The sequence below is a fragment of the Schistosoma haematobium genome, chromosome 4, assembly GCF_000699445.3.
Source record: "Schistosoma haematobium chromosome 4, whole genome shotgun sequence".
In the NCBI taxonomy this organism is placed as follows: domain Eukaryota; kingdom Metazoa; phylum Platyhelminthes; class Trematoda; order Strigeidida; family Schistosomatidae; genus Schistosoma; species Schistosoma haematobium.
This window is the reverse complement of record NC_067199.1, coordinates 19,658,372-19,730,460: the sequence shown is the minus strand read 5'-3', so window position 1 is coordinate 19,730,460 and position 72,089 is coordinate 19,658,372. Positions and strand designations below refer to the sequence as shown.

Here is a 72,089-nt window from a genome sequence, read left to right as displayed (position 1 = left end):
GTTGATAACAACAGGAAATGCATATTTAGGGTGGATCCAAAAGTTCAGGTTTTAACCTTTTGATGACTTTGACCATTGTGAATCCGAGTATAGAATAATTTTCCTGAAATTCTTATAGGAGTTTTCACATTATTGTATGTGGTAATAAACAGATTTCAAAAAAATGCTAGATTTACTATCTGAATAATAGTCAATGAATACCACTTTTTACAAATTTCAACATAGAGCAAACGTTTATTTCTAAATAATTAGCTTAAAAATTCTAGATTAACTTAAATAACGGACACCGTGTATTTTTTCAAAATGAATTGGGCTGGCATGATAAGTTCATCGAATTACGGTCATATAAAGTGATCGCGTGTGATATAAAAAGTCTGGCAATTATCAAATACCTAGGTTAGTAGTTCTAAAGTAATTATATTTTCGAATTTGCCCATATTATGTGTTAGTATCACGCAGGACTTTCGTAGGATAGAACGTTGTTCATATGTGTCACAATATTACTAGCAAACTAATAATCATGGATATTATTGTAAGTTACTTATTTGAAGCTATCAGATTGAGAATAATATTTATTTGATTATACTCTTAATCATAGGATGATATCAGCTAAAGAAATAACTAGTGAATATCAAGATGAATTAGACAGTTATTTCGTCTTCATCAATGAGCTTCCACAATCACATAAGGGATAAAAGTAAAACCTAAATCTCATATTATAAACACTATGTATATATTCATATTTTAATCTTTCATTTTAAACATAATTCCCTTAAATATACATTTCAGAGATATTCATTGATTTGATTTTAAATGAATAATTCTAATTGTGGAAGTTTTCATGTTATTAAAGCAAAAATATATACATAATAAATAACAAGTTCTTATACAAAAAATCCTAATGGAAATTCTCAAGTGTTTTTTGCTTCAAGTTTTTGGAACATCTTTTCTACTTCCTTGTCGTAAACTGCTAGTACTTACTTGCTAAAGATTTTTTGGTTCTAAAATGGAACCATTTTTTATGATCACATTATAATCTATTTTATTTTGTGTATGAACAGTTTATAACATTTCAGCATATAATACATACGTATAACAATATTTTCTTAAGAAATACATGCTTTCGATCTTTATTATTAATTCAAAAGTATAAAAGGTTTCTTTAAAGTAGAATCATTTTGTTCAGAATATTTAAGTGTCATATTGATAATTATATATCAATCTCAATGTTTTCTTCACTGTAACTATGGTTTATCTTTTGGATGGTTAAAAAACACTGGTCAGTGCTTAGGGTACTTAATGTACTGTCTCAAGAAACTTATTCGAATTCTATGTAAAATTAATTGAATTATTATTAATTTGACTTATGTCAAATACTTCTCTCTCAACACAGTCTTGAAATATAGATGTCATTCAGTCAAAGCATTTTTAAATAGTTTAATTTGGAATTATTCTTTTAAATCTACCGTCGGTTTCAGATTCGCATTCCGTTAAAAAAAAATTTAGTTCGGCAATTAATTCGAATAAATACAATAAATACAAAAGTTTTTAGTTTAAATGGCAGTCATAAACGATGTTAGTTGAATGGGATCAAAATCAAACCTGGATCGAAGCTGAATCTCGTGGATTAGTTAGTATATCAGCAACTCAGTAATGAATGCTTACAATTTTCAATAATATCATTTTAGTTTTATTTAATATGCCTGTATACAAGGGTAAATCATAGAACCTGAAGCTATCCATAGTATTATAAAGTTGAATTTACGAGTCACTCCAAGCTTAACCACCACTAAGAACCTGGAAGCACTGGATGGCCGTTCCGTCTAAGTATGGGACTCAGCAGTGCACATCCACGATCATGAACGCGTGACTCAAACCCAGGACCTTTGGGTTCGTGAGCAAACACTTAAGATTTAGACCGTTGATCTGGCATCCAAAGGTAATAATGTCTATCCTCAATAGTTTAACCCACTGATAAACGTTCCAAATTATAATTTTGTTTATAATATCAGTGAAAGAATTTACTGCAATAATGGTAGAAGTTATTTAAAACCATGTATCATTTCTGCATTTGAAAGAACAATATAAGAAAAACATCTGCCACACAAACGTCTTAATGGTGCTCAAACCTTTTGGAGGAGTCATATTCTCTGAGCTGAATGGTTTTACTATAAAACTGTTATTGTACTTCTGAATTTTATTATCGACACAGACCTTACGTAGAAGAGAGCTTGTTTAAACTGATTGATGAATAGGGTTAATTTTGACGTGTTTATTGTGTAATGATTGACCTGTGTGTTGAACATCTAAAAAATCTCCTATCGTAAGGAATATAACTCAAAACAGAAAAATCATATCAAGTGTAAAAGAGCAGATAGGATAGAGTTTTGATAGAATTCAATCAGTGTTAGAATCACATCAATCGATATAAACTAATGATCGAAAACCTGGAACGACTAACGTTATGCCTTGATACATCTTTCTCTAACTTTCTTCCAGACAGCCTCTAGCTAGCATATAGTGTTAGGGTAGGCAGTGACAGAATTACCTAGGGAGATATATTCCAGTCATAAATGTAATCTTAAACTAACGATGTTTTATAAGATTTTAAGAAATAGCACAATTTAACATATGATCTAGTAAGCTTACGTTTGAAAATCTGTCTTTGTCCCTATAGAATGACTCAAGCATAGAATACTTTAAATTTAGAAATTCCAAGCAATGACATTAAGGGAATAATATTTTGAAAAAATAAACATTATGTGATAACTGAGTGAAAAATTGAGTACGCTGTTTCAACCGTTTGATCTTTAACAGTTAGTCACAAAAAAAGAGAATATCATGTACGTTTGTTTTTGTTCCAGCACCGAAAAAATATAATAAAACTTATTCAAGGGATTTTACAGGAAAAAAAGAATATCCTCATAAATATGAAAAATGTTAATACTACTAATTAGTCAAAACCTTTGTGACTTAGTCTTTAAGTATATAATTTTATTGCTTTATAATCAGTATTGAAACATTTATAGATCACTCAGTCTATTATCTTTTTGATGTACATAAAGTAACAGTTTAACGGTATAACCGATAAGTCATTAATCTGTACTATTATGTCTTTATCAGTTTAGGGGTTGTGGAGATTGTTAAGTTTTTGATCAAGATCATTAATCGATTAATGTTAGACCACCATTGAAAACCTGGAAGCACTGAATGGCCGTTTCATCCTATTGTGGGACTCCTCAGTAGTGCGCATCCACGGTCCCGCTCGCGGGACTCGAACCCAGGGCCTTCGGTCTCGTGCGCAAACGCTTAACCTACTGGACCATTGAGCCGGCACCCAATGGTGTTAATGTCTAACCTCAGCCAATCCACGAAGTTATCCAGACATATAGTATGAATTTTAACTTGGTAACAACTCAGTTGATTATCAGTCTGTGCTTTAGACCTCTCCACCTATTATCAATGGAAAATAGAAAATTTGATGTTGTTCTTTAATTTAGATTGAAATTTTGAAAAATTTAAATAAGAATTATATACTAAATGCTGATCAATTCAAGTTACTGATTATTAACATATAATTGAACTAATGTATAACACTTCTTGGCGAGACTCTAATTTATGGACGACCTTTGAACGAGTCTTAAGTGACCTTGAGAAACATTAGCCTATCAGCACACAGTCAGTATAGAGTGAAAATATATTATACAAAACCAAGGAAATAAAGTGGATACACTTCTTATACGTGGTTCAAAAACTTGTCAAGGTTAGAAAGAGGTTCAGAGGTTCCAAAATCGTAATGCATACAGTAGAAGAAATTATCTATATGGCTACAGAATAGTCGGCCTCTGGAGCCATGATAAAGTCTCAAAAACTCTTTCAGCCTCGACCACATAGCTTCAATATTGTTTATGTGCACTTCGGTTGTTGAGTGCACAAAATGCTACTTGTGGATAACGACACGATGCACATAACCAATCCTGTGTAGGAGTCTGTACGCTCTCCAAACATCCGTATATATTGTAGTACCTGGGTGCAGCCGGTGTTACTGGTGCTTTTACTATGCAGTTCGCGATAATTTTCGTAATTTACCTTGGTTAGGAATTATATATGGGGTTTTCATCACGAAATGACATCAGCTATAATGCCAGAAATTTATTTAGTCAAATGGATGAAAGGCTTTCACTTTAAAATCCGAGATCTGTTGTCTTATACCTGATTGATTCGTCCACAAATTATAGTTTCGCCATCTTGTTTGTTATAGCCGCTCATTTATTACGTTTTGTACAAGATTCCCTGTGAACCGATCGTACGTTAGCCTTAAGCATTTAAGTTGGCGCCGCAACCTTGAAATCTCTAAAACGCTTCTGATTAGCTCGTCCATAAATTAGAGTCTCGCCGTTTCATCTATTATAATAAAATTAATATGATGACTGCTTTTATGTAATAACTTGATTGGTGTGAAAAATATAAAAGTTGAGATATACAGTGAAAGTTATACTTGTATATTTAAATGTCAAAGATAAGTCAAATAAATATTCAAGAAAAAAGTAATTAAAATCAGTGAATTATGTTTGTTTTAATGCAACAACATTATAAATAGTAAATGATTGAGATAACGTAATTCAATGACGTAATCATATATATTTTGTTTCATTAAAACAAAACAAAAACGATGTTAAATATTTGAAAAAAATTGTTGTTTTAATTTAATTGTTTCATTGGTTCTATTTATTAATCGAATTTTTATTTTATTCTACTTTCATTAGATATGAATATTTAAATGAACCAAAAAAACGTATGTTAAATGGACTTAGATTTCAAGAATTACTACGTTTACAAAAATTAAAAGATAGTGCTAAATGGCTTGAAGATCTGTAAGTTTATATAATAATGTTAGTTTTGAATTTTTAATAAACAATTATATTCTTTCATTATTTATTAAAGATGTATATCTTGGAGTTCTAGTGAGAAGCAGTGATCAGTGGAGTTCAACTGGGTCAGTTGTAAGATAGTAACTCACAGATGACAATGGTGGATGTGTCGCTCAATTTCATAGATTAGTTGAAGTTAGACATTAATACCGTTGGATGCCGGTTCAGTGGTCTAGTGGTTAAGTGCTGGCGCGTGAGACCAGTAGGCACTGGGCTCAAATTCCGCGGGGCGGGGTCGTGGATGCGCACTGCTGAGGAGTCCCATACTAGGAAGAAGCGGTGGTCCAGTGCTTCCAGGCTTTCCATGGTGGTGTAGCTTCAACTGACTCATGATCTCAACAATTGAAATTTATTAAAGATATTAATTTACTATTAAAAGTGTACTTTTTCACAGTAAAGTTTTAATAATATATAATAATAATATAATGATAGTATAATAAAAAAAGGAAAATGATAGTAGTTTTCTATAGGCTAGTAAATGTGTTAGATAATTAGACAATCTTTAACTGTTCATTGCTGAAGAGTCCCACAATAGGACGAAACGGCCGTCCAGTGCTTTCAGGTTTTCCATTGTGGTCTAGCTTTAATTAGCTCATGGTTTCAACGGTTGAAATGTTTATTTCATAGCTATTAACTTACACACTTTTTTCCTCTTTTACTGAAATGTCATAAATTATTTGTTGCGAAAGGAAATTGGTTATTTATAAAGTTAATTAATTTTATTCATAATAAAATGAAAATTCTAATTGCAAAGGGTTTCTGAATAAGAAAATACAGAATGTTTAAAAAAGGGTTATCTATAAGTAAATGAAATTCGATAATGTTCCACAAAGTACAGATTCATGAATTTACGGTGTTTTGAGTAAATATATGCTTTTATAGTAGTAATTTGTTATATTCGTCCTAATGTAAGACGATTGATAATATCTTGTATTATTGTGTCATCACATAGTCGTGATTTATTTATTTGATATAATTAATAATCTAATTTTTTATTGGTAAATAGTAGCAAAATAAACAAAACTGTAAATTCACTTATGATTATTTGCTCGTATCTTCCTATTGTTGTTAAGGACTGAAATCGATCAGTCTCTTGTTGGTATATGTACATCCTGTGCGGAGTGCTTCGATATTGCCTAAGTTACGAGCTGTATAAGCAAAGATGGATGGTGGCTAAAAGTGGAATCCAGGATGCGCTTTTCGTCCTATTTGGGACTCGTCAGCTGGATGTACCTACATCCTAGAGTTGATGTTCACTCGGTATGCACATATACCAATAGGAAACTGATGAATTACAGACCTTAACAACGATGGGAAGATACAAGGAAATAATATTAAGGGAATTTAAATTTCACCCCATTGCACAAGCAAGTGGCTATCAGGACTCAGTAGCTAGGTGGATTACGCGATGGTGTTTGGAGGTCGTGGTACTGGGTTCGAGTCCCAGAGTGAACATCAACTCTTAGATGCAGGTTCACCCAGCTGAAGTGTCCTAAATAGTACCAAACACGAGTCCTGGATTCCACTGCTAACCACCATCCGTCTTTGCTTATAAAGACTGTAAATTATATTGAGTTAAACTATTTTAGTATGCTTTTAATGGGTGTACCACTAAAGTATTGAGTTTTTCGATTCTAATATTTTATTATTCCGACAACTAAATATTGAATAAAATGTTATTAATTCATTACTAAGGATTCTTTGTTGTAATACGTTTACCTAAATGCCTTCATCAGTATGGACTGAATTTGTCACATTGTAAAGAGTAATTTTTAATTCATCAAATGTGACTATTGAAAGCCATTTTTCTATTTTTATTAACACAGATATTGTTCATTCCTATTCCATTGAAATAATATAAGTGCTATTCATAAATGTTAGTGAAAGTATTTTTTCTTCATTCAGGATTAAATGAGAAAAAAAGTAGTTTGACGAATTAAGGTCTATCTCATACTTTTTAGATACAACAATATAATTATAGATCAACAAATGTAGTCATATTTCAGGAACAATCTAACCAATAGCGCACAACTTACCAACTAGTGTTTTCAGAAAATTCATGTTTTTTGCACCACTTCAACACAAAAAAACTATCCAGACAAAGATATTTCATTTCACTAAGAAAGGCTACAATATTGACTAGACTCATCTCGACAAATTTATATTCTAAATTAACCATAAATAAGACAATTAAGTATTACAAATGGATACCATTTTAGTTTTTATTTCCTAAACGTTTATCTTTTTTTTCTGTTTATTAGACAAACGAAATTGTAATGTTATGTAATATAATATAAGCTTCCTTAAATTCAATATCTATGTACTTTTATGTATGATATTTATATGTTTATGTATCATACAAAAAATGTTAATATTTCGACAGATGATTTTAAAAAATAAACATTATTTTTGATTCTCAACGGAATTTTGCAATACAAGAAAGCTTAATCATTATAGTCTCTATTTTAATAACTCCTATTTATGTATATAATTGTTGTTACTATCACTATGGTCACAGCGATAGAATTTTTCTTCTATTGCCATTTAAAAAAAAACACAACCTATTTACTAACTATTGCTTCAAGAACAAAAGTTTTAATGTAAACAGGTGTATTATATTTCTTTATATTATACTTTACGTGTTAACGAATTAGTAATGTGATTTGAAAACATTATTGTATGTTTTTTTTCCAACTTTTCCAGTGTTTATTTTACTGGCTTATTTATTTATCTCCTTTCATTTACTTTTATTTTAGCGGGAAACGTTCTTCAATTTATGGAATAAATTCATTAGCTGATGATGAATATGATTGAATAGAACCTTAATATTGACGCCACCGACCAAAAAAAAATATTGAAAAACGTTTGCCAAAAAGTTTAATTAATAAATGTAATACAAATTGCTAAAATGTTTGTAAATGATTTTATTTATAATAAATTTGATAAATAATAACCGTTCAGTGTAAAAGTTGGTGAAGCTTAAATTGGTTCCATGGTTTCCAGTTTTATGAAGCAGCCAGTCTGGTAGCGATGATCTTCCAGTTACTTTTGATTAAATTATTATAAGTAAGAACGTGCAAATGAAATTAACAATAAAACTAAAACTTCTAGTATTCCTTTATACTGGTAATCATAAGTGGAGAAATGGTTTTTCAATCGCTGTCCAAGATCAGATTGAGGTTTCCATCTTATAGTGAGTTTTATAGACATACTGATGATGGACTGATTAAGTTTAGCATCGATCACTTTTTAATCAATTATTTTATCAGAAATTAGGTTAATGTTGTGCTCCATTCATTACTCGACAGTTTGAAGTTACAAAAGCGGTATAAGAACAATATTTTATTATCTGATATGAAAATAGCAAAGTTTATGACACCATTCGTGAGTTCAAAAACTGTCTCTAATAAACTAACCTCGTGCGGCAACTGAACTTTAACTCGGAATACCACTTCCTTAAGTATGATATCTACAAAATCAGCTTGAAACGAGAGTTCCACGAATTTCAGAATCTAGGTCCCACTAAATATGAAAAAAGCCACTATTCTGTTTTTACCCCTGAGGACTGAGCAAATATGCATTTCGACGAAAGTTGATGACGTTTAGGAAAACTTCTGACGAATTTTTGTAGAAATAGCTATATATCTAGATGCACCGATAGAAACTTTAAACTAAAACAAAGATTCGTATGATCCATGTGATAGTTATCAGAAAGAATCATTGCACGAATAAACAGTCGATGGGAGTAGCCCAGCTGAAACCCTAAGGAAGAAACGTTTTAGATCTCGAACTACAATATTATACGTTACCAAGCCTCTTGTTATCTCCTCTAACTAGTCTTTGATTCTTAGATGTGCAAACTCTGATAATGAGCTGGATCAATAAGTTTATGGGCAAGGTTTAGAATTAATATAATGAGGTGACACTGATTCATTCGCCTGAACGTTGATTCAAACTCTTTGCACAATCAGTTGGGACCTCAAAGTCCAAATCTAGATGAAATAAGTGTGGAAAGTTAAGCGTTTGAAGATTGTGAGAGATGAATCAGAAAATAATTTCAAAGTATAAAGTCTAGTGTTTATCTAGTTATACCTTAATCTGTTTACTTCAAGTAAAATGCCTAAAAAGCAACTAGGTAAGAAACTTACCCACCACTTTCAAATGAATCAATCCTTGTAGGTATACAAATTAAACATATGTTTGAAAATAAGCAATCGTCTAGCTGTTTTTAGCCTACTAAAACAGAATTATCTAAAAAATCATGCTAATCTTTCCAAATTCCTGTGCTTCTTATATATTTCAGACCTCCAAATTATTATTTTATTCGTGATTTGAGTAACTCTTTTCCCTAGTGTATTATCACTTTTATTAATGTCGTTCCTTACTACTTTGTATATATTTACGTTAACAACTCCGCTTCCTTCCTTAGTAGAATATCTTTTTCTTCTTGCCTCACAATTGTTCACTCAATTAGAATGAATTTTATGTTTTCTAAGATCGTTTAATATCTTTTATTTCAAAGCTTTGACTGTCAAATTTGTAATTATATTCAGGTGTGTAAATTAAGCTTTATACTATTATTTATGCACATAAACAACTCATTTCCCAATATGATATTCTGTAGATGACATACAAATTGGAAATAAGCTTTTATCATCAACCGATATCATATCGGATGAAGCTAATGTAAAATAGCGAATCTGTTCTACTGCATAAAAGAGTGTTTAATATTTGATCTGTTTATATCCAAATATGAGTAAGCAGATAGTGAGACTTTCATACTTTCTCTGTTTTATGTAAACGTGGAATTGTCTGACCTACAAACATGAAATGATTTTAAAATTTGGAGATAATTAAGGGGTTTCCTTTCAGTTCGTATAAAAAAACATGCTTTTGAAGTTTAATTCATTACTGTTAGATATTAACGACCAACATACATTCTTACTGTAAAGTGAATTCTTTCAACAAATCATAATCAACCTTCTAACAGACTAGCACAAAAGTGAGTCACATTACTTTAAAAATTAATGTCTAGTTATTCAGTACGAAACATTTCTAATTTTCTACTATCTAAATGATTTTGTAAATGTCCGATAGTACATTTTTGTTTACATAGAGTAATATGAACTGTGTTATTTTTCCCGTAATTTAGTCATGTGTAACGGTACAGTAGTGAGTTTGAATGGAGTTTTATTTTACATTAACAAATCGAGGTTTCTCAATATTCAGTCATATTTTACTTGAATAACACTGTGTAAAGTATAGTGAATGATGTATTAATATATCACTTTTCTAAGAAGGATTATCTATACAATATAAAACCAAACTTACTATTTTCTCAAGAATTTTGATATTAAAAGGAACGAAGACGTTTCAGTGAAGAAAAGATTCCTTGCAACGATATCATTTTCTGAAGTTGTAAAATCGTATTTATAGGTGATTTTTTAAATGTTGTAGTTTATTGTAAAATAGAGGGATATTACAAAATTATCAATGATAGTCAAACTTATTCAAATGGAGGTCAATCAAAATGAAGTGGTGTTGCATAATATAGTTGAGATTATCAAAAATCTTCGAGTATTTCCAGTGGTAATTAATAAGTGGAAGTCTTATTTTAATGTAATTAAAGTTCTTAGGTATTGAATAAAAAAGAGTGCACCATTCAATAAAGTAATCAACAATTATCAAGAGCTTACATTACGTAATAGTTTCGAAAGTAATAAAGGAGAATAAAGCAATAATTAGCAATTGTAATATATAGAATTGAAAGGGATGTTAAAATCATGAAAGAATTAGGGAGTGAATGTGACTCTTCTGTACTTAGAGTTTGGGTTTGAAATGAATTTTTATAGATCCGGCTGTGCATAACTTCCTCATCCAAACATTTTTGATCCAGTTCTTCTTGCTTTGTAGAGGGGGGTGGGGTGTGACTTGAATTGACCATGTGTTCAAGAGCTGAGTTATAGATTAATTTGTATACACTTTTATGTAACCATGGCGGATAGTGCTTTGTGTGCGCTTCGTACGGCCGACGTAACCCGCCCCACAGGAGCAACTAAACTGGTAGATTTACACTGAGGTGTCCCAAGGCGGCATTTTATCCTTGACATTTCCATGAATAAGTTTCTCGCAGGAGGTAACGGTCAGGAGCTCTGTTGAATTAAAAGTCTCTCTAGATAGTCTGTTCTTTAATATCTTAGCCGCTGTTTCGAGAGTAAATTTTTCTTCGGAACTGTAGGAGTTATTTGAAATTGACTTTTGGTTTTAGATTACCTTCAATGATTTTGGCTGGGGAGCCAGAAAATTTGTGTATTGCCCTTTCTAGTTTGGCTTTCTGTATAGCGATCATCGTAGGAACCCATCTGATCTTCGTTTCAGTAGAACATCAAGTAAGTAGAATTTTGAGTTCAACTCCGCTTTTATTATGAACCTAATCAAGCGGTAACAATTATTGAACCCTTGTAATATTTTATTTAGGTCGCTGTCTCATTCACAGATGATAAAATTATCATCTATACATCTCTTATAAAAATAGAATTTTTCATCAATTCGAAGCATGCAAATGCAGATTATCTAACCTCTGTCCGAAAAAATACATGATTGGATTATGTTGTGCAAAGGTAGTCAATACTTGAAAACTAAAATACCAAATTATGGTTGTGTTTTTATTTGAGGAACTTATAAACATGAATTTTAAATCTAAATCTAAAGTGTCATGTAGAATTGTTTGTCACACACAGGGAAGAAACGATTGCCAACCATTTATGGTTTACAGTTGATTCTATGAATGAAGTCTGATGCCATTAAGTAATTCTTTTGTGCAAATTAAACATAAACTAACATTTTTAATAAATAAAATAGGATTTTAGATTTATCTGTATTGACCATTACCAGAATTTTGATCATACAACTACCAAATACTACAGATATGATGATTTTTACGTATATATATATATATATATTGAAAAGTCAAAGTAAGATACAAAATCAAAATCTGTAAGGAAATATTCTTGTGTAACTCTGGTATAAAGTTTTAGTCAGAACTTCTACAAGTAGCTGATGATAAGCATAGTATATTTAGCAATTATAACTATCTGAGTACTTATTCCGCTTGATACTGATACTTTAGATTTTATTCTTGAAACGTTGTCTAACATTAAGATTATTATCTGATGGTACACATTTCTCACTATAAATTGGTTTGTAACTAGTCGCAAATAGTTACGCAATACTAAGGATAAAAGTTCATTCGCATTACCGAATGAACTGCATCTACCGATGATGCCATTTCACTTCCATTATGGAATATTTCTATCAAAGCAATAATCTGATAAGAAGTCGGCTAATTTGCAGTCAAATGGTAGGTTTGAAGGTAAATTTAATGACAAACTGAGACTAACTGGAAAATTCCTGTAAACTATAAAATAACCGAGAGAAATTCCATACATTTATTCATGGATATGGATAAATAATGTAGTAATTTGTCCTAATATTAATTTTCCAGAGACATAGGTAGCTCGTTTAATGCCCCAGTATTTACTTCTTAGCCATACTAGTGAGAACTTAAATCTGAAACTTGTGATGATTCACACTACATATTCACCTCAATTTAGAGATATGTATTTAAAATAAAATCAACTTACACAGTAGTAAGTGATCTTCAAATTCTGCTGAATTTTTATAAAAAAACCCTAAATTTTAGGCAAATGTTCAGTAATGACTTGACCAGGCAGAGAATATGAATTGGAAACTTTAAAATTATGTGATAAACTACTACCAATAGTCTTAATAATCGCTTCATGAATATTTTGAAAATTTCAAGTTTTCCTTTATGAATCTTAAAAGAACATTACATATCTTCTCACATCTCTATGGATAGTTAACATTGTTGGTTTTCTCTAACCTTTTACAGTGAACATTTGAAATATGCAAAACGTATGTGTTATTATTGTTGTTGACTCTTATTATCATAAGAAAGAACAAAAATCTTTGCGTATATAAATGTAGTAATGATAAAAAATGTCTTGTTTACAAAAATTCGAATTAATACAGAGACCAGGATTTGTACAGCTGCTATAATCACGTGTAACTGTTAGTTACATAATCAAAAAGAAAAGTCAATGCTCATATGCGTGTGTGCAGATTAGTTGGAGAAAAACTAGCGGAATTTATTCTGGAGTCGTCACTTAAAGCCAACATAAGCAACTGACATGTTTACATGTTTCAAAATTAATATCAGTTAATAAAATACAAGATTTCCCAATAAAAATAATTCAGGATAACTGAAATAGTTATATATTGAATACTTTATTCGTCTAAAAAGTAATATAAACAATCTTATGAGACTACAAAATATCTTCTAAAAGTAAAAACCGATATTTAATTTGAAATAGCTCTACAAAATCTTTTAATGATATTAAAGAAAAAGGTGTCAATACGAAAGTCATCATTCCCATCTGAGGTCTGTATTTTCAAGATTGATATGATAGATTGAAGTAACCGAGATTAATTGTCGTCACAGAATTAGGTGTAGAGATATATTTAAACGCAACTCCGTGTAATTTAAAGTATTTTCCAGTTCAAGTTAGTTAGAACAATGAATGAGTGTCTAGACGGGATAAAAAGATGAGATCGCGATTTTGGCTATCTGCGATTTTTGTTTAATACTACTCGCATTTGCGACTTAGTTTGATAACTTCTGAGTAAAGAATTCGCTTATTTTTAATGTAATATTTCGTCAATGTCATACTGATTTTAATTTTGGTATGTTCTTTTGTTCTGTATAATGCTGATTTTACTTTCAATGTGACATCCATTTCGATGTGAACTTTGTTGAACATAACACGCAGAATGTGTTTATGCAATAATCCTACGTTGTTTTTTGGCTGTATGTGATATTTGTTAATTATTCATCAAATGTATGTGTTTGGATGGTCATTAAGTATCTTCACCTACAAACAGTTTTCACATTATTATTTGCATCGTAGAAACTCTGGTAACCGCCAGTTGTAAGTATTACATTAGCTCCATACATATTAATTAACAATAAATCAGTCATTTCAACTCATGGTGAAATTAAAATGACATAGAATGCTAATATTCGAGATTAATACGAAATTTTCCGAAAATAATGCCGACAAATAAAGCACAATTTATTAAATATTCAACGAATGATACGTAAAATAAATAATAACACGTACTTAATTACGTCTGTTGCCCCTCGTAGAAGAGCATACGTCACCCACTAGCATTCTCCATCAAATTCTGTTCTGTGTAATCCTGTCCAGTTGTTGCCAGTTGCTATTCATCCTTTTCATGTCTGCTTTCAATTCTCGAAGTAATGTATTCTTTGGTCTTCCTATTTTTACGTTTCCCTTCAGAATTTCAAGTTAGGGCTTTCCTCGTGATGCCTCTATATCACATCCACTTCCGAAGTCTTTTCTTAATTTCCTGTTCACCTAGAAGCTAATCTGTTTACTTCCACAACAGACTGTTGTTGACGATATCCGACCAACGAACATTGAGTATCTTGTGTAAAAATTTGTCTAGAAGTACTTGTACTTTCTTGATGATGATTATAACACATAGTAAATAGATATTTCATTTATTCATAATGAAGTTAAATCTCAAGAAAATTGATAAAAGACATGAAATTAACACCTGTACTTTATAAAACTACAATACTGTTCCATTTTGTAATAAACTAAACTATAACAAATAAGAATTTGTTTTTATTTGAGATTATACAGTTCAATATTACATGAAAATTGTAAATACATTATCTAATGTATAATAATATACTTGAAATAACTAGACTGATTTAAGATTATCACCATAATATATTTGGCTAATTGCTTTCAGTTCACTTATTATTATCGTTTAGAAATATTTTACCAATCTATTCAACAATTTGATGCGTGAAATAAAATTTTACAGGTGTACTGATTCTCATATCTGTCAATGTGATATGATACCATCATTTTAATTTAATGTCAATACATTATCTGTAGACAAGAAGAAAAAAAAAGGAAGTTGTTTCTCATTTGTTGTGGATATACAAAATCATAGTAATAAATTATCAGTTATTATTCTGTCTTTAGTATTCATATAAAAAGATTAAAAAAGGAAACTAACTACAAGTCATTGTTTTAAACAGAATGTAATGTGAATCTTCAATTTTACTGTTAGCCATAATTTATCTGGTCTATTAAAAAAAATTAAGATAATATGGTTATGTTGAGGTGATTCACCTGGAATGTACATATTTCAACAACGGTTGATAAAAATTCAGTCATCACTATCAACAGTGGATTAACTTGAAGCTAACTTAGAGGCCTATTTAAATATCTGGACTGCCTATTTCTGCTATCTAGATATTTCAACAAGTTATCTAATTTTGTTTGTTTTGATACATCATTATGGTTATTAATCGCATAACCTATTCAGGTGCGTTTGTGAAAAGTGTACAACTCTTTGTTGTACAAGTTACAAAGGGCTCAATCAAAGATATCGTGGTTACTGGCGATATTCAGCAAAAAGGATTTACATTATTTGGATGTCAATTGACTGGACTGCTAAATTCTAACTGGCGATCACTCAATATTTAAAGTCAGGATCGACCAAGAAGTAAGAAACGGAAACCTGTTGAAATACATTGTGCTGAGAATTCTGTAGTGTACCAAAAATATAGTATTTAATAAGGCTAATGACAAAGATAATAACTATGTAAACATGTGGTAATGGTTTTATGGACTCCGTAGCTCATTGAATAACGCACTAAGATATGAAACGAAAATTACTGGATTCATAACCTCTTATGGATATCAACACTGTAATGACGGTACATTCAGCTAGCATGGATTTCACTAATACTTATAATCCATAGATCTGATATCAGTGCTTGCGATTTGCATGTATCTTATTCATGTGGTGTAAGTGCCTTTCTGTCAAAATAAAATCGACTAAAAACATAGAACAGACCAATGCATAATGGGAGTTGAGAAATTATAAAATACATCGTTATTTGAAGATGACTTTGAAGATGTATCATGCTAAATATGTGCGGAGAATCAGTGAAATCTAGGGAATGTCACAACTTAAGGTTCCAGAGCACTCACTGCCTTTTCGTGGCGGGGTGTTGTTTACGAAATTGAGAGGACGAAAAGCAAATGTCCGCCACTTTAATCGGGTTGGTGGACACGGAGAGTTCAGCTAGGAGAGTTGAAAAACCATGATTCCAAACTAATGGTACACATGAACTCCAGGATCCTGAGGGAACGAATAGTGTATGAACCAATCGTTGATCACCGGCTACCATGGGACTGTATTTCCTGACGTTGCTTCACTTCCTTGTAGATCAAACGTATAGGCCGGAGGTTCCAGGTATGGCCCCCTGAGAAAACCACCTGCTTTGATCTGGGCACCTAGGTAATATCACAGCCCACATACAAATCAAGTGGATTGTGTGGCGCATATATATTCGGTACCATTTTTGTACCAATATTTATGTATTCAAATGAATAAATAATTTTTTATAAGTAATATTGAAAGGTACTATCGAGAAAAAAATGCTTTCAACCAAACTATATTTTTACATTTTATTAAACTTACTTAAAGTTTATTATTTCTTAAGACTGAAATATTTTGATTCTTTAATTATACGTCAGTATAATTTATATTAATTATTATCAATATAAATATATCTATTAATGAATAAATTCGTTGAATATACCTTTTGTTTTTATCTGTCAATTGTTTTAAAATTATGAAAGAATATGTATATGTTGTTATGGTGATTATAAACGTTTGGTCAAAGCCAACATGTATTCAAATTATTATTATTAGTTTATTTGCAAATCATTCTACAATTACTGTCATTTTCTTTTATTAGAAAATAACTATTGTTTCCATAAATCTTATTCAAATATATTGACATTTAATATGATTCAATAAATTGTTTACATAATTCGACTATATACTTACTTACTTACGCCAGTTACTCCTAGTGAAGGAGCGTAGGTGGCTCACCACCATTCGCCATCCAACCCTGTCCCAAGCAATCCTTTCCGGCTTCTCCCAGTTGTCAGTCATCTTTTTCATATCTGCTTATATTTCCCAACGTAATGTGTTCTTTGGACTTCCTCTTTTCCTCCTTCCTTCAGGATTCCAAGTTAGGACTTATCTCGTGATGTAGTTTGGTGATTCGCGTAATGTATGTCCTATCCATTTACATCGTCTTTTCCTAATTTCCTCTTCAGATGGAAGCTGGTTTGTTCTCTCCCACAAAAAGCTGTTGCCAATGGATGTTGATTATCTTGCGTAGACAGCTATTTATAAATACTTGCACCTTCTTGATGATGGTTGTTGTAGTTCTCCAAGTTTCAGCTCCATACAGTAGAACTGCCTTGACATTCATATTGAAGATTCTCAATTTGATATTGGTTGAAAGTTGTTTTTAGCCCCATATGTTCTTCAACTGAAGGAATGCTGTCCATGCTTTGCCAATCCTTGCTTTTACGTCTGCATCTCAACCTCCGTGTTCATCGATGATGCTTCCCAGGTATGTGAAGGATTCTACATCTTCCAGAGTCCCGCTATCAAGAGTGATTGGATCGCTGTTCTCCACTTTGAATTTGAGGACCTTAGTTTTCCCCTTGTGTATGCTGAGGCCTACTGATGCAGAGACTGCCGCTACACTGACTGTCTTTATCTGCATTTGTTGGTGTGTATGCGATAGGAGTACTAGGTCATCTGCGAAGTCCGAATCGTCTAATTGATTCTGAGCTGTCCATTGTATTCAGTGTTTTGCCTCAGATGTCGAGGTCTTCATAATCCAGTCGACCACGAGAAGAAAGAGGAAGAAAGAGAGTAGACAGCCTTGTTTGAATCCGGCCCTTACTTGGAATGTGTCTGTCAGCTGTCCTCCATGCACGATTTTGCACTGTAGTCCGTCATATGAGTTCCGGATAATATTGACAGTCTTCTCAGGAACTCTGTAGTGTCGAAGAAGTCTCCATAACGTCCTCCTGTCTACACTGTCAAATGCCTTTCCATACTCAATGAAGTTGGTGTACAGTGACGAGTTCCACTCAACTGATTCTTCGTCGATGATCTGTAGTGTTGCAATTTGGTCTGTGCACGATCGATCCTTACGGAATCCAGCTTGTTTTTCTCGAAGTTGGGCGTCTACTGCATCTTTCATCCGGTTCAGCAACACTCTGTTAAAGACGCTAACCAGAAAAATAATTCAACTATATACAGTTAATAAAATATTATTACAATCAAAATTCCTGTAAAATATGAAATATGCAAATCATTAAATAGAGAATAGTTTTTTAAAAAAAATATATAATCATATTTGATACAAGTTTACCAATGTTCTTCAATAGTATTCATTTATCATATTAGAACCGAAAAAAAAACAAAACAAAAAGAAGATGAAGAGTGAAACACTTTCATGTTTCAATAGTTAAAATCTTAACGTTTAAATGAAAAAATTTTTTTTTAAAACAAATGCTTCTTTCCAAATAATTATAATGGATTTAATTCATAATTAATAATCAATATAAATCGGTACCGTTTATATTTATATTGTATTGACAGTTTATTTAAACATTTTATATTTAAATTAGAATCTACTTTGTTAGAAATGATAATAAAACCTTGGTAACAGACATTTTGGTTTTAACCAGAAAACACATTCATTGATTTAAGTTTGGTATATATATATATATATATATATATATATATATATATATATATATATATGGTTTTTTAACCACCCACAAAGCAATGAACCTGGTAAATGTTTGATACAAACTCTGCTTTATCGGTATTCAATATGATTTTCTTTTTTTCAGAAATAAAAACGTTTTTACTAACAACAATGTTTAGTTCATTGGAGAAAAATCTTCCGGTTAAACTAATTCCATTTTCAGTTTCTATGTGTTTTTTTCCCTTTATTTTGTTACTTCATTAAATATTCTATTTCAAGTGAATATTTCTTTTATTTGATACTAAATGGTCTACATTTAAACAAGTATACTTTCGGTATTCTATTATTTTAAACTAAATTTATATCTACTAGGTTATTGGATGGATTATGTAATGTAGATCACCGTAACATGTTGATTCTAACTATTTAAATTTATTTAAGTACCTCAAATACAAAATGATTTAGGTCTCATATTATGAAATTCTTTAGTGGATATTGCTCTTGACGGCACTTACAAGTTAATTTACAATATCTTCATTTTTGTAAGTGTTTATTTTTGATAAATCGATAAAAGACTGGTAAAGTTATCTAAAAACCGTGTCTAGATTTATCCTTTTAATGATTATCAAATTACCAGTGTTTAGTCAACACTACTTCAAATTTAAGGAGCACTACATGATTAGTTAATTTCAAATCCCTATAAATATAACAAATATATGCTTTACAATCTATCAGAGTTTACCATTACGTATAGAATGTCGGAATGTATAAACATATTAGCTACAAAAAAGGGTTCCATTAATGTTTGTATATCAAGGATGACAATGAATGTATAAAAATTACACATCACTTACTGACCCTCTGTTGATAAAACATGCTTGTTGGAAATGATCATAAAACAGATTAATTTGCTTCGATTATACATCATATCACATACGCAATTTCAAAGTGGATGAATTTCTATGTAAATTTTATTTGTATGGATACTCAACGATTAAGACAGTCATTCTAAGTCTCCATCAGATACATTTACGTGAATTCCAATAGAACCATTTTTTTGAAACATGAGCTATTATGCTCCATAGGGTGTGCATTATTATTACTTTTCAGAAAATGACTAAGCCCTGAAATCTTTATCAGTGGAGCTATTAGTTACTTCTAAAATCAGCATACCTCAAGTGTGTAAATAAAAGGATGTATTCAATTTCGGTCAGCTAAAAGGTTAAAAGAAACAAGACCTACATAATTAAAAGTCACTCATTGTGTTTATCAGGATATGTCCAGAGAAATGTATTATTGAGAATTGAGATGATGAAATTCAAGTGAAGCTTACCAATCAGTGAAACAGTTATCAGTTTATACGTATGTGGTCTCAAAATTCCAAAAAACTATATCACGATCTCCAAAAGCACATTTACACCAAAATGACCCTTGTGGCATCAGGATTGAATACTCGGCTGAATAATACGATTTTAAATTATGATGATGTATTATTATTACTACAAAAAGTATTAGTTAAGTTTAGAAAGGATTAGATATAGGACACTGAATATTCAAACTTTCTAGTGACGTATTCTAAAACAGGCTACTCATATCCCAGAGGACTGTGCAATACTTTAATTTGTTACCTTTATTATATGTGCTACATAATTTAATTCGTTTATTTGCATTATGTTTGAGCCAAAACGTATTTGTCAACGCTTTTTATGAATTTTTCATCAAAGAATTGTAACTGAAATAAACATATTCGGCAATTACTTTTTTGCCAGTTTGAACACTATTTGAGAGCCGTTAATCTCTTGGGAAATGGATAAGTTTATGTTTAACGAACTGTGTTTCATGTAGACTTGTGAATAAATCTTTTTTGTTACCTTACATATTCTTCACAGTAACCACCATGCATTTTATATTTTAGAATTAAAACGTACGCTGTGTACTGGGAAGACTAGATGATAGCTTTTTTGTTACCTGAGTTAAATGGGTAAACCGTGTTTCCCAGATAATTACATTAAACTCAAAAGATAATATTACCTTGTTTTGTTTATATGGTGAGTTAGAATTCCTGAACGCTTCGCACTGAAGTATCATTTGTTATCCCTTGAAATATTTATTGATATTATGAATGATGATTAATTACACATTTTGATATTGAGTTGGATTTTTTTAAGAATTACTGAAAAAATAGACACAAAGCTTCGGATTCTGAAGTATAGTGTTTGCAGCTGTCCATTGAGACAAAGTCACTGAACTTACTAAAGGTAAAATCACCGAATGATACATCATGGACTTTATCACTTCTGAGATTCCTGGATATTATGTAATACCTAAACAATTAGGTTCAAGTGCCTGTAAAACGTAAGAAATCGAACGGCTGTTTTTGAACCAAAATTTTTACGTGCGGAAACCTTTAGACTTAGCATTTTATAGACTAGCTTGACTATAAATAAATAATATATTCATAGATATCCCAATCAGTAGAAAAATTAGATTTTCTGATGTTTTGTGACTTAGTGTAAGCCACTAATTCAGAGTATAAATAACCAAATCTAATTTTTCTACTCACTGGGATATCTATAAATATATAATTTATTTATAACAATCTACCCAATGCTCAATTTATTCGAAATTATCAAATCAAACCTTGGTAATGATACCTACGACTAACTTGACTGTTGGAAATGAGAGAAATGCATTTGATGTAAAACTTTCGTCAATCTTCAAAGGTTTTCCCAATGAGCACCGCAAGGACAGTGGAGGAGAGTAATGGAATAGGGAGTAATGAATTATGTTAACAACTAAGCTATAAGTTATTTGAATTTGTATTCTATATACAACCAATCAACAGTTGTCAACTGGAAACTGTTTGTACTGGTTTATTTATGCTTTTTGAGGTATACTACTTATTACTAAAAAGTAAAATAAAATAAAATGTGAAATATTTATGTGACTTTCAGAAATACCAAAGACTATTTTATATTCAATGGAAGAAAAGATTGGCTAAATGTCAATATAATAAACATAAAATAAAATAGACACCCAAACATCTTCTAGAATTTTGGGACACTTAATCTCGAAATGATTTTAAAAATTCTCTAACTTTTGTATCAATACATCTTGGGTACTTCGTCCAACCGTACGCTAATGTTTAATGTTTACGGTCGATTATGTTAGCAATTTTAGGTTAATTGTATTCAGAGGGACACGAATTACGAAAGTTACACTAACGCTACAATAGAAACTGGAAATTGGGATAACACCTAGTTTTTAATTAATGGTCTGAAGATTCTGATCAGGATATTCAGCCACATGAATTACAAAATCTAACTACAAGCTTCATAATTCATTTTGACTTTTATACAAATAAACATCGTTTGCTAACTTCTTCAGTTTTCCCAAAACATTAGACTTCATACAGTCGTTAGTTCACTCTATATCTTGATACATTATGCCAGTGATTATCATTAAATCTTACTATTCACATTTTGAAATTCGTACATCCTTGTAAGAGTATAATATTTGTCCATCATGTGTTGAAACTTTTTGAGTTCCATAATGTTATCAAGTCCTTAAGTATTTTAAACACTGGTGTGGAGTCCTTTCACCTTCATATTCAGTCAATGTTATTCACTTTGATCGTCAAATTCAAATTATTTTGGCAGTTAACTATGTTACAAGGAAACTAAATGGAACTGATACAATTTATAACCCATTGTTCACACTGATATGTTACGGAAAAATCAAATGGCAAAAAGTAATGAACCTAAAAAGCATACACTTAATCTATTTGAATCTCAAGCTGCATAATTAGCAATTTAAAACTAAAATGAAATTATATTCTCTGCAAGTACTTATTGTTGTCTCGCATGATTTCGGATGAATTCGATGTTATATATTTTCATTATTCTTCGGCATCTAAAATTACCTATGAAGTTAGCATTTTTAGAATTGCTCACCAATATATAGTATCTAATTAATTTTACATCAGTGTCTGAAAAGGTCTATCTCAAACGTTATTAATTTAACAGTGTTGTAAACATAGACGAACATAGTCGATTCAATCATATTTAACAATGAAATTATGTTAATTGTCACACCTTGCGCACATTATTTCTGGTTAGAGTTTCAGATAAAATAGATGTTATCTTGGTTCGCTCTAACCAAAATAAGATAGATATTACTCTTAAAAGAATTTTAAAAATTATAATGAAAAAGTTCGCAACAGTTATTGATATCATCGATATATCAGACAATTTCTGTGTAAATATATCTAGCAAGTTACTAAAAAACTGAAACACTTTCACATGCAACAGTTTGGCAAGAATTCAAGTCTTCTATCACCATTATATTTTTCTGCGCACTCGTCTACTACAATAATCCTAATTGATTTTGTCAATTCTATTGATCAATTGATATAGTTATTTTCCGTTTATATATATATTTTTTATAAAATGGTAATAATGTATTTTATAATTTATCAGCTCTTACTATAAACATTAGCTAAGTAGTCATTCTAAGTGCTGAATGTCAACTAAAATAAAGTTTTAAAAAATACTGGCTAGTATTTGATTGAATAGTTTGATGGGAATCGGGAGCCATGTATATAATTTTTATATACAATGTAATAAATATTATTGAGTTATGAGAAAAGTTCAATAAATCTGAGTGATTAACAGTATAGGGGTTGTGGAGATTATTAAGTTTTTGAATGAGATAATGAACCGATTGGTGTTAAACCACTGTTGGGAACCTCAGCCAAAAACTTAATAATCTCCACAATCCCTTTACTGATAATTGACATGTGCTCACTAGTGACTAGCTTCGTGAGGGAATTCTCAGAGTTCTATTGAAAGGCCATGACCAGTGGAGCCAATCCGTGTCGGATAGAGACAGGTATCTACCTCTATAATGGAGGATGGTTGCGCGATGTTGTGGATTAGTTGATGTTCGACACTAACACCAATGTATGCCAGCTCAGTGGTCCAGTGGGTTAAGTGTTCACACGCGAGACTGAAGGCCCTGGGTTCGAATCGCACGAGCGTGATAGTGGGTGCGCACTGCTGAGGAGCCCCACAATAGGACGAAACGGCCGTTTAGTGCTTCCAGGTTTCCAACGATGGTCCAACATCAATCAGTTTATGATCTCAATCAAAAATCCGAGTGATTTAGAAAGTCAGATAACTAATTCAGTTATTAGTTTCCAACGTTCTTTTAATATGTTTTGGTTATGTTCCATTTAGTTAGAGACAAATCTTCATTTATATATATATATATAACAAAATAAATTAGCAAGTTGTTACATTTTTTCTATGTTATTGGCTGGATTTAATTCCTCTACAAAGAATAATTTGGTATGATTTTGTTACACAGAAGTGTTTCAAGGTTGATGTTTTTTTGTTAGCGTTCATTAGGTTTACCGCCAATATTAACTTAGGATGTCAGTAAAAAATAGAAAATAAAATGAAAAAAAACAAAACAAATGAGGTATGTATGGATAACGACTGTATCATTGTGTCAATATTAATTCATTTTATAGTTTATTTTTGACACTAAATTGAAAAACAAAAAAAAATTTTTTCTTTATAATAAAGAGCATCTTACTAATCTAACTTAATAAAACGGTGGAAGAATATAATTAGATGACTGAATGCAAACTTAAAAAGGGATTTTTTTAGTGGAAAATAAAGATCAGAAGTAAAATGAGCTACTCAACAGTTTTTGAGGGTATGTTTGATAAACATTTGGACTAACTTAGAAATATATAGATTGATTATTAAAATATAAAGAAGTTGAATTGCCTTATTACTGATCAAATTGTTACTCATGCCACTTGGTAATATGGTATATTCCTTTTTTAGTAGTATAAGTATATATAATCATCTTACGCCTCAAAATCTTTGATTTTTAAGTAACTTTGTGTTTCTTTTACATAATGATGCAGATTAACATTTATTATTACGAACAAACTGGCAAAATCATTGACAAGTTTCTATAATCAGAGCATAGAAATCATGATCAGTTCTAGAACAAATAATGTTTATTACTTCAGATTGAAAGTAGTTCAAGTTAGTAGATAAATACGATATAAAGAAGTAACCTTATTGTTATTTCTCTATTCTTTACTAGAAACCTTACAGAAGACTGTATATCATTAAGTACAATGCTAAAGACTGCCTTGATACACTTTACAATCACACTAAAAGTTTCTTTGATTTCATTTGTAGGCATTAATTAAAGAAGAAATCTTTGATTGACTGTGAATAAACATGCTTAACAGTTCCAAAATAATCGTTTATCAAGTGACCTTAGTTAATATTATATTTCTTTTGTTATATTTTTTTCACAGAAATTCTCTATAGACTCTTGATTTCAAGGTGTAAACTTCTAAGCATTAAGTAATCTCGAACTACGTGAATGGTATTCATATGATTAAGTGATTTCAAATATAGGGGACAATAAGCAAATATGTGGAAGCTATGTTGTGTTTTGTTATAAAAGGGAACTCTTCTGTTCACAAAAATGATCGGTTACTTGTATGTGGTCTTCCAAAATAGTTCTTTTTATGAATATTTCTTCATACTCCCCATAAGTAAACTAATCTTTTTAAATGGATATTCTATGGACAGAATGCTATTTATCTATTATCTTTATTGGAAATTTTTGCTTCTTTATTACGGGACTGTCAAATTAAATTCTAGATTTACTTAGTATTATCAACAATCAATATCTAGATTTTTCTTTGACCGTGCATATTTTCATTATCAGCCAAAGTAACTTCCAGTCTACTACATTGACACCACCCTGGTAAAAGAAAGTCTAGAACTAAGACTAGTTTGGTCAGACTTTTTGTGTAATAATAAATGACATAGATTAGGTTCTTTAACATAAGTTTCATAGACTGTCATTTATGTAGAGATCATAGTTACCGGTGAGTAGAACATTCATTTATAAATCACCAGAAAAATGTTATTAGAACCACTTTATTTTATTAATTAATTGATTCTACTGAATTTCCCAAGGTGAAATATTTAAATAACCACAGAAATAAAAGCCTTACTATTAGAGAGAAAACCAAAAGATCAATTATGTATAGATAATCGTCTAAGTCCCTTATAAGTTGGTCTTAATTTCAAAGCAAAAGTTATATAATTCTGCAACTATTTTTTTCAACGTGAAACAGATTGGTGGGTTTATTCTTTATTAAGCCTTATGAGTGAAATACAAATTGTCTTTTGTTTTTTTTTATTTCTTAAAAACCATTTTATTGACACTCTAGAATAATAAATTTAGGTAGGGTGACAGTTTTCTTTTTCGCATACAACCAGAAGTAAGTTAATATTTTCCGGTACTATATGACTTTTGTAATAAATATTGATTTTTTGTCACGTGAAATTACGTTTGAGATTTTTTGAAGTATGTAGGAGATTTTGACATCAGAGTCTAGTTTTAGAGCTTTCAGCAGGAAGTTTAGGCATATAACCCAGATGCTGAATCATGTAAAGTTGAAACGTTCTTGTTTTGTAATCATGATCAAAAAGGATGAACGCAGCGAATTTCGCTGAAACGAAAAACAGCCAACAGGAACCATTAGAGAAGAGATCATGATAATTAGTTTAGAGTCCTATGTAAGTAGATTAGTCAAAAAATTGGTAAATAGTTCCATCCAGTCAGTTTAAATGAACACTGACAACTCCGATACAGAATTGAATAAGGTTATCTAAGGGAATTGAGACCACTGCCACAGAAAAAACACTTAACATCATAACGAATTCTAAATAGTTTAGTCAGGCGTACATCCAAGGGAGTTCAACAGTACTTCGTACTTCCTAATATCAAATGTTTGCATAGTGTTTTAAAAATCTCAACTAATTTTTCAATAATTGATTAATAAACAGAAAATAAATACAAAAAACAGAGTATAAATTTGCTTACTATATACACTTCCGGATGTGCCTGTTTACTTATTTACTTAAACACATAAAGATTGATACAAGCAGGCACCAAATATATATGCCTCACACTTCATCACTCGATTGATGTGAGGGCTGGGATACCACTCGACCACCCAAACTGAAGCAGGTGGCTTTTTAAGGGGCCACTACTCGAGTCTTTGACTTTGAGGTATAATCCACAAGGCAATGGAACAATACTGGGAGATGCGATTCCGTGGTATTCTGTATTAATTTTTTCACTCGGGTTTGAATTCAGTAGCCATTGATTAAATGTTAAAACGTGGTCTACCAAGCTGCTTAATTTTATTTAACTACAATCCAAAATTATCATAAAATTATGAATGAAACCAATGTAGATACATTTATTCAGAAAGTCTATATATTAACGGAAGTTAATGAAATTTATCTCAGTCATCAACATCAACAACTGAACGAACATAAAATCTATATAGTTCAGAATAATCACTGATTGTTCAATCAATTTTGAAGTTTTTGTTTTGATATATTTCTTAAGCAATCATAAAATTATTGTACAGAGTATAATGAAATTATCATTTACTATTCTATATGTATGTATTAAATATAAATGTCCCAATTATCGAAAGAAATTTTCAAGTTATTGAAACTAAGTCAAAAGTAAAATTTAAGGGAACATAAACTATGAAAATAAAGTAATCCTAAAAATGGATCCATTAAATTTAAAGTAATAAGTTAGATAACTTATCTACAATGTAAATCATAAACCCTACATTTTCTTTTCCTCAATCAAAACTTTCACTTCATCTTAGGTTCATTTTACACACACACACAAAAGTAAATCAATAAACATTCAAACCAAAATGTTTTTTCGATGACTTATTTAGCTGTAGAACATTGAAGAAAAATTACTGGAAAAAACGAATTATTTTTAATATTGTTTCGAATCAATATAAAACTATTGTGGACTGCGGGGTGGCTACTCTAATTTCTACCGACTGACCAACTTCAGATATCCCAGTACGACCCCAATACTGTTCCCAATCTCCAATATATCAGAACACGAACCGTAGATGGAAATTGTCTATGGGGTCAGGAGAAGAATAAGAATAGGAATAATATTTTACAGATAAATGCATATTTATACTGTCAGGACTACCGTGAATATTGACCAACAGAAAAATGACACGTGAAATAAATATTGACCAATAGGAAAATGACACGTGAAATAAATATTCACCAATAGGAAAATGACACCATTTCACGTTCAAGGATAGCGTTAGACTTAACAGGATAATTTTTGGAATATTTTTCTGAATATCCCAACAAAAATACTGAACATTCCAGAGATTTTTGTCTAAATATGACGTCTTCATGAAAATGGTTAGCTGGAAAAAAAAATTTAGTACAGTATCCGAAAAGAAGCTATGTAATTTGTTTTTCAGGAATGAACAAACAGAAAATACAGTACTCTTATCAAGTTGATTTTGTTACTAGTTCCGGTTAAGTTCATAAACAGTTGCTCGTTTCCATGACACCATCTTCCTCTTGAATAGAAGTCAATAAAATTATCATTCAATAACAAATGACCCTGGATTAACATAATGTGCAGTTTTTTACAAAAATTAATCGACACTGGTATTTTTTCTTTATGAATATAATACAATATGAAATATATCAAGTAATACTATCAATTGGTCAATAGTTAGCTTTAATTTCACGATTCCAACAAATTAAATTAAAAAGTATAGTATTTATAAAATCCAATTTTCAAAGAAATAGTCCTCAAATAGATTACCGTGAATAGAAAATCTGACCAACTCTACACTACATTAGACCACACACAATATTAGAATACCATCGGATTTCAGTGAACGATTCAGTGATATCGTTTTTTACCGTGGTCACTTTATACAGAAAATAGATAGTCAATACAAATAGAGTGAAAGCAATTAGAAGAAACTGACTGAGATTTTTATGAACAGGAACATTCTTACCTCTTCATACAGTTTGAATGAGAATCAATGGAAGTAATCTATCCTAGTAAATAAATAGCATAGGAATTACTATTATAATAGTTGATGATAGAAAAATTTTTAAAAGGACTCAAGGCAAATCAGGTGCACTGGGATATTTACATGAATAAAGTAACATGATATTGGCTCATGTTAAGAGTAATAAACAAATAACTCTCACAAAATGTTTCATTTTAAATGAAAGTGTCAATTTAAACAAGAAGAAATGGAAAGATATCGACCACTTTATGGCCTCTATCCTAAAATAGTCATTTATTGTTTGGTAAATTATGTCATCTTTTGCTAAATATTTTGTACATAATTGACATTCCCAATTATTTAAACGTATATTTTAATAATGACCCTTCTAAATTAGTCAAATGCTATCTTGCTCCGCGATGAGGTATGCAGTAGATGTTATGGAATTATGGTTTCTGTACGACATCCATTTTGGGGACTCGGTTAGGTATCGAGCCTCAATATATGAAAGATAATACGGAACAGCCAGACACGAACTAGATCAAAATTTCTTGTTGCGTCACAGTTTTCCTTCATAGTGCTTGAGCCTGGAAAGTTTGCGTAGTGGGAATTCACAGCCCAGCACATCCCAGTCTCAAGTAAGCTGTCATAAGACCCGCTCCGAGTTTGACGAAGCCACTTGAGATCATTAAAATCCTCTGAGTCAATGGAACTATTATTCTGGCATACTGGATCCTTTTCAAAGCTGTAGAACGTCTTCAGGTGTATATCACAACACGGAAGTTCATCTCAAAGCACTCAAGTGCTTGATAGATTTAATCTCTCTTAACTTCCCCACCAATGTATTAATTCGTTTTTCTCTAAAACGGATAACCTTTATGGTGTTTCCGCTTGTATATTATATCATTTGAAGTTGTAATAGGTCTCGGGACATTTTACAAAGCATATGTACACATTTTATTATTTGGATGAATAATTACTTCATTAGAATAGAAGCATACACAACAGTATCTAAACAGTTTCAAAAAAGTCTGATCAGCAGGTAGCCATTAATGCGACTATTACACTTTTCTCTCTTTGTATTTTAGCTGAAATTTTGAATATCTTTGGAAAGCTAACAGGTTCTTGATGCATATTTTTTTTACTCTATTGATTTGTAGAGTTAAGACTCTTCAGTTATCTATTAACACACTTTGTTGTCGGTTTTACTGAACATACGAATGTGGTTAGATTATTCAGGACTGCATTTCATGTACCATTTTCACTGAAAAGACGTAACAGATAGATTATGTATACAAGGAGTCAACTTGAAGATTTATGTTCATAGCATATTCGTACTATCAAACAGAAGTCAGATACCGGACTACAAAATATATTTCTCTCTGGACGTGAAGAGGATATATTTCAATATGGCAAATATATACTTAAACACGAAACACTGAACTTTTATTAAAGGTAAAACCATCAGCCAGTGACATTGTACTGATAGATATGCGACTGTACGTTACATATAATTGGAAGTACATTATTAAGAAACTATAAGATTCGTGAATTTAATTGAGAACTGAACTTGTTTTTTTTCAAATAACGGATAAAAAGTTTTTCATTAAGTGACCTTAAGTCTAGAATATTTTAGGCGTAGTGTGTTAGTGAGGAAGTTTCTATTAATAATTGATTATGTTCTAAGAACCATTTAGAATAAGAAAGGACTGGGAAGCACTTCTAAGACTTCATAATTAGAAAGAAATAAAGCTATCATGTCTCCTACATTCCTCCAACTTATATCGCTTCACAATAAAAACTTTTTAATCTGTAAAAAACTCCAAGCACTATTTAATCCAGATGATTAAAGATATGTACATTTCAAGAGATTGGATAAATGACTTCACTAACCTCATCAGTTTTAATATCAGATGGATGAATATAGTCTGCTAAAACTACTCAACTCACTGAAACTTTCCAAAACAAAAATTTGGTTTTTGCCTCGTTAGGGTATTACAAATTCATCACGATTTTTTATCAGGATATTGTTTCATTTTTAACTAAATACGTGGATATAGTGAAAAAGACTCAATTTAAAATGGGTAACAAATGTAAAGGTAACATCTTAACAAAGTAAGTGTCTTTCCAGAAACTTCAGATTCTGTACTAATACAGTTATACTATAATCAACCACTTATTATGATGAACAGGTCAACTAAACAAGGTCTCTTGCTCATGATTCATCAAGACATATATTTACAGGTAAAACGTTTCCTGTTTCAGATTTATTTAATTGTTTATCTGCTAATCGCGTTTTCCTGTCTACTTTCACGAAATGTTTATAATCTATCGCAAATTTAGTTGCTGAGAAAGTAAAATAATTTTGGATACTTGGAATAAATTTTTTAAAAGGTATTTGAAAGAGTAGTGAGTGAATACTTTGTTTTCTAAAATATTTACATGAATATTAGTAAACTGCTGTTTAAAATTTTAAAACTGACTCACAGAAGGTTACCATCAAAACTAGTCCATTGTGAGAGAGAACAAACCAGCTTCCAGCTGATGAGAAAATTATGAAAAAATGCTGATGTTGGATAGGCCATACATTGTGAAAATAATCAAACTGCATTACGAAGCATGTGCTAACTTGAAATCCTGAAGGTAAATGGAAAAGTGGAAGACCAAGGAACAAGTAGTGCAGGAAATTAGAGACAGATATGTAAGGTATTAATAACAACTGGAAAGGATTGTCGAGGACAGAGTTAGATGAAGAATGCTGGTGGTCGGCCTGCGCTCTTCCATGAGGGGTAACATGTGTAATTAAGTAAGTAATACAGTCATTGGGATATATTCTTTAGTTCCAAATTTTAACTTATATTCTTCAATGTCATCTATTCTCACTAAAAATCTAAGATATGTTGCTTTTCGTTTATGTGTAGACATCCCAATTAGTCTTCTGACTTGCCTAATCGCATCTGTTATGAGATTGCACAGTAGTTAAACTGAATAATGATTTTACATTATACCTTCGTACGACTCACTTCTTATGAATGATTGAATTTGAATTATTTTGTTCGAATTATCAATTTATTCAACATATTTGTGTGACATTTACTTTTCTGTCATATACTTAGAATGAAGGAATGCATTATAATAATGTTTATCAAACTTACATCACTTTACAGAGATGATTAGGTTGACATGAACGACTATGTGACAACAATAAAATAAGTATACGTTTTCCTAGAAAAAACTGATATCTAAGTTATTTTGAAATGAAAATTTGAAACAAAACTAGTAGTGAACTTTAAATAATGAAATGAATGAAGGATACTCAAGTTGAAATGTTACAATTTTGCAGTACAGCATTAGTGAATGTGGTCAATCTCGAATAAAGTAGGTTCAATAAACATAAAGTTGTCATTAATATAAAAACTAGTAACATATACAGAAATGCTGAATAGATTATACGAATGTATCAATGTACAAGTTTGACAATGAACAACAATAAACATTTTTCACAGAGGATACATAAAATAGTCTAATCACCACCAGTTTTCATATTCACTTCGTTTCATGGAAGTTATTGTTTCTCTTTGAAAAGATATTGGGTAGAGATATAACACAATGAATTTAATGTCTTGGTGAAAAATAGGCATAATAAGGTAGCAGTAACATAAATGATTGAGTTTAACTAACCTTCTTCATATTCAAAAATCTAATAGATTTTTCAACTCTTGCTAAACGAAGTACGTACTTTCAGTATGTTAAATGATACGTTTTAGAAAATGACATTTGTTATGACTTTATGTCCGGCTTTTTATCACGTGATTTATCCATCAATCAAAACACGACTTATACAGTCTTAGCACTGTGCCAAAACCAATGACGTTCGACCGGTATGAGCAGCTTAGCGTCCTTATTGGTCCTATATCCGCCTAGCCCGTCTACTTGAGTCTAGAACAACAAAACCGATTTCCACTATGCGAATCGAATCGAATCATTTATTTCCGACATACTGGGTTTATATATCAATCAAACAGACCGCAACGCACCACAAAATAGGAAATAGCATTTGCACACAATAAAGCCAAAAAGTGGCTGTGAACGTGGGAGGCAGTAGTCAATAAACTGAACATAGCTTAAGAGCAGCAAATCGTACAATAATAAATTATGAGTGAAAATAAAGCTTATAATAAGAGGAATGTAAATATGCATAATCTAATTATTGAATAGTTATATCATAAGAATGTGTAGGTATTATTAGTCAATTAATATGTCTCAGAAGTTATTCGTGATTTAATCTTCGCTCGGATATAACAACATTGAAGTTTTAAACAAAAGAAACATTTTTGAATAATTTACAGAGTTTAAAGTGTTTTTAGAATTCCGGTTAAAATGTTTTTCTTTATCATTTAGTACTAGACATTAAAAAGGAAGAATGTATTTGTAAAATCTCAGTCAAAGAATTTGAAGTAAGTTCAGCGTTTTGCTTGGCAATTTGGTCAAGCCTTTTTCAAAGAAAATTAAAAAAACATTACAATTATCAAATATAAATAGGTATATGGTTTTCCGGTTCACAGTATACTGAATAGGTCATTCAATCAACGTTAAAAATGTTTAAAGTAGGTATTTGAGTTACTGTGTAAGAGACAAATGGTGTCAAACGAAAAGTGTTAAGATAACATATTGTGTGTATACGTAAGCGGAAAGAATTTTCATTCATTATATATTGTCTTTGGTTGGTGAATATTAAGAATACATATAATTTTTATAAATGATATGAATCAAAAATATCACAGCGAGTATAAAATGAAGATAAATAAACAAGGTAAAAGAATGAATTGAAAGAGGGAGAATATATTTGTAACTGAAAGCTTGTGTTATTCTCATTTTCCAGTTAATTGGTTAACATATTCAGATAAGACAACTGATTAGAACTGTTGAATGTAATTTCTGTTATTCAGATAATACTGAATAGAAAAAATTATCATTACATTTTTTCTCTTTAATGTCTCACATCAACTCGGCGCCCAAATACTGTGAAACTATTCGATCAAACTTAGACGAAAGTCCTTATTCATTTTGTACTAGTTTTCTTTTTTTACTTGTTGTTGTTTGTTTGAATCTTCCCATTAACGTTTAGAACTGCAGTTGATCAGTCTCTTATTAGCATATGTACATACTGTGCGTATTGCCTCGATATTGCCTTAGTTCACAAGCATTATATGCAAAGATGGATGGTGGCTTGCAGTGGAATCCAGGACGCGCGTTACGGTCTAGTCGGAACTTATTAGCTGGATTTACCTACACCTCAGAGTTGATGCACATATGCCAATAAGACACTGATCAATTGTAATTCTAAACATCAATAGGAAGATTCAAACAAACAATACCAAGTGAATTTTAACTTCATCCCATTGCACAAGAAAGTGCCTATCAAAACTCAGTAGCTAAGTGGATAACGTGTTCGCGTTTAAAAGCGAACGGTACTGGGTTTGAGCTTCAGAGTGAACATTAACTCGGAGATGCAGATACATCCAGCTGACGTGTCCCAATAGAACACGCGTCCACTGCTAGTCACTATCCATCTTTGCATCAGTTTTTAAAAAAAAAGAAATTTAGATTAGTAATGGTGAAAAAAGTTTTTATATTTATATTCATCATTTTAAAGAGTAATTTTATTCATATTTACTGTGCTTTTTATCAATATTCTCAACGCTTAGTTACTTTACATCATAGTAAAATAATGAACAGTGATTTATATTCTTTTAAACAGATAAGATTAGCAACATGTCAATATGGTCGACTACATTCATTTGTATTCTTTCTTCTTCTTCTTCTTCTTCTCCTTTTTCTTCTTCTTCTTCTTAGATTAGATTAGATTCTGTAATAGAAAAAATTTTAAAAATCAATACAGTAAAATAAAATATTTTTTTGCCTAACAGTGTCTATTTGTTATAAACATAATAAATTTAATACTTCCCACGTATTTAACTATTTCATTACAGTTTATTAAGTGTTTGAGTTAAATTCATAGATTAGATTTCAAACAGAAAAAGGTTTTGGAACTTATTTAAAATTTACGAATTTCTAAGTGAAGTAATTGACTTCCTTTTTAACAAAATAGAAACCTGGGAATTATATCGAACTGTATTGAATTAATCACCTCATAATTTACTTTATAACGAAGTTACGGAAAGGATGTAGAGGTTAGTTTCTTTCCATTTAACTCTAATATATGATATCTTGTTAACTGAGTATTTTAGCCAATCAGTAGTACCATGAATTTACTTGAGAATATTCAAAAGCCAGAACACTAGTTGCTAGGAGAGTATATTGTAAATAATTAATAAAATCCACAGATACAAGAGAGATAAGCACGCTACGAAGTAAATTTGGGCTAGTGGAAAGTCAAAATATCTATATTCATTTTATGGATGTTAATTTATTGTGGGTAAGTTATTGATTGTCCATATTTACAATCAATGGGAGGATAGATAAACATTGAGGTGCAGAGTGCTTTTAATCAGACTTACACATAATTTTACATAATAGGTTGATTGTCTAAATTACAGCAAATAAGTGATAAAAAATTCAATGGAATTACTATGAGGATATCGGTGCAGCACACATATGAAGTAGCTATTCTGATGATTAAGCCCAATAAATAACTTCAAAGTTCAAAAAAACCGATGAAATGAACGAAAGATCTAAGATCCTAATAAGTCTAAATGAGTCTATAATGTAGTCAATTGTTTATTTTGAACTTCTTTAATAGCCCTTGAATATAAATTTAGGCTTTATTGATATATCCATTGTTTTAAAGAATTTATTTACCAAAAAGGTGTACAGTATATAAAACTTTGTCCCATCATTATCCCTCAGTTATGGGATTATGATAATATTAACGAAGAAATTATAAGTCCACTTTCACTTTGATTTGTTTTCTGTTTATGAAAACATGAACATGAAATACAATTTCATTTTATATAAATTGTGTTACATAAGAAAATAAACCCCAGTTAAACAGTGCAATACTTGTTAAATAAATTTTTAATGTGACAAAAGCGTTTGAGTATAAAAGTGTGATATAAATTATGAATGTTTTCAGTAGCCAAATAATCCATAAATTATGTAATCTTTATTCTGCTTTTCTTAAATACTTAATTTATATGTTCATTTATATATTAGAATAACTAGAATATAAGAAATATAGAATAGTTGAAGTAATGATGAATAATCAGTCATTAGCAAGCATTGTAGAATCGATTAGCAGGTAGTCCTGACCATATATATATGAAATCGTTTTACTTCAGTTTAATCTTGAAAGAATTTATAATGTATGATGAGTTTAGCTTTCTTCAATGTAACCGTTTCAAAAATATTCTTAACTACCAGCAATAAACAACATGGCTAGTAGTATCATCTTATACATCTAAAGATAATGAAGGTGAGTTAAGATATGCGAAAATAGTTGAATACCATCTGAAGTTTAGGGCTCAAATACAGTGATACATTTTACTTTATCTGCGTGGCCATCTTTCCGGATGGTTAGCAGAAAAGAACTTTGACAATGAAATACAAGAATATTTAGTAAATCGCCAACTTTTATATTATTTTCGCTTATCAATTTATTTTCTAACAGTATTTTCCCTAATAGACCACTCAATTGAAACTATCACATTCATTCAACCTGTCGTAAATTTTATGGAAAAAACTCTAACAAAATCTCCGTCTTTAGTTTCATACTCAAAAAACAATTTAGTTTTCACAACATCAGTAAAAATAGTAACTTATAGTTATTTTAAGAATATGTCATAAATATTTAAACAATATGCTACTATGTACCAGGTTTGGAACCATTAGGGATTTTGCCTTACTGTTTTTTTATCTTTCTTTTAACAAATATTTCTGTTTAAAAAATTAAACTTTACATTTAGTTTTATTCCGTTAAGACTAGTCGAAGTCCTATTTTTCGATAGACGTTATATTGATTAGATCTAAAAATAGCACAGTAATAGTAGGTCTGACGTAAATCAATATGTTTCCATGTGATTCCTGAGAAAGCAAACCTATCATCATCTATTGACTGTTTCTTGTTGTTTATGATGTTTGGTAATCAGTTTAGAAAATCAACAGTAAAATAAGTGAAAATTACTGAAATCCACCATAATTTACAATTTTTTGTCGAAAATCGTTCTGTAAGTTAAACGTCTAGCCTGTTTGACATGGATGCTTAAAGCACTTACAATGATAGTGATCTATCATGAAATCAATATAAACTGACAGCCAAACTCAAATTATACTGCACTTATATTAAACTATGCGAAGATTATTGAAATGGTATATATTGAGTTCGGTTCGTTACAGAAAATTATTCAGCAAACATACTTACTAGCTTAACAAATATGAGTAATTATTTTTATTGTCTCTTACATGTCACTTCTCAAACAACATCATAGGTACGTTTTACAGTATCACGGAACACACTAAGGAAAAAATGAGTGATGATAAACTGCATTATGCTTGGACTGTATTGTGAATCGTCTGATACCGGAGTTATACATCACTGAATTTTGTCCTAGTCATTTGCAAGTTTTATGCTTTACAACACACTATATGAATAGATTGAAATAACAGTTTATTTTAGCATTAAAATAATAACTCGTGTAAAACTAGACATTTACAGTAAATCATTTCGATGTATAAAATATTCACTAATATACTCATTAATGCATACTGAGTTGTACATGTAATTGAAGTTCATAGAGAAAGTGTTTTCTCTAATGTTATTAAACAATAACTCAATGAATCAAGACTAACCAAACACTGTTGCAATTTATAACAATTCAGTTGACTTCCTTGAATGAAATTAGCCTTCAACACGTGTGAATGATTGAACAATCTCAAACATGTTTTTTCCTGAGTTAACCATAAGTTTGAGACTTTTTTGTGAAAGAGTGAACTTAATCCCTTGTCATTTATACATAAAGATCATTTACTTACAGATGAATTTGATATAAACATTTAAGAAGATTGGGCAATACATGATTACAATGTATTTCATATGTTAGATAATCAAAAATTAATTTACATTTGAAAGTTATTGTCGACTGGAATAAGAGCAACACGGTAAATAATTACAATATCTTTCTGAATTGGCATATCAAATTTGCAGAAATAATAAACCATTGTTACTGCTATCAGTCGCATTAACAATTCTATTTAGTTTGAGTGTAAGCATTAATATTCCTGTAAATGAATATGTTAAATCATTTATTCCCATGTGTGAAATATGAGGTAGGTGTAAACACCTCCAGGAATCAACCAGCCAAATAATAATTTATTCATGATATACGAAAGTTGTTTAGCTTAACTTTAATGTAGGGAATATATACTGCATTTACTGAAAATTCAGTGTGAATCATACAGAAAATTAATGCAGTCATAGTTAGTTGTATTGACAAATTTGAAATGCCTTTCTGTCTGCTACAGTATGCACGCTGATAAAGACTGGGTCTAGTTGCGGTTAGATCATAACTATTTCCCAGAACCTAAATACTGTATACTTGATCACATTCACGATTTATGCCTTGGTATCTTATTTATTCCAGTTGATTTCGTCTATTGAAATCATCTTTTTATTGCGGTTACTGACAACTTTTGTTTGATGCCCATCACAGTGACTACAGTCACTTCTATCGATTTACACAGAACTCTTGAAAAATTTTTTTCTTGGCGGTTCTTATATCAAATTATAGTCGGATGATTATATACTAAAATTTTAATAACGTAAATTTTTATTATCTTCAATAAAGTATATGTCCGAAGCTTCTTAAAAACTAACTACAAAATAGAACATAATCTTTGCTTCATGAGATTATACGTACTCCAACGTGTTCATAAGTCTTCCAAGTACAACAGGACATGTTTTAAATTTATTTTAGATACAATTGTCAGTATACTTCTTAAAACACATTATCAACACACTATTTGAGAAAAAATGTATTAATAAAACTATACGGATACAAATTCTAAAAGTACCGATAGGAGTTATGTATATATTTTTTCATATTCGATTTCAATGATCTACTTAGATTTTCTAAGGCTTAATAAATATTAGACATCCAATAGATTATTTTTATACAGAGAGGATTTACATTCACATGATTTGAAAATGGTTTAAAGTCACAAAGGATAAGACTATTTTAGGCTTTAAGTAGATCCTTAGTAAAGATCCAAACTGTCATTTCTAGATTTTATAATCAGTGACTTAAACTTTATTTTTTAGTCTATAATTTCTTAACAGTACCCTTTCTTAGGAAAGTATCATTATAACAATTCACTTCTTTGAATTTCCAGAATATTTGTTTTCAAGCCATGTAAACGTAGGAAAGGTTGTGTGAAATGGAACTCAAGAAGCATTATCTAAAGACATTTAAACATTAGAAGAACATGAAGTCTACTCACCCAGACAGCTTTGAATAATTAGTCGAATTATTCTGCAGTAGTCACTGGAAGTAATCTATGATTAATTTATGACTTGTTCACATTGTTTTTATTAGGGCTTGATGTTTCCACAAATTTCCATTTTCCATGTATTGAAATGCACTGACTAACATTTCGGTTATTATGCGCTTTTGATTCTTATGATTCTCTAAAATAAAACGAAATCTGTTCTGTTTAAAAACCGTCCTTAAAAAGTTGTAGAGTACAAGGGAACGATTTCTTTCAATTCCTTACAGACTCGAAATGAGTCTTGTAAATTTCTTTCTCTATGGCGTATTTTCACAATTCTATCATTCTAGATTGTCACCAGTATAGGGTTGTGGTGATTGTTGAGTTTTCCATTGAGATTATGATTCGATCAATGTTAGACCACCAGCTGAAAACCTGGAAGCACTGAGCGGCCGGAGATGGGCACTTCTGAAGAGTCCTATACTATGATCTCAATCAGAAACTCATCAATCTCCACCAACCCATATTAATAAATACACTATGCTTACTAGTGTCTAGCTTAGAGGGGTACTTCTCGGAGTTCGAGAGAGAAGTCGTGACCAGTGGAGCTAATCCGTATTGGGTGTGAGGCAGTTACCAACTGAAGACAGTGGAATATGGTAGCACAATTTCGTGGACTAGTTAAAGTTAGACATTCTAGATTGTCATCAGATACATCGAACTTCTACAAGAGAATGTCATAGTATAAAAATGGATTTGACGTTAATAAAATTAGTGTGTAAAAAATTGATAAAACCTAACATAATCCAACTAACAACATACAGTTCTGTAGTCATGTATGTTAAAAGAAAAATAAATGAATACTACAGATGTATTAGCATAATATCGACTAATTATGAACTGGCAATTTGTTTCTTTTGAATATGACTTGATAGTGAAAATAATTAACTGAATATTTGTCAGTTGATTGTTTTGAAATAAAAGAACGTAGTTGACTAGTAAATGAGCAAGACATTGAATTCATTGATTCTGCCTCATTAATTTGAAGCTCTTAACTGAATGACATTCAGATTTTATGAAATCATTCCTAAGTACAAAAGTTTATGTCTGAATAAGCATATTTAGAAGCTAGATAACATAACAGGTTAATACTTATCTAATGAATTTAGAACTTTTTAAATCAGTCTGTTGTATATTCTTCACGACAATGGTTATCGATTGGCCCCAGGCAACCAATCAATAAACGGGACATTTTTTACTCCCATGGATATATATTTTATAACTTCCTCATTAAATATACTATTGTATAAATTTCTAATATAGATTGTATTAGGCTTATTTAGTGAATAAATAAATCTAATTTAATTGTATAGGAAGTTTCTTACTTATTTTGCCTAATACCATACAATGATCTACAGGTTTTCGTTTACTATAGTAACGGAATTATCTTAGTATTGGTTTTTTTACCGCTTCTAAGAATGATGTAGTCATTGACACTTTTCCTCTTTTTGTGTTTGTTATAGCTCATCTAGAAAACCTAATGACATATAACTGTCATGTTGTAGTCTTGTCTACAGATGAATGGATTGAGTTTATTTTATATTTTCAAGAAATACTATTCTCTTGAGTAAAACATTTTGAATTTCCAAGTAATTTAATTGTCTGTTAAAGTTGTCTGTTAGGCTAGATGAATTACATACTGATATGAACTAAAATCATCCAGAATTTATTTAAATACATTTTTTTTCACCCTAAATGGTTATGAGCTTCCAGCTGCAGTAATATTCATTAGTATACACAACAGATAAGGATCACGAAGGTTTCAATTAATATGCCTTTGGTGTTTAATTACTTAAAGAATCTTAATAAAGCTGTATATCATTAAATCTTCGATGATCAATAAGTTTTGTAGTACCGTCAAGTATCATTTACTTAATGAATGTTATTTGAAAAGCCATCTACGTTCTTATAAAATCAACTTGTGTTTTTTAATAAATAGCTATTACAAACAGAATAAATAATTGATTTATCCATCTAATATTTGTTGATAATTCTTAATGTTTGAAGTATATGATCATCATAACTGTAGAAATTCGTTCAAGTTTAGAAGGTCTCTGGATCCAATAATTCATCAATGATTATTATTCATGGAGCAGCATCATTTAGATAAGCACTAAATGGTAGAAAATAAAAAGTTTATCATGTTGACTTACAGCACTTTACTGGGATCAAAATAAATAAACTTATGAGGTAAATATTTCTATCAATATTCAACTAAATTTGTAAAGCTTTTTTAATTATTTATAGGAATATGCACACGATGCCTTTTGGAAACGCTATGTGGTAGCACACGTTGCACATCAATAATTTATTAAAACCCTTGGATTTACATTGGATTTAACAAACTGCAAAACACTCTCAACTTTATATCTTTTTACGTCATTATATCTGTTCATGGATAGAAAAATAAACGATCATCTTTTACAGAGTATTGCTAATGATGCTACACACGCGATACCTGGCTGCATAACAGACGGAAATTTAACTGAGAAGTAGTTTAACTTTGCACTATTTTACAACTGATTACGAAATGGAATAAATACTTAGATGGTTCATACGTGATCAGATGTATCTTTGAAAAACTTCTCGCATGTGGTGGAACTATCAATTCAGTGATTCTGATATTATAAGTAAAAATGATAAACCAATTACTTAATTTATATACCGTCATTCAGCAAAGCAACTGAGACAAACACTGAACGTCTTGACGCATCTCTTGAGTTAGCGTTCTATGCTACGGAGAATAGCACTAGTAGTAGATGTAAAGAAAGCTATCGGTTGTCGGGCATAATCTAACATTAGTTCATAGAGTTATCATGAACATATTTGAGCCGATTGATGAGATGTAGGCTTTTTGATCACTGCTAGAGACATCAAATGTTACATAACGTTAGAGACCCTAAAACAAAGAAAATGAGTATAAAACAGCTACAGTGACACAAATACTCCCATAAATCTCTGCTGAAATTTATGTCCCTTTAATTCCATCCGTTTCGTTTGAAATGAGTCACATACATTTAACTTTTCAATGCAATCCATTACAATGTTGAGTATCATTCTCTTTTCATTTAGTTAATATTTTATCTGCGTTTTTATAGAATGTGACAAAGTGAGTTGCTAAACTCCCTAGCTCAAACATAAATGGTTGATTTTACAATCTTTATCACTATTCATTGCTCATAAGCAAAACTATCATAGTTAACTGATATAAATCAGGTAAATAAAAATTGCTTTCAAGAAATAAAATCAATATCCATTAGAGCTTTTTTATCAGACAGATTATTTTGTATATTATAAAACGAAAGTAGAATATCCACGCAAAAGTAATTTCCATTCATATTCATGAATTAAAATGTTAGTTATTTAAGTTTATATTTGAATGTATTACACGATTATATAATTGTGAGAACGTAAAGTAAACTCTACTGTAGAAAGTATTTGACTTAGTGTATCATCTACTTAATTTTGATATTGGCTAACAGTTGTGAATTGCATTTTATCATATTTCATCGAATTTACTTGAAGTTATAATCGACATTCGTCAAAAGCTATGAAGATTCAAATTAACAGTTTTATTCTATGTAATTCTTTTATCATTGTTTGTTGTCAAGGTAAAGTTTGTGAATAAATTAACCATTTTTCGACTTACATTTTTGATATCCTTATTCGTATATCTTTCATCCTGGTGTTTTATACGAAATTTCTTATTTTACATATCACACGATTAGATAATAATCGGTTTGTAATATGTATATTATGTTCTATACTTTGATGCACTTTGAACGTTCGATTCTATGGTAAGTCTATCATTGCATATTCATCATAATTACGATGACAATCAGATAGCTTCATCTTGAAGATGAGTTATTTGATCGTCTAACAATAAACAATTGTATTTGCTTATATAATTGTTTCTCTATTTTCGCATGACTAAATTCAAGTTATTAACAAATATAAAATCGTGAATTCACTGGACAAGGATAATATAAGGATCTAAAATGTGATTTGTCTATAATTTAAGTGATGTAAGATGTGACAATTATTCAATTTAGATTTCCAGAGCTTTACATTCTCCAAACTGGATACTACGTATCAAGGTAGTCTTTAGCTTTCTACCTAATGCTCAATTTATTTGAAGCCATCAAGTTCAACATTGGCATTGATACCTAGAAGAATTTATTTACACTAGATTTCTTTTCTGTTCAGTCATCATTATTCGTTAAAAAGCTTAGCCAAAGAAAAATTGATTTTTTCTTTACATACTCTTCCATATAGTCAAAATTTAAATTTGATTACCCCAAAGAACCAAATTTTATACTGATTCAACGTATGCACTAAGTAGAATGTTAAACAGAAAACGTTTCAAAGTAAAAATATCAAAAAATTTGAACGTAATATAAACCAGTTATTTAAGATTTTTCTTTAGTGTTATGGAAATGAGTACGAGACAAGAAGGTTGTTACGTACATTGATTATGTCATATATATATATATATATATATATATATTCAATAACCATTAGATACATTCACCTTTTAGCAACTGAAACTACTTAGGAAAGAAAAAAATAGTTAAAAAGTGATTGAACGAAAAGCAAGACATCAGAAAAGGCAGAACAAAATGGTAAAATACCGATAACGGTGTGCTATAGTTATCAGTATTAGACGATAATCATAATTAGATATAGCATTTGTTACCGTGGTAACCTATGAGTGGGTTGTCATCTAGAAGAAATATTGTTTGTTGTTTATATACATTACCTATATACGTATCCACATAAAAATTTCATTAATCCCTACAAAAATTTCATTTAGTCTTTTCAGTTTATTTTTTGTATACTATAGACTGTTTATTGTAGGGTTAAAATAAGTTCAAACTTTTTAAATTGACATATAAGTGACTGTTAAATAATTTTCAATAGATTGTTAGTGTTTGCACAAAGGCTAGGTACTTGTTTATTTAGACAATGTTTCGGTTATAATATTGTACATTAAACTAAAATGATATTAAGAGACACAGAGAAGCAATTACATAATTCTCATTCTCGTTGAGTGAACAGAATATAACCCGTATGATTCTTCATGTGTGTTAGTACATATTCCAATTAAATTATCCATCTTTGTCCAAATAAACGTTGTGTTTGCGAATAAGCGGAACACTTTCAACCATCAAGTAAAGATTGAATGGTCTATAGCATCAACTGTCCATACGTTATTTCTAATCTAATGTAGTCAATCAGTTAGAACTTACCGTAAACTTGACCGAATTCATAGACCATAGTTTTCCACGTCAACGTTGAGAGTTCTCTCAAATGCTTATTTCTTCTAAGTTAATGATTAGTGTTCGTTTATATACTTGGGATTGTGAAGTTTTTTTCTAGCTAGATTTCATTTGACAGACCTTGGCAGATTCTCAAAAACGTTTCGAGAAGATATGAAAATAGTGAATCTGCTTTGTCTAGTCAACGTTCTTGAAATTTTTTTATTGATTCTAGCGAAAAATGGATTTCGTGATTTCCTGATTGGATACTTAAAATTTTATGAAAATAATTTTAACGTGTTTCTAGAAGCTGATAGAATTGCATCGTCACATGTAGACCCATTAATACTTTTGTTTTGTTTACATTAACTAACCTTCTAGATTAAGCTTTTTACACTTCTTGGCTTTTGTTTCCTCTTTAATTCTCGAGAGTTGAAGAAATATAGGAACTGGAATGAGGTTAGGAAGTTAATGTCTAACTGTTCAAGTACAAACTTTGTCAGTTATCTCACGAAACGTTCCTTTAGTTAATGTTAGTAAATACATAGTCGTATTTATAGGGATTTTAAAAACTAAGTAACTCATTAGAAAACAAAATCAGATTGCATAATAAACTGTTAGGGAAATTTCATTAATCACAAAGAATAACGATTATTTTATAAACAATAATTTATGATAATACAAGTGAGTAACACCCAGTTTCATTTTGAGGTTACGTTGCTTTTTATACAAAATGGTACTCATTAGTGTAACTAGTGGTTGCTATTCGGTGTAAAGATGAATTGCTTTCAATTTATTCCCATGAATCACGATAAACGAACTTTAAATAAGCATTGTTTTTCATCTTTTGTAAATATCGGAGGAAACAGAATAATTTAGCTCACAAGTTAACAATAAATTAGATCTATTTTTAACACAACAGCTTTATATTTACAATCCTAATAAATCTAATGAAGGTTAAAATTTTGTAGAGAATAAAAGACACATTGCAACATGATCGATAGCATTCGATCTGCACTAATAAGGACTTGACAAGCATGACATTGATCACCACCCAGTGATCAATCAATTGTAATAAAAGACACTATTTGTAAGGTCAAACTAAATATACTATGTTTATGATTCATGATCTTGGTTCTTCTTATCACGGTCAAAATATTAAAGCCTTTATTTGTAAATGATATATGTGACTTACATAATCTCAACTTAATTCATTCAACAGGTTCTTATGGGAAGGATTTATCAGGTTCATGAAAGTGTTGAAATGTTTATTGTTAACCATTTAAGCATAAGTAACTGTCGTGTTAGTGATTATCTCTTGATTTGAAGGTCAAAATATTGTTATTCATGAACAACAGAATACTTGAACATGCACATTAGTTATAAATTTATTTTCACTATCAGTGGTGAAATTATTATTATAACGTATAATAAAACAGATATGATTCCTATAGTCATTGAATAAGTTATATCCAGTGGACAACTTAGACATAAGTTGATACTTTTCAAGTGTGAAGGCATCCCAAATCAAATTTTCAGTTCTCTATAAGTATGATGTAACCAGAAAAGTTTTGTTTGTCTCATCATGGTTTACTTTGAAAACTAAAGTATCATAGATGCAACGTTTGACTAGTTTGACGCTACTTGTTGCTCTTTTAACCATAATACTGAGTGGTGTACAGTTAAGTATGTGAAACAGTCTGAGTTCTCTAGATGTCAATGACAAGTCTACACTATAGGTGTCAATAGTCCCAAAATTAAATATAAAGCTCTTCGAATAACCGTTACGGTGCACAAAAAGAATCGTTTAGTTCCACGTATTGTCTAACAACATATCGGTACTTCTCATAATACTAATAAACAGTAGTTGAATTTACAAAATTTAGTTTTTAATTTTTACAAAAAAAAAAGACTGTGAGCTACACTGGTTATCGAACAATGATCAATTATATAATTAGAAAATTGTTGACATTTCTCTTCCAAATAGTAAACCCTTTCCGAAATTATCATTCCCATCAGGTATTTGTCAAGTTTTTTTCAGTTATACTTCAAAACTTTTAGAAATGGCTTAGAAATTGTTTTTCGATTCAAGAAAGTCATTTCTCGGGGCTCTAAAAGCTAAAACCTTGTGAAAGATTGATTTGACAAAACATCGAAATACATCCAAGTGCTAAATGTAATATTTATGGAAATACTAACAAGTTAATCTACTGATGATACAACTCTGGAACGTTGAATTAACTTGTAATATTAGGACAATTGATTTACTAATTATCTACTTGGTAATATCTATTTCAATTATTGAGCTACATATAAATAGAGAAGCTAGAAATTCAGATATATAGAATGCTTTTATTAACGTATTTTGTAATGATAATTTTGTTTGATAATGGTTAATTTATTCATGTTAAGGGATGTACGTTCTGTTTATTATTATTATTATTATTATTATTATTAGTAGTAGTAGTAGTAGTAGTAGTAGTATTATACGTTATATAAACATATTCTTTTGTTCACGAAATACTATTGTATGAGATTGTTTTTCTATTCTTTTTCAAGCTCAATTTCAAATAAATGTATTTTCCATTTAATTAGGCAAAAACCTGTCCAAAATTATAGGACCATAGAAAGTTATTCAGAAGTTGGTTAATCTAATTCACTATGGAGACTTTGATATAACATAATTGTATTCAAAGATTCATACAATTTGAGGTAAAATAAAAGTAGCATAAATTATCTATTCATGTGATCCAAAAACATGAAGTTAATTTGATTTTGCCATTTCAAATCAATCATACTCAGTTTCCTAGTTAATATAATTAACTTGACCAATAAGAATATCTGATATGAAATGATTTTCTTGAGTTAATAACTATACTAAAATCTCTTCAATGTATAGAGCAGTGAGTGATTACGATAAAAATATGTAACAGAATCATTGAATAAATAACTTTCGCTGGGGTAATATATAAATGTACATTTTTTGGTCAAACTCTTCAATCGAATTTTTACCTGATATTTCATACACCGGATTCTTAAGGTTCGATAATGTGAGAACAGTAGTTGTAGTAGTCAAACGTGATATTTTTCATTTCACGGGTTCTTCTGAATAGCTTACAACTTAAATCTCATAGCAATAACTATTAAACGAGCAAGTGTTTATGTGTTTTAGCACTTTCATGGGAAATTTTTAATAAAAGTTGAAACTGACTCACAGATAATTTGGTAAAATTGAGAAGCAGTGATTCACAAGGTTACTTATTTGTTGATTAAGTATATAAAGTGGGAGAACTGATTAGGGAAGGTCTGTAAGTTTTTAAACATGGAAAATTATTGTCTTAAGTTGGATAAAATGACCTTGATAAATGGGTAATCAACAAGGTGAAACGGGTAAAGTTTCTATATGAAAAAGTGAAATCACCTGAGTAATACAAGAATAACCATAGTGGTTTTTTGGCTGAATAAATATGATTAAACTTGTTTAGTGGTTGCTGATTCAACAAAGCTCAGTAAATTTGAACTCATTAATTGTTTTTTTTTAAATTCTGTAATATCAACACCTTCACTATAATGCAAGTAATGAGTATTTGAATTGTTTGCAACATGTAGTTTTTAATGTAATATGCTCGGAAATGTATACAATAACCTTTGTTTCCTGTAACTCCAATGTATATACTCCAGCACGTGGCAAGTAAACTGGTAGAAGCCCTTGCGAAAAAAAACGAGGGATAAAGTTACTCATTTTCGAATGTTTCAGTGAGCAGCTTTCCGATATAAAGCTACTAGATTGGTAGCTGAATACTTGCAATTGAATTTCGTCCTTGGTCCAAAATTAACTTTGTCATTGATAAAATATTGCATATAACTTTTAGGTCATTTATTATAGCAGGAGCTAAATGACATAAAAATCCAGAGTAAACAACATTCATTGTTTCTTATCAGGAAAAAGGTGATACTTGCTTATTACGAATTAGATTGTGTTTTAACGAAGGTTTACTTATTAAATCATTTAATCTTATCAGTAAGAGGATGCACAATAGAATATTTGAAATTCCAAAATAATAGTTACTATGCTAAAATATCCCTAAACATAGATTGTATCAGATGATCAAGAACTGAATATAAATCTCAATATAGTTAGCAAATATTTTCTTATCAATAATTTCGGTAATCATTTCTCAGTCATCTGAATTTATCAATGTGTTTGTTTTAATTGACTAAAGTGATTGAGAAGAAAAAATCCTCACCATCTAGCTCGCTAATATTGATTATCGGCATGATATTCATGAATTTAACACACTTGTATTGTGATATGAAATTTCTAAAAAAATAAAAACACTTTTTAGTGTAGTTAAACATTGCGCGCTGACATCATATGGAAAAACACTGAAAAGTAGTGGATACTAAGCAGATGTTTTCAGAGAGCTCACATTTCATTGGCAGTATTTACTCAGAATGGTTGCTATGAATTCTACCAAGGACCTTTAAAACTAGCATCAACGACTAGACACTCAGATCACTACGTTGATTCATATATTTAGCTTTAATCAGATTGTGATATAAACAGTTAGTTATTTAGTAATGTTGGTGGTTTCATCCCTGACTGATTACATCTACTCAAAATATCTCAGATCCTACTTTAAACTAGTCACTATTGTGCACGTCATTATTTTTGTTATTATTGTCATGATTATTATCAAGATATGGGGTTTTCTCAGAATATTTGACTATAATATTTTACGGGGATAAAATTGACTTCAAATTGAACAAATTCTAAAAATAATTTATGTAGAAAAACAAAATTACCTTTCTTCAAACCGATTAATTAATAAAGTTATCATTTGATATACAATGAATACACCTAATTGAATAAAATGTTTCTTTTTTTGTTTTATACTATGTATACAAATAGGTATATAATTTAAATAGTTTCTTCACACTTTTTAGATAAGTCATAAAACTCACTCTTTCTTCGTCGCAATGATTTTTTGAAAAAAATTTCCCGCCAATAATTTTAATGATCTTAATGAGAAAAAAAAAATTCACTACTTTCTCACCTATTCAATAACAAATTGAATCTTCTTTAAAAAGTATAAAATTAGATATATATTTCCTTTGTAAATTGATGTTAGTCAATAAGTGTACACTGTTTCAATGAAATGTTTGACTTTCAATCTAAAACGCAAATTTAAAAAAAAATGATAATCACAATAGTAGTTAAGTGTAATTTTAGTTTGTTAGCTTAACATTACTTAGACATAATGACATAGTTTCAATTGATTAGGGAAACTGAATACAACTATAAGACAGTGATGTTTGTTTGTTTTTTTATCTAGAAATTTACATAAACTGGGAAAAATCATTTTTTATATCTTTTACTAGTTTTCGCTAAATTTAATCGAATTCAGTTTGTTTGTTTGTTTTTAAAAAGGAACAATATAGGACGTAAAAGAATTCAATCTGAAAAATCCCAATACTGAAAAATTGCTTCCTTTCAGATAAAGAATTAAGTTGTTATGATGGATTGAAGTAAAGAATTATTATTTGTTTTGAAGCCCTAATATATGATTACTCCTTTGTTTATTGTTATACAACTTATATGTAAGCTGTTTTAAATGAACATTTAATAATATAAGTATGAATTTCGTACTCCATTCAATTAGTTGGTTACTAGCTTTGTCTTATAAAATGATTTATATTTAAAGTTAAGAATTCATTCTATTGTGTTACTTTAATCATATCTAGTAATCATACCAATTAGTCAGACAGTTATAATGCATATTTTGGTCTACTGTGTGCAATAATTATGTTCCTGGTTTTAAAGACATCATTCTAGCTTGGACGAAGGTCTATACCCAAATGCCAAATAATGACCGTAAAAAAACACTTTTCAATGCGTCTCATTAATATATACAATAAAAAAAATAATTCAAACACTTATTAGTTGATATTCTTGTGCTAAATATTCCATTTTGATAATACATTACTGTATGTTAATGGACTCGATTGTAGAGTTTCCGGATTATAGATTAAAAGTACAGTGCTGAATGAGAACAATTTTTGATGTCAGTAAAATCAAACATGATATATATATGAATACATTCCTAATTTCACAGATTGAAATCATGAGTCAATTGAAGCTAGACCACCATAAAAAACCTGGAAGCATTGGACGGCCGTTATGTCAGGAGTTTTCAATAATGAATTGGATTGAATCCAGTGATCTATTTCTTCCAGTCAAATACAAGGCAATACAATTTTGATAATTTATATTTTCTCTTAAGTGTTATGTAGCTATATATGATTTCAACTGAATATACACTTTGTCGGTATCAAGATTCATACTGTTCTATTTAAACTTAGTCATTGATTAACATGGTACTTTGCCTCTTTTATAATGGAGGAAAACCTTGTGTCGATATTAGTCACTGTAGGAAGTGTACAGACGTGGCATGATCATGTGATGTATGGTGACAAAAATGAACTGAATTGATTTCGGAAAATAGAACCGTTATTCAGAAAGAAATTTCATTTTTGGTAAACTTTACTTACAAATAAACACAGTGATAAAAAAAGTTATATACCATCTCTATGATTTTCATAACTTTGCTAACCATTGTATCATTATGAAAAAATCCTTTGATTATTAATTCTTTTAAAATTAATTAACATTACCAATTTCGTATCAGTATGAGTGACCTTTGAAATGAGAAACTATCGGTCTGTTACAAATCTTTGGTCCACGTTAACTTTAATAATAAGTATTTTATAAAATACTTAAATAACTCGTTTTTACCTATTTCCAGTAAACAAATAGTTATTGGTTATGCTTAAAAATCCTAGTCAATAAGTATTATTATTAAAACCTGGGCACTAAGATAACTTGAATAAAGATAAGTTATATCTAGGTACTTGTAGTGTAGTGAACGATAACACAAGCGGAGACAAATAAATTTAGTTTAATACAACATTACAGAGACCGACAGGCCCTGGGTTCGAATCTCACGGAGCGGGATGGTGGATGGGCAGTGCTGACGAATCCCATACTTGGATGAAGCGGCTGTCCAGTGCTTCCAGGTTTTCCATGGTGGTCTAGCTTCAATTGACTCATGGATTCAACTATTAAATTACTATAATATCCACAAAACCCCTCTCTCATTACAGAAGGTCTTGGTGAAATCTGAGAACCATACAGTAAATACTTCATTTGCAAAATATTCATCAGACTTTGCTGATTCTTCGATTCCACATCAATCACTCTCTGTTCTCGCTCTTTTCTCTTTGATCTTCATAACATTCTCCCGCCAGGAATCTCACTTTCAATTGGTGATACACGCCCTACATATATCTGTCGACATCAGTAGCACGTACCACAGTAGTACAAAACCAGAGCGTAGACTTTGTTGCTGATTTCCATCCAACTTAAAGAAACAGTTGCAACCTAATCCACAGTACTTAACCCTCACTAATAACTAATCAATATAAAATCAGTCATTACAAAATGATCAATTGTATTAATATACGTCTTTTGTCATGAAAGGTGTAAATTCTCCTAGTAATTGTCCTAATTTACCTGTTTGTTTATCAAATAGGAAAATTTGACCGATTCTCTATGTGTTTCATGCAACCTGTCAAAAACATATGGTAACATTTTTTCCACAGTATCGAAATATTTATAGGAAATGAACATACTATATAATAATCATGATAGAATTAGGAAATATTTAAGTTACCAATATTTTCAAAAACATTTGTTTGGAAGTTTAAACAACGTCATTAGAATTATATGATGTTAAAATTGAAGATTCTCACCTGTAGACACGTTAACAACTGTATTTTAGTTAAGGTTACAAAGAAATAAGACAGAATGAAGTTAAGGTCACGAAGAATAGCTGTATAAATTATAAGTTTAAAATATCAGAGATGCATGAATTTTTATACTGAACGAAAAAATAGACCAATGTAACAATAATAATAATATCCCAAATAGTTCATTGGGCACAGCTAAGCGAAGATCAGAAAGGTAAAACAACAACAAAAAACGATGTTTTAATGCTAAATTGTATCGATGAGATATATTTGATTTTAACTTGTTTTTCACATGGTCCATTAATTGATTAAAGATAGCAAATAGTCGCTGATTGTTGAATTAAATAGGGCGTTCTGTATTGGGTTTTAAATGACTGGTACTTTATCAGGCCCACATAGGTTATCCTATCCTTTGAACACACTAATCTATTCATTCTTTCTGTCACTTATTCGCTTATTAGTTCTGACTGTTTTTTATATGATCGTATGTGTGTGCATTTCTTATCTGACCAGCCACATGTCTGTAACATATTTTTGGTCTGACTACAGATATCGAGTCACCCTTGGCTAAATCGAGTTGGCTTAATCGCCTTCTCCAATACATGTCCTTTCGTTTCGCCTCGCTCTCTCGCTTCACTTTCTTCGCTGCGTTTCCCTGATTGTCTGTCCAGTTCAACGACTGTGTGAGATATCTACGTATTCGAAATTCATTCACATATTTGACTTTTTTAATTCCATTATTCAATTACGCGATTTAAGTCTATGATTATATATGACGGTAATCTGATAGCAATAATCGTCCTAATTAGCATCAAAATAAACGTCCATATAAAAGGTCATCAATAAATGCTGAAAACAAAAATCAAATTGAATTCATTTACCTTACATTCCTTTAAAATTTAATCAGTGAAGATTTAAATATTTTGTAAAATTGTCTTACAAAGGTGAGCTTGAGCAACTTGGTAATCGACTTTAGTAAGATCTTGATTATATTCAATCAATCGGAAGATACCAAATATATCTGAATGATTTACAATTAGATGACTAGGATTAAGAGTTTAGGATTTGGGAGTAAGATGTAAATTTTAGTATTTGTAGATTAGGTTGAAGTTAGAATTAGAGTTCAGGATATACGTTTATGGATCACTTGCTCCTAATACCCATCGTAGAGGAGTATAGGCCACCTACTAGCATTCTCCACTGAACATTGTTTTGGTTAATGCTTTCCACTTGTTTTCAGTTGATATTTATCCCTTTCATGACACAGTGTTCTTTGACCTTCCTCTTTTCCATTTCCCTTCAAGATTTCAAGTTTTCACTTGCCTCGTGATTCATGTATGTCCTATCCATCTCCAGAGTACTTCCCTAACTTCCTTTTCAGCTCGAAGTTGGTTTGTTCTCTGCCAAAATAGTCCGTTGTTGGTGGTATCCGGTCAACGGACATTGAATATCATGAGTAGACAATTATTTATAAATAACTGTACGTTTTTGGTGATGGTTGTGGTAGTTCTGCAAGTTTCAGCTTCGTACAGTCGAACTCACCGTCTTGACGTTCGTATTGAAGATTCTGACTTTGGTTTTACCTGTCCGGAAGCTAGAATGGGCTATGTAGGCTTGACATAGTAGCCGACACTACAGCTGTAACAAACCTTTACAATGCTGTTTCCCCAGTTGTCCATTGCTTCTTTAGCTTCAGTTTCATCTAGGCAACCACCAGGTGGTGACTTGAAGTTATATCAGCTCCTCTCTGTGTTCTTACATCTTCCATTGTCCTTCTGAATTTTCAGTGATCTAAATATAATCTTTCTGGTTCTCTGTAGTGTGGTCCGGTAAGACCCATGTAATTTTGTTTATGCGTTTGTGTGGCAATATATTGCCGCCTATAACCAATTTGTTGAATGCACATAAATCTGCAAGCTTGTCACCATCCTCATTCCTGTCTTCCAGTCAGTTTATGTCGTCCCACGATATCTTCATACTCGATGTTGTCCATTCCGACCGTGACGTTTAGGACCTTCGATCTCGAGCGCGAACTCTTAACCTTTAAACCACTGAACCGGGATCCAGTTCTGTTCATGTCTAACTTCAACCGATCTACGACAATGAGCTATCATCTTCATCCGTCTCGTCAAAAAAGAACTAAAATTTTAGAGATACTTTAAAAATTGAATATATCTACAAATGTTTCTTTTCCAAAATCTTTCCTTAGTTTATGGTCATATTATTTGTTTCTAAATAACATGTTTAGTGCATATAGAGAATTTATCAGTTATTTCATTTTATTAGATAAATTAACATTAAAAAACAATAAAGAAACATACAGAAACAAAACAAGTGAAAAAAATTATTTGAATTTAAACGAATGTACACATTTTCGCCATGTTCCATTAAATTAACATTGCACAACTTACTTACTTACTTACGCCAGTTACTCCTAGTGAAGGAACATAGGCCGCTCACCAGCATTCTCCATCCAACCCTGCCCTAGGTAATCCTTTACAGCTCCTTCCAGTTGTTATTTATTCTTTCCATATCTGCTTCTATTTTCCAACGTAATGTGTTCTTTGGCCTTCCTCTTTTCCGATTCCCTTCAGGATTCCAAGTCAGGGCATGCCTCGTGATGTAGTTTGATGATTTGCGTAATGTATGTCCTATCCATTTCCATCGTCTTTTCCTATTTTCCTCTTCAGATGGAAGCTGGTTTGTTCTCTCACACAGAAGTCTGTTGCTGATGGTATCCGGCCAATGGATGTTGATTATCTTGCGTAGACAGCTATTTATAAATACTTGCACCTTCTTGATGATGGTTGTTGTAGTTCTCCAAGTTTCAGCTCCGTACAGTAGAACTGCCTTGACGTTCGCATTGAAGATTCTCGCTTTGATATTGGTTGAAAGTTGTTTTGAGCCCCATATGTTCTTCAATTGTAGGAATGCTTTCCTTGCTTTGCCAATCCTTGCTTTTACGTCTGCATCTCAACCTCCTTGTTCATCGATGATGCTTCCCAGGTATGTGAAGGATTCTACATCTTCCAGAGTCCCGCTATCAAGAGTGATTGGATTGCTGTTCCCCGCTTTGAATTTGAGGACCTTGGTTTTCCCTTTGTGTCTGTTGAGGCCTACTGATGCAGAGACTGCCGCTACACTGACTGTATTCATCTGCATTTGTTGGTGTTTATGCGATAGGAGGGCTAGGTCATCTGCGAAGTCCGAATCGTTTAATTGATTCTGAGCCGTCCATTGTATTCCGTGTTTTCTCTCAGATGTCGAGGTCTTCATAATCCAGTCGACCACGAGAAGAAAGAGGAAGAAAGAGAGTAGACAGCCTTGTCTGAATCCGGTCCTTACTTGGAATGCGTTTGTCAGCTGTCCTCCATGCATTACTTTGCACTATAGTTCGTCGTATGAGTCCCGGATAATGTTGACAATCATCTTAGGAACTCCGTAGTGTCGAAGATGTTTCTATAACGTTTATAGTGACTCACGTGCAATCGAGTTTAGTTCAGTCAAGGTCTTTTGTTGACCTATTTAATGGACAAAGTCATCCATGATATAACAACTTGTTGTATTATCATTATTATTATGCTTGTATGAAATACATATGCTTGAACATTGTTTAGCGCCTACGCATGTATTCATTCTGCTAGCTTCATTATTAACTGCTTAATCTATTCGCTGACTCATCCATTTTCCTATACATATATATATGTGTACATTTGCACCCATTCACTACAACTACTCGCTACTGCTACTGCTACAATCGTAGTTCGCTTGCTCATTCATTTTGCCTCTCTGCTGTCTGGTCCGAATTATCTACTAAATAAACTGTAGTAGCTGCTTCTTTTTGCCTTCTGATTTCAAACATCGTTGAAGATTATACGATAACGGTTCGAGGGTGATTAATTATCGAAGCACAGCCACTATCTACAGTCAAATGCCTTTTCATAATCAATGAAGTTGATGTACAGTGACGAGTTCCACTCAATTGATTGTTCGTCGATGACCCGTAGTGTTGCAATTTGGTCTGTGCACGATCGATCCTTACGGAATCCAGCTTGTTGTTCTCGAAGTTGGGCGTCTACTGCATCTTTCATCCGGTTCAGCAACACTCTGTTAAAGACTTTTCCTGGTATTGACAGTAGTATAATGCCCCTGTAGTTTTCACATTTGCTCAGGTCTCCTTTCTTTGGGATCTTGATGAGGTGTCCTTCTTCCCAGTCCATCAGCACTTGTTCCTCCTCCCAAATCTTTTTGAATAGAAGGTGAAGCATGTTTGTAGTTACTTCGATGTTTGACTTCAGTGCTTCAGCTGGTAAATTGTTGGGTCCTGCTGCTTTCCCGCTCTTGATTTGTCTGATGGCCATTCTGATTTCTTCCTTCGTTGGCGGATTGACATGTATAGGAAGATCTGGGTGTGCTGCTTCGATGTCCGGTGGATTCGTTGGAGCCGACCTATTCGGGAGTTCCTCGAAGTATTCTACCCATCTGTTACGCTGTTGTTGAATTTCAGTGATATGCTTGCCTTCTTTATCCTTGGCCGGTCTCTCTGGTTTACTATATTTCCCTGCTAGTTTCTTCGTTGTATCATAAAGCTGTTTCATATTTCCTTCACTTGCAGCTAGTTCTTCCACTTATTTCTGCTTGTCGGCTCTAATGTTCTTCTTCACTTGCTTGTTTGCTTCTGTGTGCTCAGCTTGTGCTGGGACTTCCCCTGCTCGTGTTCGCCTGTTGTTAATTCCTGTCTTCTTGTTCTTTCTTCCTTTGATCCTGTTCAGTGTTTCTATAGAGATCCATTCCTTATGATGGTGCTTCTTTAGGCCCAGAACCTCTTGACACTTTGAAGTTAATGCTTCTTTGATACCTTTCTAGTTGTTCTCAATGGTAGTTTCTTCTTTCTTCAATAGATCCTGTAAGGCTTAGAACCTGTTGTTGAGAGTTATCTTGAATTCATTGAGCTTGTCAGTATCTCGAAGGGAGGCTGTATTGAACCTTTGTGGTGCTGTTTGTCCAGTTGTCCAGTTCTTCTTTAGCTTCAGTGTTAAATTGGCCACAACTAGGTGGTGATCTGAAGCTATATCAGCTCCTCTCATGATTCTCACATCTATTGTTCTTCGGAATTTTTTATTGATGTAGATATGATCTATCTGGTTCTCTGTGATGTGGTCCGGTGAGATCCATGTAGCTTTGTATATACGTTTGTGCGGAAATATTGTGCCTCCTATGACCAATTTGTTGAATGCACACAGATTTGCAAATCTTTCTCCATTTTCGTTTCTCTGTCCCAGTCCATGTCGTCCCATGATATCTTCATATCCAGTGTTGTCTATTCCGACTGGCATTTAGATCTCCCATCAGAATGGTGAGGTCGTTTCTTGGGCACTTCTCTATGATTGACTGCAGCCGCTCGTAGAATTGATCTTTAATGTCGTCGTTGCTATCATTGGTGGGTGCATAACATTGGATAATATTCATTAAGATCTCCTCCTTCTTTGTTTTGAATGATGCTTTGATGATTCTGGATGTGTGAGATTCCCATCCTACAAGTGCATTTCGTGCTACTTTGGACAGCATTAGAGCAACTCCCTGAGTGTGTGGAGCATTTTCCTCTTCGTGACTGGAGTATAGCATTTCTCCCGTATTCAGCCTTTGTTGTTCAGCTTGGGTTCAATGTGTTTCGCTGATTCTCAGTACTGCCAAATTGTATCTCCTCATTTCCGTTGCTATTTGACTGGTCTTCCCGGTCTCCCACATTGTTCGGACGTTCCATGTACCTATAAAAATTTTTGCTCTGGTTGTTAGAAGGGGCATCGGCCTCGTGGCTTCCGAAGGAACTTGGCTTTCACCATGAAGCGTCATAATTCTTCTAAATGAAGACCTTCTAACTTTCAGAGCAGAGTTAAAATGGTTTGAATTATTTTTTCTGGTAGGCGTATTTTTAGCGAGTTAGTCTTCTACGGGATGGGGACGATAACCCCATGCCCAACCCTCCTCCTTTACCCGGGCTTGGGACCGGCAGTAACTCTGGGAGAGCTACAGGCACACAAGCAAGTGGCTATTAGGACTCACTAACTGAGTGGATAACGCGATGGCGTTCAAAGCGAATGGTACTGGGTTCGAGTCCCTGAGTGAACATCAACTCTGAGATGCAGGTACATCCAGCTGACGAGTCCCAAATAGGACGAAACGCGCATCCTGGATTCCAATGCTAGCCACTATCCATCTTTGCGTATAAAAGCTTGTGAATTAAGGCAATATCGAGGCATACGTACAGTATGCACATATGCCAATAACATACTGATCAATTACAGTCTTAAACCTCAATGGGAAGATACAAGCAAAACATTACAAAGTGAATTAACATTAAATGTTTACATTTTAATTTGTATAGAAAATCACTATCTATTAATTTTCATTGTAATTTGTTTTTCATTTAGTTAAATTATACAAACATGATTTACTTCTTAGTGTTACGATTTGTAATTTCTATTTATATGTATGTTTATAGATGCTTAGAAGTAGGTTTCAGCAATTAAAGAAATGGATGATTAGTGATATTGAAATAAATTAACTGTAATATAGTAACAATGTATCATAGAGATGTAGTTCGTTTATATTTGAAAAAAGACCCTTAAACTCATCATATGATTTTATCATAAAAACCTTATTGAAAACTTAGGTTCTTTTAGTAATTTTCTAATATTTTAGACGAAATAATTGTAACAAACATTAGAAATCGTTCTGTCAATTTTATTACCATTACAAAACAAAAGTCTTGAATCTAATACATGGTATGGATTAACTAGGAATTGTATATTGTTCGTGATAGTAAGGTTCAAATCCATGAAACAATGTTTAATACTAGTAGGCAACAAATAATTAACACTAAATGAATTGATAAAATTATAAACTGAACCAATAAAGACATATCACTTGCTGTCCTCATAGGCTTATTCAAAGCTGAACCGTGTGTGAGAGGTACGCTGTTGGTCGAGATTTGGTTTGCTTATTCGAGGATTATACATACTTAAATGACTTTATGTACAAATGGATTCGATTTGCCAGTATCGCTTTTTATTCATTCTAAGTCTTTTTACTCATGTAGCTAGTTGGGGTCATATATGGGAAGTGTGTATTTCGGTATAAAAATCAGACGATAACAAAGCAAAACATAAATACGCTTTATTTCAGTATTTACTTATTAATATTTCAAAACATTCCTGATCAAAGTATATGGATAATTTGTAAATTTATTTTATAACAAACAAACTTGAGTGATCTTAGTTAAGGTACTGAAATCCAAATTTAAAATGATCCTGAGAAAATCCTTCGACAAAATTTAGAAATATTATATTACAAACGAAATTTATCTGATGACCGAAGAATGTTAACTTACATACGCCACATCTAATAAACAAACTTATTCTTAATGGGATCAACTCCCAACGTAGTAAATTCACATTTCAAATGATAGAATAGCCTGGATAGATAAACTGGTTAATTCTCAATAAATCAACTGTCGTTGATCTTTCTAGCAAACAATTAAATTATTTCCTGTTGAAACTTTATATAATGAAAGTTCCTTAGTAATTATCATAGAAAGTTTACATTTTCTGTTCTGCGGACCTGTTTCGACCCCCTGGCTCAAAATGTATATTGTGTTTTGATGTTTTATGATTTCCTTTTTTATTTTGTTGATCTCATTTAGATTTTGTGAATTAAAGATCTATAGACAGGGAAGTATTTAGATAAGGGTTGTTTATTTATGATATCTTGCAAATAATCTAAGTGAACACTAATGATTTTATTTTATCTTATAAGATTTCAGAATGCTTAATAATGTGGTTGTTATTTCAGCATGATAGCCAGTGAAATATTCATTAATGTTTGTAAAAATTAAAAAATAACAGGAATTAGACATGCTTCCTTCTAAATGAAACAGACTTAATTGTTTAACTGACAGTAGTTTTTTTTATCAATCAACGGAAACACTGTCTTTTGTAACTTTTTACTGAGACAAACCAACAAACCTGAAATGTATGTAATCTCTGAGGTTTTATTTAGATACGATCTTTATCTAGGCGTCATACGTATATACAGTATTTAAAATTATTCATAACAAGTAGCAGATATTAGTGAAATAGTTTGGATAAACTAGTCCATTGGCAATTAGACATTTTAATCACTGTCATATTCCATAATATGAACGAAGAATATTCATTTTTAATAATTTCTGTTCAGGTTCTACAATACATCCAAATTAATAATCTCAAAATCTGGCCTGTGAATTTAGGATTGTTTGTAGCACAGAATCAAATCAAATCGTTAATGTCCGGGTGATTAATACGAAGTGTTAACTTGAATGTACGTTAAATTAAATAATGAGATTATTGATCAGAATAAATATGATCAACATTGTGGTAAGAGAGATAATGATGTAATTACAAATTAGAAATCATGTAATATGCAGAATAATATGAATTAAATACGAATTAGTAAATACGGCTGGGTCCTGAATTAATTTTCTAAAAACATTGGCAGTGTTATAATTAATAATAGTGAATAATGGCAAGATGTGTGAATAAGATAAGTTTAAGCTATGAATATGAACATTAACTAAATTGCGTCACCATATCATAGAAATGATTATTAAATAATTAGGCCAGAAGTTGATCAAGGTAAAACGAACGGTTGAACATACTTCTTCTGGATGAAAAGCTCCGGCATAACGTACACATTTAAAAGTTAACTTCAGTATCAATCGGATGAGTAAACTGTTGTTATTTTGGCCAATATTTAAGCAATAAACAAAGACTGTTATTTGAAGTTCTATAAATTTAGTGAAATCGAGTTATTTTAACTAATTCTAATTAGTTTCTCAGAGCTTCTTTAACTATAGATTTTCCAGTCAATGTTGTGATTACTTACCAACAAAATAATAATGAAACGTGTATATATATACAAGGCGTCAAATCTTTAATAACAACATCACCGAGCTTACGTTAAATGCGACGAACAAAGACTTTAAATCATTGAATGGCAACGAGTATACCTATTCTTTCCTGGAATATGCAAACTTATATACCCTCATTATTTTAGTAATTCAAAAAACCGAGTAAAAGGAAAACGAAAATCCATACATAGGACACAGGAATTTATTAGTCTGTCTTCCAAGAGAAAGCTAATGATGGTTTTCAGAGTTACATTACTTAGTTCATAATGTTCTAATAAACATTTTTGAAGTGAATCTCCCTTCTTTAAGATTATCCAATAATTCCCAATTAAATGTTATAGGCACGAAGTTCAGCGAAGGGATCTCTTTTCAACGAATTTATTATCAAGCTGTACAAGCGTATATTATATTATGAAACTTTTTTGTTAATTTACTAGTTCCGTGAGGACATGTGAACAAAGAATAATAATCTAATGTAATAGAAAGATTGTAATACTAGATTCCGCAATACGAATAGTAACAATAAAGGATAGTGTGCGTGCAGACAGAAAGCCTAGTTATACTAAGTTAGCAACGGATTGTAATGTTAACGAAGTAAGATGATTAAAATGTTTTTGTAACAAAAATTAAACGTAATAGGAGTGTAAAATCAACTGAATATCAGAGACAATTATAAAACAAGCGCTGACAAAACCCTATGTACTTTGCTCCACGAGAGCAGGTGAACTGTAAGATGCACAAAGAAACGAGCAGACGGGGAAGCTAGTCTTTCACTGATACAGAAGACAGGTTCCAACAAGAGAGTGTTATTCGCAGCTCTGCTTCATAGAAAGTTGCTTTTATCGCTACTGGTAGCCGATTTTTAATTGCATCAGTTGTCCGACCACCTCCAAATTTCAAATCCATATAAAGGTATTTCTTTAAATTAAACTACATTCAGTAATTAAATGATTATTTACCATTATCTATACGACCGAGTAATCCGTTTATCGAAAAACTAAATGTTAGTAACCAAAACACCAACTTGTAGTGTCAGTTATTATGCCAAGTCCATATACCTTATTCTAGCTTTCGGATATCCCATTTTATTCATTCTACTTGAGTCATATGTTGACCTTGTTATTTATTCGCTTATCAATCTAGACTGTTTTTATATGAGCGTATATATGTGTGCCCTTCCTATCCTATCAATCACATGTCTGTAGCCTAATTTCGTCTGACTATAAATATTGAGTAACGCTTGACTAAAATGGAGTTGGCTTCCCAGTCATCTTCCATACGTGTCAAAATTGCTTTGCTATGTTTCGTTCGCTTCATATTCGAAATATACGTATTCTCAAGTCAATTCTCGTTATTCGACTTATTTAATTCCGTTATTGGATAACGCGATTTAAGTCGACGATGATATACGAGAATCAGCAATAGCAAACATCCATACAATCATTCATACGCTCTAAAATAGGAGTCAGATTCGCGAGCCACAAAAGTGGTGAGCCCGCCGACGACGAACGCAACGCAGCAAGCTACGTCGATGAAGGAACTTCTGCACTCTATACGTTCGACGAACAAATTCAGCGAAGCCAGCGCAATATCCAATCCGATGCAATCAGCAAAGCCTGTGCATCATGGTATGGACATGCTCAAGTCGTATTATCTTATCGATACTTTGTACTCATGTCAACCATTCTCATTGATCCATTCGTCGGTTTGTTCAATTACGATTCAAATTATCATTATATGCTTATTATTACATCATTATCAATATCATGACCGAATGTGGAATTATTAATCTTGTTCGTGCTGTCACTAAATTGGCATTTTCGCAATCATATCACTCACCGAACAAATTATCATTTTATGAAAATTCCACTTAACTTTGTGAGAACTCATTGGGATATTTTTACTATTCAAAAACGTGAAATTTTCCTGCTTTAAGTGAGTTCGTCCCAATTTTTCATGTCATTTTGATCTAATATTGCATTCATTCACTTAGTCGAGGTCAGCAATTTATGTTATCACAACATACATTTTTCATTTCGAAATCGCCTCCTATTATGTCTGTGGATGCTTCTGACTAGATGACTAGTAACCATTACGTTCATTTTATCTATTCTTCCACGTGCATAACTACATGCTGCATCACTTATCACTCAAAAACGCTATTCGAGTACTGCAACTACTATTCTATTTCCATCGCACTGCATATCAGAACATAGAGTTTAGAGCTAGCCTCTCAAAGATACACTCTTGTTCGTCACATCCAAGTCAGTCTCATACGTCGCCATCACTAATCATATGTATTGGTATTTTTGTCATGCCTTGGTACGGTCTTGTAACAAACGAGATCGAGCGCGTCTCCCTCGAACCACACAAACCACTCTAGGCTTCATGACCAAAAAGGAATACGACTCTACGTACCTCATCTACTCAGTCACTATTCTGTTCCTCTGGTCATTCTACTAATACATATTCAACGATAACTCGGTGCCTTTGTCATAACGCAGACGACAACATCCACTGACTTCAAATTTTATGATTATCAATTGCAGTGCAGCAACGAATATCACCCGTCGATGCAGTTATCATTTCACGACTTAACTATTATCATCCTACGAACGGGAGTTACGCATTTAAATTCGAATTCACTCATCACTAGTCAATGCTATTTATTCTGCTGCGGCTCAACAGAACATATATTTAACGTATTTCACTAGTTCGTCAGCATCACAGACCAATTTCTGTCATATTCTACTGTACTTATTTTGACGATTTATTTCCCTGTCATACCCACAAACAATTTATTACTATTTCCACGATAATTTGAATCACTCATACAAACGTTTTATTTTATCGTTCAGACAGTCATAGAATTAGTACATGTTAATTTTTTGTACGCTCATTAATTTGCTCATATTCGCGTGCTAACGTTTCCATTTTTGTCCGCGTCTTTTCTATATTCATGTATTCTTTTGCATAAGTATGACATTTTCATATAATACACTCACCCCTCATGTGACACTGTACTTTATCGAGTGTTGTACAATTTTTTTGGCTACTTATTGTTAACGTTAGCTTCATATCACTTGTGTTATTTTCGAAAACAGACATTTTTTAAATGTGCTATTTTCTACGAGGGGGCTATGTAGTGTCAGTTATTATGCCAAGTCCATATACCTTATTCTAGCTTTCGGATATCCCATTTTATTCATTCTACTTGAGTCATATGTTGACCTTGTTATTTATTCGCTTATCAATCTAGACTGTTTTTATATGAGCGTATATATGTGTGCCCTTCCTATCCTATCAATCACATGTCTGTAGCTTAATTTCGTCTGACTATAAATATTGAGTAACGCTTGACTAAAATGGAGTTGGCTTCCCAGTCATCTTCCATACGTGTCAAAATTGCTTTGCTATGGCTCTCGCTCGCTTGCTTGCCTTTCGGCACAACTCTTCTATGCTTGTTTAATGCATCTGTACATTTGGATATATGTGTGTGGTCTCGTAATAAACGTAATCAACACTTCGTATTTGTCTTCTGATTAATATACCGTTGGGACGTTGTATAGAACGGTTATCAAGACGAGCTATATACGAATTTTAAGGATTATATCGAATACGGGCCACTACAAACTACTCTGTTCTGTTTTATTATTATTATTGTCTTGAAACATATATACACGTATTAGTCTCAGCTATAGTCAATCATATTATTTCGTATCTTATTCTTCTTATAGCTTTTGGTTACGTTTGAAAATTCAATGGTTAAAGTATATTAAATTATTATATTATTCCTTGTAATCTTAGTCTGTTTGCAGATGAAATGAGGCTATGAAATAGAATGAATTCACTTTATTCTGAAAATTTTATTGTTTTGACACTGTTAAGATTAGATTAAAATCACTAAAACGAATTAACAAGGTCATACACGTTATTTTATATACGATAATGATAAGTTAACAAACCGTTAAACTTTATTCCTAAATGCTTCACATTATTCAGCCTAGTGATTATGTATCAATCTTTGCCGAAATGTTACTATCGAATTCGAGGACTGAACTATTAATTGAAGAACTAATATCCTCGAAAACGGTCTATAATTCAATTAGATAAAAATTTCTTTTCATTAGTAACCTAGACAACCAATAAAATTTAAAACTAATTTACAGGAAATCTTAAAATGTCATATTAAAAGCTTGCTTTTCAAGACCCCTTGAGATATACTAACTTATAGTTCAATCGGTTATACATATATATAATTCTAACAATTACAATTTGCATACATCTTCACACATTTGTACGCTAGGTATTCCGGCTATTGGAACATGTCAGAAAATAGACCGATTAATATAACGATAAACTTATGTATTACATGGAAATAAGTTTAAGATAATTATATCCACAATATTTTGTATCTAATCAAAATTTATGCATTTTATACAAATAAATACTAATTATCATCCATAAAATCTCCATAAAGCTAACTTATTTGTCTAATGTTAAATCATTGTGTAAGAAAACCTATCAAGAAAATTAGAGAAAATTATCTAACAAGTTGTTACAGGCAATTATATTCGCATGATTTATTCAATATCTCATTTGCAAAAAAGAAAAAGGAAAATAAATCGAATATCATCAGCATCACTAATTTCAACTAAGAACTGTGATTATTCATTTGAGAATTTTAGTCAAGTACCACATTAAATGCTCTTACTAACTATCATACATTAGGTAAAGTTAGAAAATTAATTAAACATTACATAATTTCATTAATTTACAATAATTTGTTTTTATATTAAAACTTTATTAAGTTACATTTATAATTGTCTGAAATAACAATAGAACTATACAATCAACAATAAATAGATCAATTTGCAAGTTGTTTACCTGATATGATGGTACTCATTCTATTGATTGATGAATCGAAATTATTTGACTATGTACAGATAATTATATGATGTTATTGTAAATTTTCAGTGTTACTGTAAGTTTTATCTAAGGAATTCATCTTTTTGATTCTAGTAAAGTCCTATTTGAATAATTTAAATTTAGACTAAAAGATTTATTGGGATATCGTTTAGATTTATTTAGTCATTTTTTCATTTTTATGGGAAGATTTGTCTAAATTTGTAAAAGAGTTACTTCCGTGTATTGGACAATCAGAATTACTATGATTTTGTATTAAATAACTTGAATTGAAATCATTATCATTCTTATTTATTAATCCATGTATTGGACAGGAAGTTTGATCAAATGTCTTATCATGACAAACGTTTGTATTATTTTGATGCTTGCCAGAATGTTGATGAAATGAATATGATTCAAGAGAACAAGATATTTGTTTTGGTGATAATGAGCTATCAGATATTGAACAATCTTGATCCACTGAACATGTTAAATGATGTTTTTCATTTGTATTATTTAAAGAATAAATTAATTCAGGGGAATGATTTCCAGATCTTACACTTAATGTATAATAAACTCTAGGTTTTGATTGTTTTATTGAAGAGTTATATTCATTATGATTTGGATTTAAATCAACTGGACTTTCACAATTTTGAGATGCATTTGATGTTAAATAACCCATATCACTACTTTGTGGTGAAGGTGTTTCTTGTTTCATTGAATGATTTAATAATTTTGTTTGTAATATACTTTTATTGTTATTATTTAATAAATCACCTGGGTAACGTTTATTTCCATCATTTAATCGATTGTCTATCTGTTGAATACTATCGATTTCCTGTACATTACTCAAATCTTCATTGTGTAATTTGGAAGATATGGAAATAAAATCAGTGCATATTTTGTGATTTTGATTACTATTGAGAGGATTGACATTAATCTGTGTAAAAGGCTGAATATTATTGTTATTATTATTCGGACCACAATTTGAAGTTATCAACTTCTCATAACTTACATTATGTGGTTCAATATTCGTTTTCAATCCTTCATTAGACAATGTTATTTTATGATTTTGATGCGATAATCGTTTATTGTATATGCATCTTACTATAAATAAACCAATTATTATAAATGTAACATTAAATACTACGATAAAGATTGTAATTATAATCGGATTAAATAAAAAAGTATAATCTACTTCATTGTTTAAATTTTCGTTAAATAATTGTAACTGATTACTTTTTTCATTTGATTTTTGTACATGAACATAGAATGTAGCTGAAGCCTGACCTTTATAATTACTAGCTTGACATTTGTAATAACCTTCATCCATAGTTTTATCTAATTGTTTGAAAAATAATGTAGTCGTAAATTTTATTCCAGGACTAACAGTTTGAATAATATGTGACCAATGTGGCTGTATTAATATCCCATTGTAAAACCATTGAATATGCATTTTTGGTTCACTAATAAATGAACAAACTAACGTCAAATTTTCGCCTTGTATACCATATACATGAATTGGTGTGGTAACATGATCAGTAAGATTCATTTTCACGTTATTTTTATCATTTTTATCACCATGATGAGATGGTACAGTATGCATTAATTCCGGTTCACATTGTAATGAGGTTAAATTTAAATACATTAATGCCACATTTTGATATTGTAATGGTGAATCACATTCTCCACCCGGTTTTGAATTAACATATAAAGCTTTTTTTGGTAATCGATTTAACCATTGACGAAACCATAATATTTGGCAATCACATATCCATTTTACACCTTCTAAATTTAAATAAGAAAAATGTTCTGGTCTTAGACCATGCAATGCATCTTCCATAAGATTAGCAAATATATTATGAGCAAGATTTAAATGATGTAATCGATTTAAACCATTAAATGTATCTGGTTCTGTATAAATTTTATTTGATAATAAACTCATATCTAATCGATTTAAACTCCTACCCATACCATATAAAAATCTTGCTGGTAAATAACTCAATTCATTACCACTTAAATCTAAATAACGAACATGAATAAGTTGAGAAAATGCTAACACAGGGAATGGATTATGAAAATTTGATGTTAATTGATTAAATCTTAAATCTAACCAAATTAATGTATTAACAATCGGTAGAAATGCACGTTCAGTAATTTTATATATTCTATTATGAGCTAAAATTAATTTACGTATATTTTGTAAACGTGTAAAACTATCTTCATGTAATATTTCAATATAATTATATGATAAATCTAATTCAATTGTATTTTCATTTATAAATCCAGGTAATGTTGTTAATCCTTTATGTGAACAATGAAATAATTTAATATCGGTTTGTAAATGACATGAATTACACATAATATAATAATTATCAATGATGATTAATAATAAGAATAACAATAACAATATTGAATACATTAATAGTACATTTTTCATAATGCATATTACTGGAAAGTACATAAAAAATGCAAAAAAAAGATAGTAATCACTGAGTCATTGGAATATTTCCTTTATTCTTGATTTTTTTCATGAATTCGGGTCGTTTTTTTTAAATAATGATCATCATATTTATCAATAAATAGAAACAACGGTGAAAATCTGTTTATTTTTGATATTCCTTGAACTTTATTAGATTCTCTCATGTTTTCTTTCTTTTTTTTTGTTTTAAATTTAAAAAAATGTTTTCTTGTTTGTTTTTATTTTCTAACAAAAATATTTTATTTATAATAAGAGAATTATTTATTTATTTATATTAATATCTTTAAATTACTTTATTTGTGTTTGTCATTAAAACACGTTATCTGTCTGTAAAAATTCAATAATTTTATAAAATCAACCAATCAGAATTATTTTGAATTTTTATAAACACAAAAAAAGTCTTTTTTAAATAATAAAGGAACTGACATAACTGGAAGTGAAATTGTGGTATGTGCTACTTATATTGATATAAGTAGTATATGACGCGAGTTTAAAACGTAATGTCTGGCAGCGGAAGATGGGAGAAGATCAAGAAAGAAAGAGCGGGAACACAATGCAATTGATAAGAAAACACATGAACAATAAATTGTGAGACAATAGATTGATGTTTACAACAGGAACAGTCCAGGTTGATATGATGGATTGATATTTTGCAAATTAACGATTTGCTATATGGTTTTTCTATTTTACCGAGTAACTCTGTAATTTTGTGCTAAATACATTCGATTGTACCTACTAGTGTTCTTGTTCACTACAAAACGATCAACTATCGGTTTATTGAGTGTTTTATGGAAAATCCGTTTTTTCCTTTTTCTCTTGGATATAAATCAAAATAACTTCGTGTCTAACCTTTTGAACAAAGTTTATTTTCATAAATTTGGTTTAATTTAAACTATAGGTAGTATTGTTCAAAATAGTATACATTATGCTAGTCTCCCTTTGAATAAATCAATAAATACTAATGAATCTACTGTTGATTCGTGAAAACTTCTAGCAGACGCTTGATTAAAGTGTATAGAATGTTATGTTATTGTGAAACTTCTCAGAACCAGTAAATAGTAAAGATATTTCATAAGAAATACTTAGTTCATCTGTTATTCAAGGTATTGTAATTCCTTTATAACTTATTGAAATATAAATTAAGGATAATTCGTAATAACATATTTACAGCACTGGAAAGCTAGACTATTATGACTGTTGCTAAGAGGGATTGAGTTAGTTTTCAGGTTTTGTATTTCTAACTAACTTCACGTAAGTAATATACCGGGCCAACCATACACACTCTGGATGATAAGTGAGAGTTGTTGAAGAGCTCTTGTTATCGATTAAAATAAGACTTCGCTTTCATAGGAAGTATATATAAGTTAGCGAATTAAAATACAGCATGACATTCTGAGGAGTATGTAACCGAATTGTGCATATATAATCGAATCGACTAGTCAATAAAAACTTTCCGACAATATTAATACTCAAAAAGATGGTTACTCTCGAGAACAAGAAGCAGATAAAATAGTCAGACATATACACTACCATGAAACAAACTTTAAGAAAAGCTTAACATCAATTATCAGTCAGAAAAAAATTACAGAGCGCCTACAGAATTGTATGAAAGACACGCAGGCAGATGGCAGTGAGCACACATTCACACACACAGGATACTCAGCCACATGGAACACTGATTGCAGACCTGAGGTTGATGTTGTGTACTGCACTGAAATCTGTGCTCCGAGAGAGGCTCGAACTCTCGACCTCCGCATTATAAGTACGGCGCTCTAACCAACTAAGCTACCGGAGCACGTTTCCGCCGCCACAATCGTCCTCCATCGAAAACGCATTACACTCAAACAAACCATAACAACATTTCACAACAGAATACTACACGTCATAACACATCTACTCTCAAATAATACTATCGAACAAACTCATCTCATACTCATTGTCCCTTCGTCTCTCTACACACGGAATATTAGCCATATTCTCTACACAATCATCTCCCACTTTCAACTGATCAACAACACATCACGTATGTCCTCCTCTTCACAACTCTCCACAACCGATCGATTCACGTCACATATCACCAGTTCATCAACACCATCCAACTAGTCTCATACATATGAGAGTTTGTGGGAATCGTGCATCAACAACAAGTCAAAAGTCGGTGTCGTTCACAGATGAATAGTCCACCCGAACTCATTCCACAAGTGAACGGAAACAAAACACTCGTGGCTGACTTGATCAGACAGATGAAGAAACGACTGTCAACTGCATGCTCATCAATTGGTCGACGAGGACTACCCATCAACCACATAGTCGCTCTACACGTTCGCAGTCGGCAAGCATGCACGCATGAACCACAATCACTGACACCCACACGTCTCTCCACTCATCGCTCTACTATCAATCTACATGTAGACCAATCACAAATGCTCGACCGAATTCAGAAGCGCATTCCCACAATGATATGGCCGATTTGGTCGGATAGCTCACTAGGTGAGCTGACTTGATTGTTTCTGTGACCGCGGTTCTACCGTCACTCGACACAAGTCACAAGTGTGTACACGTCGAACAATTTCACAACACCGAGTGTACACACATTGTGTGGGTGAGATTTGACAATACACCAATACATCGAGGTGATAATGAGAGCTAATCAAATGTATTATTGAACATCAAGTCAAATCAGTGGCGGATACAGTGAGACGAGAGCACACTATGGTTCACAATACACGGATTCTATTAGTTCAGGTATCACGATGTTGAGCAAGATTGATTACTTCGACAGTGAGATACTTGTGCGACCTGAACATTGTTTGTGATGAACTGAATCAGGTTTTGCTTAATCGTCCCGTTCTGTAATAATTCTGGAGGTGAGTTGGACCCTGTGACATGTGAACAGTGGACAGAAGTGTCTGTGGTTGGTGTGTTTGAACAGTGTGGTCATCTGGTTCATGTTGAGAGTGGATGATTAGCTGTAAACGGTTGACTGGTAGAGAACACACTGGTCAACAGTGTCCACGAGAGGAGGACAGTTTGACATGTATCACATTGCTCGCACACACACACACACAGATCGTGACTGTTCGTATGACTTGTGATATCGCCCGTATGATGCCAGATGATTGAGACAGTGCTGGTGCTGCACAGTCACTATTGAAACCGAGCTCGTGCAGCCAACACCATCGTCACGACCACCTCTGATAAACCACCAACACACTAGCAATAAATAGTGTCGGCAATTTGAACAACAACGCACCGACCGATCCAACGAGCTTCGCCAATTAGATATGACCGTGCACTGAACTCGTGTTTGTCCGGTCACCACACTATGCTTGTGTGCACGACACGCAGGCAGATGGCAGTGAGCACACATTCACACACACAGGATACTCAGCCACATGGAACACTGATTGCAGACCTGAGGTTGATGTTGTGTACTGCACTGAAATCTGTGCTCCGAGAGAGGCTCGAACTCTCGACCTCCGCATTATAAGTACGGCGCTCTAACCAACTAAGCTACCGGAGCACGTTTCCGCCGCCACAATCGTCCTCCATCGAAAACGCATTACACTCAAACAAACCATAACAACATTTCACAACAGAATACTACACGTCATAACACAT

At 31.5% G+C, this 72,089-nt stretch overlaps 2 protein-coding genes across 2 annotated transcripts in view; one reads left to right on the top strand and one right to left on the bottom strand.

The window, feature by feature from the left end:
- The window catches only part of MS3_00007599 (uncharacterized protein), a gene marked incomplete at its 3' end in the record, with an annotated part of 22,053 nt that extends 14,308 nt beyond the window's left edge, over nt 1–7,745 (top strand). Inside the window, exons 5-6 of the mRNA XM_035729785.2 lie at nt 4,767–4,874; nt 7,688–7,745. Coding sequence (XP_035585270.1) covers nt 4,767–4,874; nt 7,688–7,745 — 166 coding nt within the window. The remainder of the gene's footprint in view (nt 1–4,766; nt 4,875–7,687) is intronic.
- Nucleotides 7,746–34,243: 26,498 nt separating this feature from the next.
- On the bottom strand, nt 34,244–68,450 carry MS3_00007598 (uncharacterized protein; the record flags this gene model as incomplete). Its single annotated transcript, XM_012945004.2, has 2 exons — nt 34,244–34,433; nt 65,969–68,450. One exon carries the CDS (start codon nt 68,448–68,450, stop codon nt 66,165–66,167), a length of 2,286 nt encoding a protein of 761 aa, XP_012800458.1. The 3' UTR covers nt 34,244–34,433; nt 65,969–66,164.
- Nucleotides 68,451–72,089: the final 3,639 nt, after the last annotated feature.